The 54,119-nt window shown below is 40.9% G+C and overlaps 5 protein-coding genes across 6 annotated transcripts; 1 reads left to right on the forward strand and 4 right to left on the reverse strand.

Annotated features, from left to right (window-relative positions):
- The first annotated feature begins 7,725 nt into the window (after positions 1-7,725).
- On the forward strand, positions 7,726-10,335 carry LOC104457075 (gibberellin receptor GID1B). Its single transcript, XM_010072020.2, has 2 exons — positions 7,726-8,214; positions 8,819-10,335. Exons 1-2 carry the CDS (start codon positions 8,176-8,178, stop codon positions 9,812-9,814), a joined length of 1,035 nt encoding a protein of 344 aa, XP_010070322.1. The 5' UTR covers positions 7,726-8,175; the 3' UTR covers positions 9,815-10,335.
- A 3,468-nt stretch (positions 10,336-13,803) lies between these two features.
- Positions 13,804-18,174, reverse strand: LOC104457074 (pentatricopeptide repeat-containing protein At2g30780). The gene is made up of 3 exons (XM_010072019.3): positions 17,499-18,174; positions 16,031-17,264; positions 13,804-14,570 (listed from the first exon to the last, which is right to left on the reverse strand). Exons 1-2 carry the CDS (start codon positions 17,916-17,918, stop codon positions 16,140-16,142), a joined length of 1,545 nt encoding a protein of 514 aa, XP_010070321.2. The 5' UTR covers positions 17,919-18,174; the 3' UTR covers positions 13,804-14,570; positions 16,031-16,139.
- Positions 18,175-23,476: 5,302 nt separating this feature from the next.
- Positions 23,477-25,047, reverse strand: LOC104416606 (LRR receptor-like serine/threonine-protein kinase ER2). Its single transcript, XM_010027976.3, has one exon. It carries the CDS (start codon positions 24,938-24,940, stop codon positions 23,717-23,719), a length of 1,224 nt encoding a protein of 407 aa, XP_010026278.2. The 5' UTR covers positions 24,941-25,047; the 3' UTR covers positions 23,477-23,716.
- A 5,972-nt stretch (positions 25,048-31,019) lies between these two features.
- On the reverse strand, positions 31,020-32,386 carry LOC104416605 (probably inactive leucine-rich repeat receptor-like protein kinase At2g25790). The gene has a single exon (XM_010027975.3). It carries the CDS (start codon positions 32,364-32,366, stop codon positions 31,038-31,040), a length of 1,329 nt encoding a protein of 442 aa, XP_010026277.3. The 5' UTR covers positions 32,367-32,386; the 3' UTR covers positions 31,020-31,037.
- Positions 32,387-35,690: 3,304 nt separating this feature from the next.
- On the reverse strand, positions 35,691-40,027 carry LOC104457072 (histidine-containing phosphotransfer protein 1). Of its 2 annotated transcripts, XM_010072017.3 has the most exons (6): positions 39,757-40,027; positions 39,360-39,490; positions 39,179-39,247; positions 38,537-38,608; positions 36,465-36,537; positions 35,691-36,154 (listed from the first exon to the last, which is right to left on the reverse strand). In XM_010072017.3, the coding sequence occupies exons 1-6, from the start codon at positions 39,853-39,855 to the stop codon at positions 36,104-36,106; spliced, it is 495 nt and encodes a 164-aa protein (XP_010070319.2). In that variant the 5' UTR covers positions 39,856-40,027; the 3' UTR covers positions 35,691-36,103. The 2 variants fall into 2 exon arrangements, with proteins under 2 accessions (XP_010070319.2, XP_010070320.1); XM_010072018.3 differs by lacking the exon at positions 38,537-38,608.
- Between the last annotated feature and the right edge of the window lie 14,092 nt (positions 40,028-54,119).

The following is a 54,119-nucleotide window of genomic DNA, read 5'->3' on the forward strand; positions in this document are numbered from 1 at the left end:
AGCGAGAGTGCGCAACTGCCATTGTCTCCACGACTTTGACTTAAAAATGCCTCTCAATTAAAGATTTCCATGCGAAAGCAAAATAGGATTTTTCCCTAACGCTAGGCTGCTTGAGCCAAGACACCTCGATCATTGCATCAGACTACGCTCGTCTTTTTTGGAGTCATTTAGTAATTTCTAATTGCATGCATATCGCCATCTTAATTGTAGAAATAACCCTAGCCTTTCCGAAAAATACAACGAGGGATATTTTGATAATAAAAATACAACGATCTTATTTGCTTTCCTGAAACTAAAATTTTTTGTTTTTCGGGAAGCCCGCCTTAGTTATATACGCAAAGAAAAATGAAAATTACATGGCATCATGAAATTCGTAAAAGTAATAATTTATTAAACCATCTAGAAAAGGCGAAGTTCGGTTGTGCTCATTCATTGAACTGAACTAAACAATAATGATTTTGTATGTGGAAGTTGTTGGAGGAATATGGCCAAAATCGCCCAACAAGGCTACTTTGCCTCTCTTTTAATTCTTTGATGCATGCATAATTCTCTCCTCTCTTTCTCTCTCATATTCTTTTTCTCATTTGTTCTTTTATAGTCAAGATAAAATTATGCCGGGGTGACGTATTCTCAATCATAAGTAACTTTGGCTTGCGAGATGCTAGATGGCCCACATGTGATCGATTTTTCCTTGGACTCGGGTAATTGCCACCCAATTTATATTCCCCATCAAAAGAATCTAGAAAATTTCGCTTGCACGCAAAGAATTGATTAGATTATCACGTTTGAAACGCGACGATAATCACGACAATAAGAGAATGGACAGAAAGAGCATATCAACATTTTTCCTTTTTTAAAATCATTTCCCAATAAGGTGATTATCTCTTATAAAGTACGAATCATATGGTTGTCTACTTTTTGACTTTTTTGTACAGGCGGAAATTAGGAAAGATAGGAAAAATTCACTTTCTCAATCAAAGATTTTCATGTTAACACAGAATGGGATAATCCATAATGCTATGCTAGCTAAGCCAAGACATCTCGATCATGTTATCGGAAACTAACGATTCATCCTTTTGCAGCTAATTGCTACTTACTAATCGCATGCATATAGATTTTCACAATTCTTAATTGCCAAGATAATCATACTCCTTCCGAAATATAGAAAGAAAGAAAAAAGTAAATTGACCTCAATGGGGGTATATTGAGGCAATACTTAAATAATAACGAAGCCTAATTTTCCTTCTGTTTATGGTAGGATAACGCATGTCTTTATAATGTTCAGTTTCTTTAGGCATTTATGGGCACATTGAATGTTTCTTTTTCTTTCAGAAATACGAACTTTATCTTTTCGTGTGGCCCATCTTAATTGCATACGCGGCCAAAAGAAGAAAATTGTACAACTTCATAAATTTTGCGAAATCAATAAATCATCTGGTAAAGGTGAAGTTCGGTTGTGGTCATTAATTGAGCTTAGGTAAACACTAATGATTTTGGTATGCGGAAGTTGTTGGAGGAATATGGTCAATAATCGCCCAGCAATGCAACTTTTCCTTTCTTTTAATTCTTTGATATATGCATTACTCTCTCTCTCTCTCTCTCTCTTATATTTTGTTGCGGTCAAGATAAATTATGTGGGGCGCTGATATAAATAATATTGACTCAACGAAACTCTGACTTTAGCACTACGCTGCACGTAGCTTTTAAGGGGGTAAAAGTGTATTTTCTCCGTAAGATATCTCTCTTTTACCCTCGATTTAGATTTAAAATCACCCCTTTTTCCATCCATTAAATTATATTTGTTCATTTGAAAGCTCATTTATGCCAACAGGCATGCGGTGGGGCACTAAAGTACCACCTACTGGGTTCAATCCCGTGAACACCGCACACCGCGCATATGTGTACATATAAAAGAGAAGCAAAACCTAAAAAAAAGAAGAAAAAAGAACTCATTTGTTAAAAAATGGAAAAACACAAAGAAAATGGAGAAAAATGAATTGGCTAAAACGTTAACATAAAAATATATTTAAAAAAATTGATATTTGATGAATATATTAACAAAACTATGAGGTATCTTAAGGGAAAAAAAACATAATTAAGTAAAAATGGGGAAAAAATTTCGGCAACAAAATGTCAGGTTACAAAATTTAGATATTGATCATGTAGCGTGTGACGGTCGAGAGTTCAAGAGCAAAACGTGCCGTACCCACGAACTCGTTTTCATTTTTCTATTTTTGTTAAGTTTATTTGACTGAATGATGGTTACTCTTTTGTCCCAAATAATACAAACAAAACTCCCGGATGGAAAAGAGGGAGAAGGGCCTGCCAACCACTTTGATTAAAGCCTTTGATCACCATCATCATCGTCATCATCATCGTCATCATCATCGATGAGGGGGTGGTACAAAATCAACGGCCCTGATTAGCCCAAAAGTACAAGCGACTCGTCGTCATCATTCTAGAAAAAAACGAAAAAAAAAAAAAAAAAAATAAAAAACACGGACCTCATCAATCAATTTCCTCCCCCCGTCCTTTCCTCTGTTTTACTCGATTCGACAGCCTCTTTTTGGTATGCAAATTTCTGACACTTGAGACCAGAATGGAACGCGAAAAAGCATTATTGATGAAGCGAGCCCAAGGAGAGAAAAAGAAGAGAGAGAGAGAGGAGGAACTATCTAATCTTTCCCATGATAAATGTGGTCGATGTCGACTGCCTCTTCTCCGACTGCACACGTGAATTTTTTGTTCAAATGTGTCTCTCTAGACTTGATCAATGGAGGTTGATCGAGTAAGCTTAGGGCGGCACGACTTTTTTGAGTAATTGGTCCTCGAAATGATTGGCCTTCGTCATAGAACTGGAGACCTAGTCCGTGACTCGAGGTTCCAAAAATTTGAAATGAATCGAATCTAAAATCGTCAGTTCCGAAATTGTTTACTTTTAGTTTTTTATTTAAAAAAATAGATTCTTATAAGGTAGTGTTGAAATTATACTATTTCATTATAGAAATATATGTCGATTAAGTGGTTCAAGTAGTTGCTTCTTCTTATCGATGACTATAATTTGATTTTGGATTGATGTACAATGTTATAAATTAAAAAAAAATCAAAACCAATGAAAATCTAGTCTAGAACTTGCTTGAGCTGATTTCAAGTAGAATAGGCGATTTTGGCCTTGTAACTTGGAAACAATCGATGTTATGTAGGCCCTACATTCAAGGAATTGGGTCTCCCTAGAGCTGATCGTGAATTGGTGGATACAATCTAGTTCGGTCTATTTTCGAGTTGAACCAAACCTAGTTATCATCCTTAGTAGCTTATGCAAGTCCATCTCAAAAAATAGGCTAATGCCAAGAGGAAATCACCACCCCCACATACTAATTAACATCACACTTGATTGGTTGGAAAACAATCGGTTGTTTTGGCGCAATCTTGTAGCAGGCACAAAGAGTAATTGAAACCAAATTAGATATATGAAATGTTTCAAGATTCATTATTCACTCAAAAGAACTAACTTGAAGTTGAAGCTCACCCTGAATAATATAGACGAAATTATGAGACAGGTCAAGTGTGTTTAGTAAAATTCACTCTTGTTTCTACACTTATCGATAATTCATTTATATAAAGACAACAAATTCGTTACGTATGGGTTAAACACTCAATCCATTTAAACGTAATGCGTTCGTCCTTATAAGTTGTGACAATTGACGAATACTCAAATTTAAATGGTATGTTCGAAGAGTGAGAGAATTAGAAGGGCACGAAATATTTAGATAAAAATGGGAAAAAATAAATTTTGGTGAGAAGGAAGAGGATAAAAGTTTTAACTTCAATGTATTTTTTCCATCTCCATGTTTCCTCGCCGAACACTCCCCAACAAAGCCTCAAAAAAGAAAAAAGAAAAAAAACGTTGCAAATATAACATAATGATGACATGAAAGAGGCGAGACTACCTGCCAAAAAGCTTAAAGTCCACAGGTTCGATTTTAGGAAACTTAAAAAATTTAAAAAAGAAAATCCAACGGCGGGAGCCACCGTTATGGGTCCCACAAGACGGGAAAAAAAAATCCCACGTTTTTTGAGGAAAAAGTACGCCAATAAATGCGAAGCTCGGTCGTCCACGTGGCGCGTCCAAGGGACACTACCAGGCTGCTGGGCCCCGCCGGGCGAGACTTTCTCCGATCAGCGCCGAGCGGTCCCGTCAGCCGGGCCCCCGGCGGAGCCCCCCCGATCGGGGCAGCCTCGCGCCGCCGCGTGTCCCGGCGGCCCCACCGCGGCGGTCGAGTTCGCAGCGACGCGCACCTTCCTCCTCCCTTCGATACGACAAAAGTCACAAGCAAAGCGAGCGCAAAACACTAAAGAGGGAAAAGATGAAAAGAAATAAAAAGAAAAAAAGAAAAAGCACCGAAAAGAAAAGAAGAAACACGCGCCGCCGTCACGCGCGGCGCTAGACGACAAAAACGCACGGCCTGCCGCCTCCGGGGCCCGGTCGTGATTCGGGGCGGGGGCCGAGGGCATTTCCGGGAATGCGGGGGGAGGCCGAGGGCGGAACCGCTCGTCGCCACGTGCCTTGGCGTCGGCCGCACGCAGGAAGGTCGTATTGAATTCCTCTCTCTCCTCCTCCCCCAAAACCTTTTATCATTTGTTCTTTTCTTTCTCATATTTTTTTACTCGGATAATAATTATCTGTATTTTTATTATTTTTTTTTTTACTTTTATGAGCTTCTCGATTTTTCCGGCCTTCGTTTGACTGGGGGAGGCATGAAATAAATAAATAAATGAAGTCTCCCATTTAATTGCCTCGCGCTTTTATTTAGGGCGGTTCCGATTTTTTTTTTTATTCTCGTATAAAAAAAATTGGGGAAGGGATGTGATTTTTTTAATAAGTACGTACGTGTTTTTTCCCTCTGTTTTTGTGATTAATTTGGGGAAATTATGATTATAGTAAAGTGAATCTGTTTGTATTAGAGGTGTCCTTGAGAGCCACCGTAATAGAACTTAGGCATAACAAAAATTATCATAACCACAAAAATGAGCCAATAATTATAATTAGCGTGTAAAAATAAAAATAGCATTGCAATTGATGTGATGTAGATTTCCCCATACCCATGTTGCATAGGTCGTGATAGAACACTGGCATGATCGATGTGAAAATATACCATGTATGAATGAGTTAATCGCTCTAATTAGCGTGTAAAGATAAGAATAACATCACGATTGATGTTGTGTAGATTTCCCCTGTAACCATGTTGCATGGGTCGTGATATGTGTTGACATGACTAGAATATTAGCATGATCGGTGTGAAAATGTACCTTGTATGAATGAGCTGATCGTTCGGATTAGCATGTAAAGGTAAGAACAATATCTCGATTGATGCGATGCAAATTTCTTTGTACCCACATTACGCAGGTCGTGATGTGTGCCAACATGATTAGAACATCGGCATGATCGATGTGAAGTATGTACTATGTATATACAACCTGATGGTTCCAATTAGCGTGTAATGGTAAGATCAGCATTGCAACTAATGTAATGTAGATTTCCCACGTTGCGTAAATTATGATATGTGCCAACATGACTAGAACACCGACATGATTGATGTGAAAATGTACTATGTATGAACGAGTTAATTATTATGATTAGCGTGTAAAGGTAAGAACACCATAACGATTGATGTGATGCAAATTTCCCTATACCCACAGCATAAGTCATGTTCTATGCCGACATGACTAGAACGTTGACACGATCAATGTGAAAATATACCATGTACGAGGAATGCTAGTTGATTGGTCTAGATAAAGTGTAAGAGTAAAACAAACGGGGATCGATGTGATGGAGATTTCCTCCATGCCTCAAGTAGGTAAAGTGACTAGAACTTCAACATAATCGGTTTTGAAACGTACTATGAAATAGTAAAATTAATTGTTTTATTTAGACAGGGTACAAGAGGAGGAAATATACTCGAGATTGATGTGATGACAAATTTCTCTCACCAATCTCAAATGAAGCCATAGTATATGCTGATGTAATTAGGGCATTGACATAATCAATGTGAGCCTTATTATATACATCAAAAAATTTAGTTAATTGTCTATCCATCTGACATGTAAAGACTCGAAAAAAAAAAAAAACTGTTATCCAACATCATGGAAATTTCTTTTCACTTGTCTCGAATAGGCCACAACATAAGCCAAACGAACTAAGGACATTGGCACAGCGATCATGAAGTTTACTATGTCCTCGTGACCATGCCAATTGAGATATAAAGAGAGCGAGAGAAAAAAACGCAAGGAGAGATTCGATGTTTACCGGTCTCAGTAAGGCCATAAGGTATGCCAAAAGCCTAACTAGAAACCTTGGCATGATCAATGTGAATTCTTGTAGAGAGGGTATGGATACAATGCACCGATTGTGCTTGATTTTCGTTCATGTCATGGGGCAAAGACAACAAGTGTACGAATTTCGCGTGGAGGGGGTGCGGAATATTTTATCCACAAAGCAACAAAGTCACATTGTCAAAAAGAATGATCAAGAGACAATGTTGTTGTCTTTCCCTCCTCTCTTTTTAACATGAAACGCATTGCGTTGTAGCTGTTGTTGTTGTCTTATGCTCGAAGCATACAGACGTTGCTCTAGTTGGTACCGACTCACATCATAAAAAGTTAAAACAAAGTAAAAAAAGAGAGAGAAAAAATAAGGTTAATGTTAAAGGAAAAAAAGCATGAATGAATAATAATGACACAAAAAGGGGTGTGTTGTGAGCATTTATGGGGACTCGTTTTAAATTTACTGTGGAATACAGTTCTTGAAATTGTACATTGAGTTAAAAAAAAATGGTGGAATACTAGCTTGTGATTTCGAAAGCATGAAAATTCAAGAAAAATAAATTGTAATTACATATATACAAAGATATACATATATATTACATGTAAGGCGTACCTGTCACTAAATAAGCTATACAAGTTTTCTTTTCATAAGGGTGGGGCAAATAGAAATGACGTAAGAGATTGCCAAATAAAAATGAGTAACAAATGATTGAATGAGTTCAATAAAACTCATTAATTCTTAAATGTTCTCATGGTCTTTGTAATCCTTTGATTGATTTGGCATAAAATCTCGCAAGACTTTCTACCATGATTTTATGATTATTGAACAAAAACTCGAGCCATGTTTTCGTCTAATTTATATACTATCTATCACGTAGAAGACAAATTACCATTCTAATATATGAAGTGGCTCCATAGAAGTTTAGTGTGTAAAAAGTACAGTACAAATTCACCTCGGGTATTGTATATGTACTCACTTCATTCAATCCAAAGAATTAAATCCAATATATGTACCATTCAAGTGATAAATGTGGCATGTGTGTTTTTTTTTTTACCTTCTTAAAAGATACAATGCAAATCTATACCTCCATCAATATATATTATATACTAATAAAAAGGAGTGATTTAAATGAATAAACTCATCATCATCCCCAGTAAACCGGTCTTTACGTCATGTTACACTATTCATCCAAAGGGTGAAAAACAAAAATATTTCACAAAATATAATAATAAAATCAAATTGCTTATTTTTTTAATTATATAAAAAAGGAAATTGGGGGGTTCGAAGTAGGGCCCACGAAAAACAGATTAATTTGGCCGCCCCCTTTGTCGTCTCTTTCTCTCGTCCGTCCGTCCCTCTCTCTCTCTCTCTCTCTCTCTCCTCTGTACTTTCTTCTCTCTGTTATTAACCTCTCTCTCTCTCTCTCTCGATCTCTCCCCAAGCCATCCCCTTTCCTTGCCTCCTCGGCTCCCCTATTTTCCGCGACGAATTTTACCCACCCGCCAGCCACCCCTGCAGCTCTCCGTCTAGAGCCCCTCCCCTCCTCAAACCCCCCTCCCGAAAAACCCCAGGAGGGAAAGAAAACGTGCTCGCCCAACGCCTCTTTATAACTCTCGCTCGCCCCCTCACAGCACCGCAGTTTCACAGAGACAGAGACAGAGAGGGGCGGTGGAGTGTGTTGTTGGGCTTTTCTTGATTCGAGGGGCGTGTCGCTGCCAAAAGGGTCGTATTGCCATGGAGGCTCTTGCCGCCCTGCTCTGAGGTTTCTCGGATTCGTCCCTCTCGCGAGTTTGTCTTGCCTTTCTTGTTTTGCCTTTGGGGTAGGGGGGGAAATCGCCGGGGAGCTTGCCATGGCCGGCAGTGATGAAGTCAACGTCAACGAATCTAAGGTTTGCTCCTCCTCTTCAATTCTTTTTTTTTTTTTTTATAATCTTTTTCTTCTTTGGGCCCTCGATTGGTCAATTCGGTGGTCCTCTTGTGTTCTTCATTCTATCTGATGAATTTCTTCCTCTCTCAGCAACGGAAGTGGAGCTTTTCACTTTCTCCTCGCGCCTGTGCTGCTAATTTCTTCAATTAGATGTTAATTTTTGAAGTAACTGTTGTGGGTGTTTCCGAAATTTGAGTTCTTGGTGTGGATTCAAGCTGTGCGCGTCTGTTTTTTTCTTCCGTTTTCTTTCCTTTTTTGGGTGTGGGCAATTTCAGGGTTAGAATTCGATTTTGATTGGAGGGTAAGTGACGAGATGTTGTGTTTGTGCCTGGCCTCTTCTTCCTTGTCCTTTCTGTACTTCTCTCCTTTTCACATTCCCCCACTCCCCACTTTCAGCTCTGTCTTCTATTTCAGCAGGGTTTATGCAGCCGACAAATGGCGATTAACTGCGTAACATCTCTGTTGTCTGTGCTTGGTGTCATATGATTGAAATATGCAGAAAATTTGTAGACTTTAGAGGTCAATTTACATGAATCTGAATTGCCATCTCTCCTGAAAATCCGCAGAGCGTCGTCCCCCTCAACACTTACGTCCTGATCTCCAACTTCAAGCTAGCATACAATCTCCTCCGCCGCCCCGACGGGACCTTCAACCGCGAATTGGACGATTTCCTCGACCGGAAGGTCCCCGCCAACGCCATACCGGTCAACGGGGTCTTCTCCTTCGATCACGTCGACCGGACGACCGGGCTCCTCAACCGGGTCTATCTGGCCGCCCCTGAAAACGAGGCCCGCTGGGGGATCATCGACCTCGAGAAGCCCCTGAGCACCACCGAGGTCGTCCCGGTCATCATCTTTTTCCATGGAGGAAGCTTCACTCATTCCACCGCGAGCACCGCCATTTACGACACGCTGTGCCGGCGGTTCGTGAACATCTGCAAGGTCGCGGTGGTCTCTGTAAATTACCGGCGATCACCCGAATATCGGTACCCGTGTGCCTACGACGACGGGTGGGCGGCCCTCAAGTGGGTCAAGTCTAGGCCGTGGCTCCAGAGCGGGAAGGACTCGAAGGTCTATGTCTACTTGGCCGGAGATAGCTCGGGTGGCAATATCGTGCACCACGTAGCTGTGCAGGCGGCCGATGCCGGAGTCGAGGTCTTGGGAAACATCCTCCTCCATGCATTGTTCGGCGGCCAAAAGAGAACGGAATCGGAGATGAGATTGGACGGGAAGTACTTCGTCAGGGTCCCCGACCGCGATTGGTACTGGCGGGCTTTCCTCCCGGAAGGGGAAGACAGAGACCACCCGGCGTGTAACCCCTTCGGCCCGCGGGGCCGGAGCCTCGAGGGGCTCAAGTTTCCGAAGAGCCTCGTGGTGGTGGCGGGCCTGGATCTCCTCCAGGACTGGCAATTGGCATACGCAGAAGGGCTCGCCAAATACGGCCACGAGGTGAAGTTGCTGCACCTGAAGGAGGCGACGATCGGCTTCTACTTCTTGCCGAACAACGACCATTTCTATCGGCTCATGGAGGAGATAAACGAGTTTGTCCATTCTAACTGTTAATACGGCCGAAAAAAAATACATCACAGCAGCTTTGACATTTCAGACTTTGGTTATTCTTTCGCAGCGAAAAGGTGTGTAGAGTTATAGGGGTTGTGCAATATATTACTTACCCTTCTTTCTTTTTTCTCTTTCTTTTTCACCATTTTCTCGTGGCGGTTTGAGGATTCCGCTCAGTTTCCGTTCTCGCAAGAAGCTGACACTGATGTATACAATTCTGGGATGTGGCTCGAATGGATCGCTTTGGAAACTTCGGAACTCAGTGCTTGGGAATCGTTTCTGGACATCGAATGCGCGAATCGTCCTGGCCCGGTTCGGTTCGGGCCACAACTGGCTGGTCGAATCGCTGGATGTACAGCATTTGGTTAAGTCATGATTCTGTTCCCGAGTGAGAGGAGCATGTTGGTGTACTGTAATCACTGATCCAGAAAACAATCTCAGACTACTTTGATTCCACCATGCTGTGGAGTTGTATGTTATACTTGTGACCTAGAAATGAAAAGATATCTTTTTTTTTTGGTCTTCTCCTGCCTCTCAAATTTCTCTCACTGTGATTTTCCAATACTCGTTCAACAGTCTTGGGATTGTATTAGTTCTTGGACTGCAAGTTTTTGCTTGCATTTTGAGAAACGTCTCCTTCCAGATGCATCGCCAAAATCTCCCTGTTTCATGAAAAGGGTACCGTACGGAGGGAAATAGGAGTGTTGTTTTTCCTTTACTCAAATTAAAGGTTCAAACCTCAAAACACTTGTGTTGGCCGATAAGAAGCAAGCATAGGAAGAGGCTGGGTTCTTTATGATAGTACAAACTGCGGTGGGTCCTTTTTCTTGTGTGCTGAGATGAGACTTTAAGAATTTATCAGACATCTCACGACACTGTTCCTGTTAAGGATTGATGCCAACAGTGATAAAGCTACAAAAAAGCTCTGTTTTTTTCACTCGGTTTTTTCCCCCGTTGATCTCCTTAGATTCTGAGCAGGTGATGGCTAATCATGTTAATCAAATTGGAAAAATGAGAATTTCTGCCTGTCTCTGAGGGATTGTGGAGGAACAAACGAAGAGAACCAAGGTTCAAGATTCGATCAGGACGAGCACGACAGAAGGCAACAAGGCCAAAGACAAATTTGTCAAAAAGCAAAAAAAAAAAAAAAAAATCAAGATTTACCCCCACGAGCAAAAGTGGCTCTACGTGGGCGTCACTAGTGCCGTGGATCGAAGGAGATGTCGTGCGCGAGACGCCAACACTAATCTCCACGCGCACTGGCGCAAGTTTGAACCCTTCCGGCCCTACAATAATCAATCAATCCGATCCTTCCCGAAAGGGACACGTCTTGAGAAATCCCAATTCATGTTGGCTTCCCATCAAGGCCCAAAGAGAACTCAAATAAATTCGCCCCTCCCTCCCACCATTGGCTCCAAAGGAAGGAGGCCACCCAAACGGGAGCAGACTAATGGCAGAGTCGTCATCAGTCGAAGAGAGATTGGTGGCGCCAGGGGACTTTCCACGCCCCGTGGCGTGGCCGACCGTCCCAATCAATGCCCCCATTGCAAAGCAGAGGAGAGAGAGAGAGAGAGGGGCAAAAGAAAGAGGGAAATTCAAGAATTTCAGGGGCGAAAGGAACGGGGAAGGGAGGGAATGATTGGCCACGGGTCCTAATCATGGGATACATCACAATCTCTGTGCTGGGGAGGAGGAGGGAGGTGATTGATTTGATGAATCCTTTGTCAGTTTCCTAGTCGATTGCGTCCTGGAGTGGCCACCGGGGGGGTGCTTTTGGTTTGGGGTTTTTTATGGGTAATTGCCAAAATGAATTGAAAAGGCAGAGAAAGAGAGAAGGGGAGAGAAGGAACTTGGTGGCTCTTGGCTCCTTTCGTTTTGGGTGATGGGGAAACTCCCCTTTAACGAGTGGTTGGCGACTTTGTTTGTATTATAGATGGAGGGGACCACTTTGAAATCGAGGGCATAGACAGAGAGCCCCAAAAAAAAAAAAAAAAACAAAAAAACAAAAAAAGATGAAAATTTCATTGGCCCTTTTGTTTTCTCTTTTCTTTCCCCAACGTGGTTATCGTCTTAACGTTGTTTCGTGGGGGCATCATAAGTCGCAGGAACAGCTAAGCATGTTGGATGGAAACATAAAAGCTCCGTTCATTTCCCAAAAAAATTGATAATCTAAAAAATATATTTTTATAAATGATATAAACCATCGTTGTTAAAATAAATATTTTTTTAGACGGAAAATTTTACTTTGTGATTTTTTTCTGTTGAAAATTGTTGTGGTTGTTTTCATTGAATTGTGCACCTTAGTGATTCGGTTTCCTCCTAGAAAAAACTTCAAATTTTTAGAGAAGTCGTGGTCATTGGACTTATTCGACTGGGATACGACAAAATGATGTGCTTTGAATCTTAAATAGGGGTCATTGTCTAATATGGCTGCTTAGGACAAAAACGCTTTTAATAAAATGGGGGCAGCACCGCACTCACAATCACAAAGTCACGCTTATCATTAGTCTATTCAAAGGAGGAGAGGGGTAACAAGTTAACCTAAAAAGCAAAGCCATAAACCCCGTCTAGATTCCTCCATTTGATTAAAGTCATGTTTTTTGGCTTTTTCCCCCTTTTTTGCTTCGGCGATTTAGAGTGAAATTCGAAATTAATCTTCTAGACGGGTTAATTCACCCTCGTCAATCAAATTTATTGTGCGAAAGAAAATCATCCATGTCATCAATCAAATTTATTGTGTGAAAGAAAATCATCCATGTCAAGATTGAGAGATTCACGAGGATTATTTTTCTTATTGAGGCAAAAAATTTTCTTACCCAATTCCTGTAGTTGGGTAATTTTCTATATTTTCTTAGATGTCTGATGATATCGGGACATCGGTGACGTGAGGAAAGAAGAGGATGGGACAAAACTAAATCATGTTTTTGATGTGTAATTCCTTGTCGTCTCCCCAAACCACGACCGATAGGCTCCACGTTGCAATTGCTTTCAAGTCGGTGCAATCACTTTCAAGTTTCCTAATAAATCTTTTCTTGGAATTCTTTTCCAATATTTCTTACATTAATTCGATAATTATCAAATAATATATAACTTTTATTATTTACGTAGGTTAAACTGACAGGATCAGGGTACTGGCTATAATTTCATTCGACAACCGAAGAAACATTTAACTTTGTGTATCCGACAACAGTCGGTCGCTTAAAATACGAACAGAAGAAAGGAACCCTGGCCTGTCTTTTTGAGCAAAACTGATCTTCCGAGAACTGCGCAGTGGACTTGAGCTGTGGAAGTTATGCAAATCGAAACATACATGAGCCACATGCTCAGGAAGAGTAACAAAAATACTATATCCTCGCCCAATGCATGGAATCATGAGTTTCTCATTTCCTATCGACCGCATCGCTCGAACACTTCATGCAAGTCGGGCGGATCACATCCTGCGCTGAGTAAGTCCTAGGATGGAGATACACGTGGAACCGATGTGAAGGGCGATATGACACCCTGAGCTTTCTTTTGTTCTTGATTATTGAAGAAATGACCCGACTGAAGGTGAATGGAAAGCTTGACGCGGAACATGGCAGACAAATGAAAATTCACTGATTTGCTTGCTGGAGAAACACCCTAAAGTAAAACAACCTTCCTCATCTGATCAGCATCACAAGGGACCCGCTGAACCACAGATCAACTCAAATTCTAGCAACCCGATAAATGTGCCCGGCAGCTTGGCTCGGCCTCTCCCAGCTGGAAGCAGCTGCATTCATCCATCTCACTAATTCCAAGGAAAGATCGATGATAAGCACTCAAAACAATGACAGAACATGAACTAAGTAGATCTTTGATGATATGCATTAGTGAGATGTCAAGACTACAGTCAATTATAATTAGTGTCGAAAACAACTCACAAGACATAAAGATAGCGTGTCGACGCTTCAATACTACCAGAAGGCAGGAGAAGAGATACTGCATATGCTTCAATATTTATGCCCAAATTAGATAAATGAGTATTCAGCCATCCACCAGGTGTTATTTTCTCCTCTCGAAATGTCATACACAAGCTCTACATATGCGGACAGATGTACCGGCAGTATATTGCAAGCACAAAACCTGGGCAATTGCAAGAAATCCTGTGTACCACTTCTTTCAGTCACAACACCAATAACAGTACCCCAATTCATCCCCAAGGTCATTTCAGAAGATGCATGTCCCATATTGTACAAGAGATCTTAAAACACAAATGGTACAATGAACGTCAAAATTGGAACTCTTATTTCTGGGGTTGGCCCAAACCTTGGGTAAAATCCAAAATCCGCAGAAAAGAATAAGAGATCTTAAAACACAAAAGGGACAATAACTCTAAAAATTGAAACTCTTATTTTCTGGGGGTTGGCCCCACCCTTGGGTAAAATCCAAAAATCAGTTCGCTATGGCCTACTGATTAATCTGGCCAACTTCGTAGCAGATGAATCATTCACCAAAGTGCTCACGGTAAATGAAGTGCACAGATCCAATATACCATGCCCAAAGTCGCAGAGCTTATCATGCATCCCATTCCCAAGTGTTGCCGGTAAGCTCAGAGCTCCAAAAGAACTCAACACACTCTAGACAGATTGAATCATGAAATTGGTGAGAAAGAATACTGCTTGAAGTACCAGGTCGGATGGAATTATGCAAATGGCACATTTGCATTGCTAATCATGTTCATCTTCTACAAGTAAATAACACTTCCTTATCCAGGGACACGTATGAACAACAGCAATTCCTGCACAATCAAAGCAGCTAATGAATTGACTAAATGCATGAAAAAGGAAACCAGGCACTTAAAGCTACTCGTGTGACTTGAGAATGTATGACATGTCATATAGAGAAAATGCAAGTAACTGCAAAGGAATACAGAATTCTCCTTTCACAATGATTTAGAAGAGAAGGCCACTCCCTATCATGAACAATAGTAAAAACCATAAGGAATAAATCTAGTGAGATTGGTTAAGTAGATCTAGTGAAAAACGCAGATCATATTCAGTGGATAAGATGCATACATGCACCTTGACAAGTGGTACTATAGTAGGCATATCAGATTCAGTGGGTAGCTTCATAGCATTATTTTGTGTGAAATCAGCTTATAGATGCAACTATACAAATTAGCACTGATTAGCAGTGCTGTCACTTCCTCGGAAGATCTACCAGAAAATGCTACGTCATTGATTTTCACAATGTGTTCTGCAGAGAGTTCTGACTATTTCCTATATTCAAAGAAAGTATTCAGTGCAGATAGCAAGTGTTTCATAGTGAAAGGGACATTGAGACATCAAACAATTCTTTTTTCACTTTCAGAGTCTGGGGAACTCTAGCATAACTCTAGCACTATGAGAACATTTTGTTTCAGAAAAGTTGTCATTGTTCTTATTTATGGAGAATGATAATGGCAATAATTTTCAGGCTTCTTGGAAGCATGTTTAGGAGTGAAAAAGAATTTTCTAGATATAAACACTGTAAAATGCATAATTGTATTCCACCAGAATAGTAAGAGAAGCTTTTCTCTTGGTTTTCCAAACTCTAAAGTTCTCAATAAAAACAATGAAAAAAGTAAAAACCTTCTTTTCAATTAATAATTTAATCCTTTTTGAAAACAAATTTCCTCATTTTTGTCAATGTAATCGTTGTAAAAAATTTCCTAAAAGCATTTTCTAGATTGCTTTTATTCCATGACATTAGAATAGACAAAATCTGAAATTTCTGCAAACTAAAATGACCTGTGGCTCAAATTGGGTAGTGGGGTTTGATCTCAAATACGGTGAAGCATTTATCAGGTTTATCAGCTCACAAACAGAAAAGATTTGTTGCCTCCAATTCCATTTTCCATTTCATTGGGTCATTTGAAAGAAGAGAAGTAGAAGAGCTTTTGAACATGAAGAGAGGTCATATAATAAAAGACAAGAGATATCCACTTTATCAGTGACAGCTCCTTCTGTGCACAGTCCATTCTTTATCTTTTCAATATATTTTCCTGTAAATTGGTTTTCATTTGTGCATCACACTTCCCTCCTCCTTGGTACAATTTTACGTATTTACAAAGAAAATTCTATGACAAAGTCAGTATTAACTAAAACTTGTGAAACCTGCTTTTTAATCAGACAGTCACTAGCATGTCAACTGAATCATTGGCTGCATTGCTTAGTTGACAGTCAGTTTATGGAGCACCTGCGGAAATGAGATGCATACCTCATTCAGAACAATCAGCTGAATGGCCTTGTGCAAGCAGTTATTGATAATAACACTTAAACATTCGCATGTAACCACCCAGTACAAGAAGATGGAAGGAGGGGTTTTATTATGAAGAGACGGCATCATGAGGTACCCCATAACCATACTTGCACATCAGTCCTTTTATCTGCTCCGCCTTATCTTTTTTACCACTGGATATGTAGGCATAGTACATGATGATGAACGTTTTCTTTGTTAGATCGAAATTAAAACTGTTCATCTCATCAAGCACACTCTCCATTTCCGCCAACCGCTGCTGTGATCCATACATTACCATTTTACAATGATAAAGAGAACGGCAGATTCTCCACCCAGCACATTCTGCGCGCTTCACGAAGTTCACAAGCTTATCTAACGCATTACATCGGAAATAACTGCCCACTATAGCCCTCATCACACTTGCTGCATTTACAGAGGTTTTCTGCTCAAAGGCCTCATTGATTGAGTTTTCCATCTTGTCCAACCAATCCTCCTGTGCATAAACCTTGATCAGCAACACATTTAACCAAGGTCTATACCCATTTTCTGGAATGAGCCCTAGTAGCGTCTCAATTTTCCTAACTCTGTCCATGATAGAGCTCCTACAGTATGCACATATCATGGCTCTAATCAAAGCCACATCATTCTTATTGACATGGTCTTTTACCAACTCGTATGTCTCTTCCATCTTTTCCAAATTACCCGAGTGTGCATAACCACGAAGCATCAGCAAGTATGTACTTGTATTAGGCTTAACAGGACTTGCCTTCATAGTCTGAAAAGTTCTTTCCATATTGTCCCACATCCAAGCAGTCAAATACCCAGAAATTAGATTGTTATACGTGACAATATTGGGGGCAAGTTTTAAACACTCTACCTCCTGAAAAGCCGCCTCCATATGATCTATCAGCATTAAGCGCCCGAAAACAGAGATAAGAATATTATACGTAACTATCGAAGGACTACAGTCTGCATCCTTTTTCAACTCCTGGAAAAGCTTCTGGCACTTTCCCGCCAAGCCATTGTACATATAAGCACCCATCAATGCATTATAAGTAGAGTTCGCCTTCAATCTCTTACTAGTAGCTTCCGTAAATAGTTCCGTAGCTAGATCAACATCCTTAATTCTACCAGCAACCGTAATGCCTTTGACATACTCCTCGGATGTCATCGGAATACCGCGCTCCTGAAGTTTCCTCTTCCAAAAAAAGACCTACTTTCATTGAGACAAAAAAGAAAAAAGAAAAAAGAAGAAGGCATTATGCAGAGGTTCAGCTCACGATTAGTAAAGTTACAAATGCTTCTGTGGCTTTCCATACATCTTAACGGTACCAATGCAGGATGAGCTAAATCGAATCCAATCAACTACGCCCTACAGCCCTACAGCAACTCACTGACAACGGGACGCAAATGGAAAGGAAAACGAGCAAGCGGAATGTATCAGCACCTCTAGAGCTTGATGAGGCCAGGAGTCGAGCTGCTTCAGGAACTCAACAAACGCCAACCCATCGACGGAGTGGAGCAAGGGTTCGGCTTTCTCGTCCAAAACCCTAACGATCTCGTCCGGCCCGTCGAGCCGCGCCAGCTCGTCCCTCAGCTCCACAACCCTGGCCCGGACGCCTTCGCCGAGCGCCGCCCTGCTCTCCTCCGCCCGCGCGAACTTCTCGACGAAGAGCTCCATGATGTCCCTCATCACGGCCGGGCTCGGGCCGGCCGTGCCGCAGATTCCGCGGGAGGGCCCGTGGGCCGGCGACCTCGGGCGGGCGAGGAGGCGGGGCGGCCTCGGGGTCGTGGGGCTGCGAGGGGGTCGCCGGAGGCATAGCAGCTCGGAGTGGGCGGAGGCGGAGATCTTCCAGGCTCTCTTCATTGCGAGCGGCGAGGGGCGACTGAGAAAGGCGGCATCTTTGACTAGGGTTTTCGCGAGAGAGGGAGAGAGATTGGACTCGAATCGGAGGAAGTCCTGGGCCGAGATGGAGCTCCTTCGGGTCCAGCCACTCGTCGGCGAGGGACGGAGGGAGCGCCTGACTCTGCACCGGACGACGACGGCGATGCCGGCGAAGAAGAGCTGAAGAAGAAGCGGAAGATGAAGAAGAAGAAGAAGCAGCAGCTCGCGGTCGTCGGATGGTGGTCCCGAGGTGCGAGGTTTCTGTCGTGGTGGGCTGGGCTGGTCTAAATCCGTAGTTTTCTTTGTTTGGGCTTGGGCCTAATCACTGCTTTTTTCCGGTTCTTTAAAGCATATTTGGTAACGTTTCTGTTAAAAAATTATTTCAGGAAACATAAATAGAAAAAACTAACCACCCGCCGTGTGGCTCAGCTAGATAGGCACTAGACCTCCTTCTTCGAAGCTCCTATAACACAAGTTGTAGAAAGGCTAACCTGAGACTCTTGGTAACTTACCGGTGGCACGTGTGTGGTGGTTAGCACGTGTCGCTCCCAGTAGTTTATTTTCACTTAGGCCGTGGGGTTCCTTGGGTTACCAAAAAAAAAAAAAAAAACTATTTATATTTCAAGGACCAATTTTTGAATAAAAGAACGTGTTTGGTAGAATAAATAAAAAAACATAAACATATTTGATAAATTTGTATATTTTTTTTACTTCTTTTAAATCTTTTAAATTTTTATTTTCTTACCACCCGTGGTAGCGGTGTAGTTGGTTGAGCACTCGTTCTTTTCGTGAGAGGTCCAGTGTTCGACTCCCTGCGTCGTCTTCCTTGTTGTAAAGGAACCCATGACTTACCCGGTAGACAAGGGTGATAGTGACTTTACTTGCTCGGGGTTTACCTAGGTTTGGGTTGGTTACAAATATATACGGGGTTCCTAGGTTACCAAAAAAACAAATATTTTTTTTTTTTTTTTTTTTCTTCTTTTGGTTGGTCGCTTGCCGGCCATGCCGAGGGTTCCCTAAGTTACCAATATATATATATATATATTTTATTTTTCATTTTTCTTCCTTTTGGTTGGTCGCTTGCCTCGGCCATGGCCGGCAATCGACCGACGAGGGCCGGCGGCCTCACCTTGGCTAGGTGAGGCGAAGCCTCGCTTGTGGGCTAGGCCGGCTCGAGCTCACCCGGATCGGGCGAGACCGAACTCACCTAGCCAAGGCGAGGCCAAGCCTCGCCGAGGGTCGACGATGCTCCAGCGAGGTCGCCGGTCATGGTCGAGACCGGCAATCGGCCAAAGCAAAAAGAAGAAGAAAAAAGAGAAAAAAAGATGTTTCTCAGAATTGTTCCTGAGAACAAAAAACAAGTTTTTCTACTTCTTGTTTCTATTCCAAATCTATTTAGGGAACAAAAATATAGATTTTTGTTCTCGGGAACAAATGTGTAAACAAACGTGTTTTGTTCTATTTTTTTTGTTCTTGAGAACAAAAGAATAAAAATTTGTATTCCAAGGAACAGAAATAAATTTAAACAAACAGGGCCTTAGTCACTTTTTACCCATAACATTTCCCCACAAAATTTGAAAATGGTAAGAGCATTTCTATCTCAAAATTATGAGAAAAAAATTTATATACAATTTCAAGTATCAAAATTTATATATTAAGAATCTAAAGTAGACTTTAAAATATTTTGCGTTAAAATCTTTTTTCAAAGTATATGACGGGCAAGAGTTATGGATGGTAATTAATCGGAAGAAAAGTATATTCAAAACTAGCTCAATCCGACCGACGTCTAGGTTATTCTCATTTGTAATTTAAAGGAAAAACTTATTAGCTTGTATAAAGAATACAGCACTACACGGCACGATAGTAGATTAAATAATACGCCCGTGCATTTACCAACCGTAAAGATGGCAGATCAAACTATTAAGTTAAAAATGCTCCGGCTCAATATTATATTGAAATTTTTTGAAAAAAAAAATAACTCTGCTCTAGTTCATACCTCAAATTCACTTTCTCTTCAAAATTATTTGGATGACCAATGTTGCCTTCAAAGGATGTTCACACCCTTTTAGTTTTGGGGAAAAGATACATATGGTTATTAAACTTTTTCTTAGTGTGTAGTATCATCATTGGACTTTTAGTTTGTTTAATGCGGTCCCTAAACTATTAGTAAATATTCAATCTAGTTCCTAAACTATATGAACATGTTCAATACTATCCTTTTATTAACTTAAGTTAACAAAATTTGCTGATATGGCTTCTGATCTATTAAATTTGAATAATGAACAAATAAGAAGTTATACATGAGTTGTCTAAGTAAGGTATTCATCTCAAATAAAAGATATCATAATCCACGTAATCGAGTAGTGATTGACATATTAACGCTCTATTTTTTTCCATTTTCTAAAGCATATAGGTGAAAAGAATGACATGTTGGTTCATCATCTTTAAAAATCCAATTTGGCATATAATAATCTACAGTCATCATATGACGTCTGATTTGTTGTTTAAGAAAAAGGAAAAGCTGCATTAAATGTTTAGCAATAGTTCATGGGTCAATATTGAATCAATTAAAAGTTTATGGACAATATTGTGCATTGAATTAAAGTTTAGAGATCATTTACGTCATTTTCCCCTAGTTTTTGGAGAGCCGAGGCTATTAGGATTGGTCTTTAACCTTTATTGACTAGCCATAAAGTCCTACCATTAGCAATTTTGAATAAATCAGTCACCCATCGAAAAAACTAGCAAATAGCATCATAGTAACTAATAACATATAATAGGTAGGATTAATACATTGAAAAACCCTAAATTGATATACATGTGATAAATTTATCTTAAACTAATTTTTTGATTATAAATTAATTTGTTCAACCGTAAAAAATCTCAAATTGATATATTTGTGACAAATATACCCTCCATTAAATTGGATTAATATCCAAAAAATCATAAAAATTGTATAACCATGACAAATGGATAGTAAAATTTTAAACCGGTATACCAATCAATTGTCATGTGTCATTCAAATTAATAATTTGACAGTATAATAAGGGTAAGTTTATCACAATTGTACTAGTTTTGGGTAAATTTATCAAAGATATACCGGTTTGTGATTTTTGGTGATCAAAAAATTAATTGGGATAAATTTGTCATATGAGCACTAGTATGGAGTTTTTCAAAGTATTAATCCTAAAAGTTAACCAAAATGATGCCGGAGATGATTAGGATAGCATCAAAATTTAAAAAAGATTTACTCTCTAATTGGTTTAATATTCTAGAAACATAAAATTAGTAGAATCATGTCATTTTAATTCTTTAATTTAGCAAATTAAGTTATTTTCTTGATGCACTGCTGCTGCGTTGCATTTAATTAGGTAATTTCATCTCAAAAGGTATTTGCATTATATCGCGACTTTTTCGAAGTTTACATAAAGATGAGTTATCTAATTGTTACCTAGAAGATATAGAAAGGGATTCTAATTATGTACTCGTAAATATAGTTGAATTCTTGTTCGTAGAACACAATTGAGTAAATCAAGTTTCATACTTGGGAATCGGCTCTTGTTTTCTTTCTCTTTGTTTTCTCTCCATCCTTTTTGCTGAATTCCTAGAGTTCGTATGGGTAATAAAACCTGTAAAAACTCAAGAATGGGTGTCTAGTTGGGTACGAATGGTAATGTCAAAAGGATATGTCTTAATATGACATTGTATAATACTACTGCAAGTTTCAAGCTATATGAGACATACGTAATCATTGGGGTTTGCTCCATTGACCACCCTTCCAACATGGAAATGAAATGTGAGGGGTTCGAATCCCCACCTTCTCAAAGGATTGGGGTGGGGACGATTAAGTTTCAGGAGTGGGTTTCGACTCTCATGTCCTGTAAGGAGACAGGACAAAAGTCTGAGAATGAGTATTGGAGCATAAATAAAGTAAGATAAAAAAAAAAAAAAGACATACGTGTCTTTAGTACAAATTTGTGTTCCTTTAGCTTTTTTCGAAATATACAGGGTATAAATAAAGCAAAGGACCAAACTTTTTTTTTTTGTCATGAATAAAATTCTCATTGAAAGTAACCACTGTCTTGATGGTCGCGATGGTTTGGGCTCTCTTTCCCTCACGAAGGGGAGGAGTTCGAATCCCCTCACGGTCGCTTGAGGTCTTAAGTGTGACGTCGGGATGGTGGGTCCTCCACTAGCGTCACTCTAGGGTTTACTTGGCTACAGGCTGTACGAGGTTCCTTGTGTATCAAAAAAAAAAAAAAAAAATTCTCATTGAAAGTAGGGTTGCACAATTAAGGCTACGCATGACAACGCTTTTGGCTGGTGAATAGCTTTTTTTTTTTTTTTTTTTCAAAAATAGTTATTTTCTATTTCTATTCCGAGGAACAATTTCGAGTAAAAGAACCCGTTTGGTAATTACATAAATTTCTACTCTTGGAATAAAAAAAATAGAAATGCGTTTGATAACGTAATAGTTTCTTTTTTGCATTTATTCATTTTTTATTTTATTTTTGCTCACAGTGCAGGCGGCCGGCCGTTGGACACCGGACGCCGGCGACAAACGGCGGCGACGGCGGGCGGCCGACGGTGGATGGTGGCTCCGGGCGGTTGAAAGTGACCGCGGCAAGAGAGAGAAATAAAAGAAAAATAAAAAAAGAAAATTAGTTTATTTCTAGAAATTGTTCAGGGAATAAGAAGCAACTTTTTTTTTGTTTTGTTTTTGTTCAAAATCTATTCTCGGGAATAGAAAAACAATTTGGTGTTACCAAACGGGTTTATGTTCTTTTTTTGTTTTGGGGAACAAAAGAATAGAAATCTTGAGAAAGAGAAACGTTCTCATGTGCTACCTAAGCCAATTTTACCTCAAAACTGGCTGAAAATTGATACGATTCCCAATTTTGAGTGAAGAACCACTAAAGAAACGGATTGAATTTGGAATTAGTTAACCCTAATTTTTCTCTAGGCATTTTTTTTGCTGTTTTCTCTAACCTCACTTGAACACTTTTCCGACTCTTTCTCGCTTGCCATTCAGCCTCCTCTCCCTTGCTCGTGGCTCTCCCTTGCTCGTTCGAGCCTCACAATCCTTACTTGTTCTTGACTTGTCTTTGCTTGCTTATCCTTGTTTATCTTTTATTTTAAATCGCTTTGTTACTCATATTATTTTGCTGCAAAAATGAAAAAAAAAAAAAAGAACAAAAGAAAAACAAGTTCTTGAGTAGACCTTGCAACTAGACCGAAAAAAACCACAATAAGTTTGAGGATCGATTCCAGATCACCCTTAATTGAAAACACCATGAACCCAGCTAAATATACAAGAGCCCAAAAAATTTAGGGTGGAGGTAGGAAATCCAAATTAATGAAAAGGGCACTTCGTATTTGGGCTCTGATAGCCCAATCCAAGACTTGATTTACATCTCGAGTATAATGGTATGTGACAATAGTATCGCTCAATTGAATTTTGCTGTGAAAAAATTGGATCGAAGACAAATACAAGTTTCAAGCGACTATCACGGTGAAATTGTCTGGTCGAACTCCTCAGATTCAGTGTACTCGTGCGCTCCTTAGTCATCTTGCTCCAAATTCATGGCGTACATTAGAAGCTTCTAAGCGTCGCCAAAGAATAATAATAATATGGACATCGATAAGATTCATTTAATTAATAAATGCAACAACCAATAAATCCCAAACCCTTCACGAAACTGACGTTTAAATGACTATGGTTATTATTTGGTTTATTTCGTGTAATTTCGGCCGCCTTTTTTACTCCCCTTTTTCCATATTTACCCCTTCCTCCTCCTCCATTCGTGGCACTGCCATGTCGGCCGGGCCTTCTGCGTCCCGGCCTTCAACGGGCAGGGACTCTGTACGGGAGGGACCATGCAGTTGTACTGCAGACACAGGGAGGCGGTCACCGGAATCTCCTCCGCCGGATTGATCTCGATCCCCGTCAGGAAGTTGTGCTGCAGATACAAGACCCGTATGCTCGACCCGAGCAACCGGTCCACGAAGTTCCCCGGCACCTGGCCCGTGAACCGGTTGCTGTTCAGGTAGAGGCTCTGGACGGTCGCGAACTCCGGCGGTATCTCCCCCGATAGCCTGTTGTAGCTCAGGTCCACGGTCGGGATCGCAACTCGCCCTGCCGGTCGAAGAAGGCCCAAGAACGCGTTCCTCTGGAGCTGTAGGGATGTGATCGGGTAACTGAAGACCCGTCCGGGGATCGGGCCGGTGAACCGGTTCATGCTGAGGTCCAGATAGTTGAGCCGGCCGAGCCGGTTCAGGAGGCGGTCCACGGGGCCACTTAGCCGGTTCCAGGAGAGCGAGAGGTACTGCAGGGAAGGAGGGAGATAAGTCGGCGGGATCGGACCAGAGAGCTGGTTGTGCTTCAGGTCGATCCGGGTCAACGTCCAGGACAGGAACGGAGGGACCAGGCCCGAGAGCTGGTTGTGGCAGAGGACGAGGTTGGAGAGCGACGGCAATGACCCGACCGCCCTTGGAACTGGGCCGGTGAGCCGGTTGTAGCTCAGATCGAGGGTCTGGAGGTTCCGGAGCAGCCCGAGGTCAGGGGGGATGCCGCCTGACAGGAAGTTTCTGCCCAGGCCGAGGAAGCGGAGCTTCCTGAGCCCGTAGAGGGACTGAGGGATCCGCCCGAAGACCCGACCGGGGACGAGGGTGAGCTCGGTGAGGGATGAGAGGTTGCCGAGGGCCGGGTGGAGGCGGCCGGTGAGGCCGGGGGCGGAGGCGCGGGGGTCGCCGAGGGAGAGGGAGACGACGCGGTTCGGGGAGGAGGAGTCGCAGAGGACGCCAGGGAAGCCGCAGGGGTCGGCGGTGAAGTCCCAGGAGGCGAAGAAGTTGGAGCCGGGGGTGTCGCGGAGGGACTTGCCGATGGCCTGGAGGGAGAGGAAGTCGACGGGGTCGAGCATGGCGGCGGCGGGGGATCCGGCGCGGGCGAGGAGGAGGACGAGGAAGATGAGGGAGGAGGAGAGCGTGGTCGTGGAGCTCGCCATGTGAATCGAGACGGATGGGAGGGAAAGGCGGTGTTGAATTTGTAGAGAGAAGTGGGGGGGAATGCTTTTCCGTGAAGGTGGCCAGAGAGGCTGGCGAAGGGGGTTTCCCGTGGGAAAAGCGAGCGTGAGAGCTTTTATGTGGCGGAGGATCGAGGAAGCCATTAACCTTTTCCACCGAAGACCACGACATGTACAAGGTGAAGATCTCAGCTGCACCGTCTCGACTACTCACGTGACATTCATCTTATCTGAAGGCGGGCGCGATCCGATGCTTGCTTGTACTTGAGATTTGATCTTAGAGAAAAAAACTCATTTTCACCATTAAGATTATAAAAATATGGATGTGTTACATTTGCCTCATCAACAAATTACATGAAAACAGATTATCCTATCAAGTATTTGGTGACGTCTTTTGGACGGGATAAATCCGGATAAAATGTCGGATAAAATATCCGGTATGGAGGTGGGACAAGCCGGATTGGATAAGAAAAAATGAAAATAACTTAATAACCACGGCTCCATCAACATCATGCGCAAGCCCCCACCGGCGCGGTCTCTATCACTCACTCCTCCTCCGAGGACGCCCTCCAGCCCATCAAGATCGTCCCTTACAACCTCTCCTTCTTCACCTCAATTCTCTCCTTGTTTCGGCCTCATGGCATCCTTTTCCTGTCGGCTTCGGCCTCATGGCATCCAATTATCTGTTCTCGTTTATTTCCAGGCCTATTTACTCTTTGGACCATCTTATTTGGTGTTTTCTGCAAGTAGCTATCTTTCAAATGAACGTAACTCAAAAGGCAAAAAAAAGCAGTGATGAGGAGGTGAGAGCCGCAGTGCTTGTAGTAGTAAACAAAGAGATCGCAATCGGGACCATTAAGAGCGGGGTCTTTGCTCTAGTACATGTGTGTCATCCTCTTCAGCATCTCTCTCTTTCGCACCCACCCTCATGCAAATGCAGAACCTCCTCAAATCGGTTTTTCAGATTTTGAATAAGCTACAACTCAGACTCCGAGAAAAAAAAGAAGAAAAAAACAATTGCAGCCGATTTGGGTCAACTCCAATTTGCTTGATTTGTCCATCCTCATCAATGGAGGAAACGGTTTTCTTACAGCGTTTGCTGAAATGGTTGTGGTGGAAAAATGAAAGGCTTTCTAAATTTCATAAATGTTGTTTACAGCATTTTCTAAGATTTTCAATCATATCCTAAATTATACCAAACTTATGATGGAATTTTTTTACTATTCAGAAGATATTTGGAGGATTTCAAATCCCATCTTATCCAATACTAATCGGAATTCGGACGATTGAACTTTTGATCGGTTTTACTCTAATCCTACTCTAACACTCACTTTTAGACTTTTGCCCTACCTTCTTGCAAGTGTGAGAGTCGAAACCCACTCCTGAAATGAAATCGTCCTTACCCCAATCCCCCCTGAGAAAGTGAGGATTTGAACCCTCCACCTTCCCCTTTCAAGTTGGAAAGGTGGCCACTAAGCAATAACCCCGGTGGTTGAGATGATTGAACTTAACCTTAATGATCTCATTCCACAACCAACTTATGAACCAAACCAATTGGATGTTACTAAATTTATACTAATGATCAAGTTAATGCTTCGCAATTGAAGGACTATTTGGTACGTTTTTTGTAGCAGCGGTTTCAAGTAAGGAAATTTGAATATTAAAACACACATTTATTTGACAGCTTTATGTTTCTACATTAATTGGTAGTGATCCCATCAATTTTGAAAAGATGGTCGTTTTTGTTTGATTTTTAAAGCACATTTAAATCTTATGACTAGGGTTTTTGCGAGAGAATCCGTAGGAGAAAAGTGGGGTCGATATGGAACTCCTCTGAGTCCAATTGTTGGTGGAGCGCCTGACTCTGCACCGGCCGACAATGGTGATGCCGACGAAGAACTGAAGAAGATGATGAACAAAAAGAAGCAACTCGCGGTCGTCGGACAGAGGTCGCGAGGTTCGAGGTTTCTGTCGTGGTGGGCTCATGGGCTGGGCTGGTCTAAATGCAGAGTTCTCTGTTAGGGCTTGGGCCTAATCACTGCTTTTGTCCAGTTGTTTAGTCACTTTTACCCATAACATTTCCCTCCGAAATTTGAAAATGGTTACAGTAGACTCCACGTATTAAAACTCATATATTAGGATAGATTTTTAAATATTTCACGATAAAAAAAATTGTCAAAATATACGACTGCAAGAGTTGCAGGTGGCATTTATCAAAGGAAAAGTACAATCCAAACTGGCTCAATTCGACCAACATCAACATGTAAGGCCCTGCATGGTAATGTTTTTTTTTATTGTTTATGAGCAAAAAATTTGTTTTTTTGTTTTCGAAACAAAAAAAGAATAGAAACGCATTTGTTTGCGTTTTTATTCAAAATTTGTTTTTTTTGTTCCTAGAACAAAATTGGAACGGAAATGATAAAAAAAAAGTTGTTTTTTTTTTTCCAAAAACACTTTTGAATAACATTTTTTTCTCTTTTCTTATTCTTTTTTCTTTGGAGGGCCGGCGACGCCGTTGAGGGTCGGCGACCTCGCCAGAGCATCACTAGGGGCCGGCGATGCTTGGCCTCGCCAAGCTCGCCCAAATTAGGCGAGGCCGAGCCTCGAGCTCGCCGGAGACAAGGCAAGGCCGAGCCTCACCCAACCATGGCGAGGCTCGGCCTTGCTGGGGGCCGGCGAGCCTTGCCGTGGCTGGGCGAGGCTGCTGGCCCCCATCGGTCGGTCGCCGGAGGCCAGCGACCGGCCAAAAGAAGAAAAAAAGAAAAAAGAAAGGAAAAAAAGGAAAAATAAAATAAAAAAAATTAAAAAAATTAAAAGAAACAAAAAAGAATATAAATTTACCAAACGTGTTTCTATTCATTTTTTTATTCCGGAACAAGTTTACCAAACGTGTCTTTACGGTAAAAAATTGTTCCCCGGAACATAAATAGTTTTTATATTTCTGTTCCCTAAAACAATTTTTGAACAAAAACGTTACCAAACGCGCCCTAAGTTATTAGTAGCTCATATAAAGAACACTACATAGCCGTGACATGATAATAGATTAACTACTATGCCCATGAATTTACCGACCACAAAGATAGCTTCGAAGGCAAATCAAACTACCAAGTTAAAAATGCTCCAACTCAACATGATATCTGTCCTTGCTTTCGAAACTTCATATGGAGTTTATGCCAAAATGCTCTCTCAACTAAGGAAAATTTATAGAAAAGAAAGATTATATATGGTCCCATGTGTCCAATGTGCCAAGCGTACGTCAAAATCCTGGAGTACCTATTCCTTCTATGCAAGTGGTCGAGTTTGGTGTGGGACAATCCTTCACTAAATTTCAAAACAGAAGGAACAGAATTCACTAGACTTTGAATTAATCTCAACTGTGCTCTTAAATATATGGAAATCGAGAAGCAACCTTGTCTTCAAAGGGCGACCTCCGGATCCAAAGCCCCCCGGTGGATTTAGGGTTACAAATGCTCGGAAATTTCACTTAATGGGGCAACTTGAACAGAAAGGCACCTGCTGTGAGAATAGAGAAGGAGAATAGATGGGAAATACCAGAAAAAGGGGAGTTCAAAATAAACATCAAGGCAACGCACTTACCTGGCTCAAATGAAGGATCAATTGCCTATGTGTGTCGAAGTTCTACTAGGATTTTGATTGATGGTTTCGCAAAAAACGCACTCACCTCCTTGGCCGAGCAAGCTGAAATCCTTGCCATAGTGGAGACTTTGAAGTTTCCCTCTCTCGTGCGGTACAACGATTCACTTTGGAGTCAGACTGCTTCAACCTAGTGAATGGCTTGAAGTCTACATCTCACTACATCTCACTACATCTCACTCACTCTGGGAAGACTGTGCACTTGTCAGCGAGGCCCATGGGTGACTTCTTCTTTTCTCTAATTTAAAAATTGCCCATTTTAATAGGCCCTTGGACTTTAGCAGATCCTTAAAATACTCAAAGAGGAAACATGTAGGAGATCCGCCCTGAGGTGGGAGATTCCATGTTATCCTCCATATTCTCTCTTTGTTGAGAAAACAAAGATAGATAATGAATTTGGAGGTCTCATGATGGAAAATGTAGACTCTACAGTGGGGAATGTAGATTTCATGTCAGAATGTGCGTGCATGTCCCGGCTATCATCGGATAGGCTAGTATAATAGCCACCCACTCTTGGGGTGAGTGAGAGTGGGTGAAATACCCACTTCAAGGTTAGCACGCCTAATGGCACTGCTTGCAACCGCAGGCTAACCTTGTACCCCGGTGCGTGCAATGCCACCTTGGTGGAGACTTTGAAGTTTCCCTCTCTTATGCCATACAACGATTTACTTTGGAGTCAAACTGCCTCAACTTAGTGAACAGCTTGAAGTCTACATCTCACTCGCTCTGGCAAGACCGTGCACTTATCAGCGAGGCCCATGGGCGACTGCTTCTTTTCTCTAATTTAAAGATTGTCCATTTTAATAGGCCCTCTAATATTGTAGCTAATTGGGTAGCGGAATCTCGTAGGAAAAAAAGCCCTCCCCTAGAGCTGGTTGACAAGCCCTCCGCAAGCCCTTTGCTATCTTTTCCTTCATGCACTCTTTTTCAATAATTTCATTATTATTTTATTTTTTAAAAATTGATTTTTATTTTTATTTTTATATTTTAAAAATTGATTTAATTATTTTTATTTTTCCTTTCTTTCTTTTTATCTTTTCTTCTTTGGCCAACGATTGGCTGAAGGCAAGCTCAAGCTCCCCGATGTCGATGAGCTCAAGGCTTGCCAAATTTCGACGAGCTAGAGCTCGTAGCTCTTTTAGCTCGCCATCGATCGAGCAAGCTTTGAGCTTGTCAATTTGGTAAGCAACGAGATCACTAGAGGTTGGCTAGTCTCGAGGTTGTGGCTTGCCTATGGCCGGTTGTTGGCCATCATCGTGGCTAGCGACCAGCCCGGATAGAGGTAAAAAGAAAGAAAGAAAGAAAGAAAGAAAAAGAAAAAGAAAGAAAGAAAAAGAAAGAAAGAAAGAAAAATAAAAAATAATTAAGAATTTGATTTTTTTAAGAAAAAGAAAAAAAGGGAAAAAAAGAAAGATGGAAAATTTAACATGGTTTTGAGATAAGAGAAAGTGAGTGATCTTCAAAGTGGAAAACATTTTTCTCTATTTTATATGACTTTTTTTGTTGGTAGAAAATATTTCACCTCACAAGTTCATTATCTATTAAATGAACGCTGGAAAATCCGAAAAAAGTTTTCCGGAAGTTATTTTCTACAAAATAAACGGAGTCTTAGAATTTTCTCTATCCTTTTTGGCAAATTCGTAGGCTTCGTGTGTAATAAATCTTGCAAGGATTCAAGAATGGGTGTCTATGTTTTAAGGATGACATCGTACGATACTACCGCAAGTTTTAGGTTATATGAGACATGTTTCTTTGAAAGTTTTACTTCACTAGTTCATTTTCTATGAAACCTGAAAAATCTGAAAAACTTTTTTCAGGAAGTTATTTTCCACAAAATGAATGGTGTCTTAGAATTCTCTCGATCCTTTTTGGCGAATTCAACAATGGGTGTCAAAGTTTTAAGGATGACATCGTATTTCACAGTGGAATTTGGGTTTAGTACGAATTTGGGTTTCTTTGGCAGTTTTCTAAGTATACAGGGCATAGGGAAAGAAAAGGATCAGACCTTTTGTTCTTTTGGCAGTAAATACCATTCTTAAGATTGTGCATATACCATAGAAACATTGTAACATAAAAGAGACCAAAGGGATTGACAGAGTGGGAAACCAATTTAAAAGAAGGAAATTTCATTTTTGGGTTTTGGCAGCCAGTCCTCGACTTGATTTGCATTTCAGACACAATGATATACGACGAAAGTATCGTTTGCTCGAATTTCACAGTGGAAAATATGGATCGAAGTCGAATACATGTTTCAAGCGACTATCGTGGTGAAATTGCAGGGTTGGAACTCCTCAGATTCAATAAATTCGTGTACTCCTTATTCGTCTTGCTCCAAATTCGTGGTGCACATACAAGCTTCTGAACGTCACAAAAGATTAATAATTAAATGGACATCGATATTGCATATTTAATTAAAATGGATCAACTAATAAATCCCAAACCCTCTAGGAAAACTGACCTTTAAATGATTTTGGTTATTATTTGGTTTATTCTTGTAATTAATTTCTGTCACCTTTTTCTTCCCTTTGTACATTTTTGCCCCTCCTCCGTGGGCGCGGCATTGCCCGGCCGGCCGGCTCTTCCATCTCCCGGCCCTCAACGGGCAGTGACTCTGGGCGGGAGGGACCATACAGTTATACTGCAGACACAGCGAGCTCCTCACCGGAATCTTCTCCGTCCCATCGATCTCGATCCCCGTCAGGAAATTGTGTTGCAGATACAAGACCCGTATGCTCGAGTCGAGCAACTGGTCCACGAAGCTCCTCGGCACCTGACCTGTGAACCGGTTGTTGTTAAGGTAGAGGCTCTCCACGGTCGAGAGCTCCGGCGACATCTCCCCCGATAGCCGGTTGTAGCTCAGGTCCACGGTCGTGATGGCGACCGGCGCGGCTGGTCGAACTGGCCCGGAGAACGCGTTCCTCTGAAGATGCAGGGTTGTGATGGGGTAGTTGAAGACCTGTCCGGGGATTGGGCCGGTGAACTGGTTCATGCTGAGGTCCAGTTGGCTGAGGTTGGTGAGCCGGCTGAGGAGGCGGTCCACGGGGCCACTGAGCCGGTTCGAGGAGAGCCAGAGGTACTGCAGGGAAGGAGGGAGGTAGGCCGGCGGTATCGGACCGGAAAGCTCGTTGTGCTTCAGGTCGATCCGGGTCAAGGTCTGGGACAGGAAAGGAGGGACCGGGCCGGAGAGCTGGTTGTGGCAGAGGACGAGGTTGGAGAGCAACGGCAACGACCCGACCGCCCTCGGTAGCGGGCCGGTGAGCCGGTTGTAGCTCAGGTCGAGGGTCTGAAGTTTCCGGAGCAGCCCGAGCTCAGCGGGGATCCCACCGGAGAGGAAGTTTCGGGCAGCAGCGAGAAAGCGGAGGTTCTTGAGCTGGGAGAGGGATTGAGGGATCCGTCCGAACACGCGGCCCGGGAGGATGGCGAGATCAGTGAGAGAGGAGAGGTTGCCGATGGCCGGGTCGAGGCGGCCGGTGAGGCCGGGGGCAGAGGCTCGGGGGTCGCCGAGGGAGAGGACGTGGACGCGGCGGTATGGGGAGGAGGAGTCGCAGGAGACGCCAGGGAAGCCGCAGGGGTCGGAGGTGAAGTCCCAGGAGGCAAGGAAGCTGGAGCCGGGGGTGTCGCGGAGGGACTTGCTGATGGCTTGGAGGGAGAGGAAGTCGGCGGGGTGCAGCAGGGCGGCGGCGAGGAGAGCGGCATGTGCGAGGAGGACGAGGAAGATGAGGGAGGACGAGAGTGTGGTCGGCGGGTTCGCCATGTGACGGGAGAGGAAAAACTCTTCCGTGAAGTTGGCAAAGAGGTTGACGAAGGGATAGTGAGTGCGAGCTTTTATACGAAGGAAGCGACCATGTAATGCTTTCTCACCAAAGGCTTCGTGCATCATGAGGCAAGGATCTCACTTGCACCATCGGATTCGAGAGTTACTTGAGATTCATATGATCTAATGGTGGATGCGATCCAAGTTTACACGAAATGACGCATTTATCGGAATGATAAGGATGTTATTGAGGTTGTGCAATAAGGATAGTTAAATGATTGTACCCTATTGCATTGCTCTCTATTAAAGGATAGTGCATTTTCCCTATTGATAACAAGATCATGCTGCGCATGACAATGCTTCGTTCTAGGGAAGAGTTTTTTTTTTTTTTTTCAAAAATAGTTCTTTTCGATTTTGTTTCATGGAACAATTTTCGAGTAAAAGAACCCGTTTGGTAACTACACAAAGTTTTACTCTTGGAGTAGAAAAAAAGAATAAAATGCGTTTGGTAACGCAACAACGGCGGTCGGCATTCGCGTGGTCGATGGGCTTGCGGCGGCGGCCGATAGTGACGATCAACACGTGGCGGTCATGCGGCGGAGGTGGCGAGTGGTGGCGGCGGCTAGCCGGTGACGGGCGACCATCCCAGAGGTGCGGCGGCAACCGGCAACCAACAACTGGCGCGGCGGTGACGATGGCGGGCCGAGTGGTGGCGAGTGGTGGCGGCGGCGGTGGCCGGCGGTGGCGGCGGTGGGCGGTGGCTCCGGGCGGTTGGCGGTGGCCACGGCAAGAAAAAGAAATAAAAGAAAAATAAAAAAGAAAATTAGCTTATTTCTAAAAATTGTTCTTGGGAACAAGAAGCAACTTTTTTTTGCTTCTCGTTTCTGCTTCAAATCTATTCCGGGTTAACTTTTATTCTCAAGATTGGAAAAACAATTTGGCGTTACCAAACGGGTTTCTATTCTTTTTTTGTTCTGGGGAACAAAAGAACAGAAACCATGAGAAACAGAAACATTCTCATGCACTACCTAATCTCAATATAGCATGAGATCTGGCTAGATTATGCCATAGCTGTAATTTCCAAATTAATGACTGTTAACCCCTTGTATTGCTCTCTATCGAAGGATAATGAGTCCTCCCCAAAGGTAACAAGATGAATTGGGGATTCATCTCTAAAAATGTGAGCTTCCAAGGGATTATTCTCTTAGTCGTCACATTAACCATTGAGAGTTCCTCTATTCTTCTATCTCTTTTGATACATGATCATTAAAACATGGGTCGTGAGTTCAGATTTTTCCAAACTCCTCATTGCTTCCCTTATTAAAAAAAAATCAAATTAAGCGTGAAAATGAGTAATAAAACATCTAATTATCATATCGCACTATCATCTAATAGCATAAACTTTTTGTACTTTTGACTAACGGTGATCCACAAAATCTTATAGCATCCGATATTCACTTGTGCTTGAGCTTTGGCTCAGAGAGGAAGCATTTTCATGTTCAAGTGTACGCTGCACTACAAACTAAAAAAAATCGATGTGTTATAGTTGCAACTCCGAGGATCAATGCCGTCAAAACGAATAACATCTGTCGGAATTCTATTTCGCCTACGAGGCTCGAGAGGTAGGTACTTGGATCCTCCGTTTGTGGTGGCCGGAAGGAGAGAACCCGGTCCGGTCAGCGAACCGTGCCGTGTGATCATACTTGCATCCATCGAAAACGGATGTGAACACGTGCCCGTGTCAAGTGAAAGCTTTGACAATGTTCAGAAAGAAATTAATGCGGTCATACCACAAACCGATTCATGAAGTAAACCAGTCGTATACGTTATTCAATGTATACTAAAGATCGAGTTAACGCTACACAATTTAAGGACTATTTGGAACAATTTCCCCATGCAACAGTTTTGCAAAAATTAATTATTAAATCATACATTTATCGATGGCTTTAGGCTTTTAGAGTAATTAACGGTGATTCCACAAATCTTCAATGGAGGTCGATCTAGTTTGATTTTCAAAACACATTGAAATCTCACGACATAAAATTTATTTTTACCCCCCATATTTCATTTTGACAAAAATCCATTTTTTTTTTCATATTTTTATGAGTTATTCAACTATGATACACAATCTTAAGTGAATTTGTATAAATAATCAAATTAGTTATGATTGAAGTTGTGGCTAATTTATTTATATACGAGATTTATTATTATTATTATTATTATTATTATTATTATTATTATTATTATTATTATTATTATTATTATTATTATTTTATTTTATTTTATTTTTTTTTTGCAAATTTTTTTTTATGTTTCTTTCACTTTTAAGTTTGAATTAATCTTCTTGATATTACTGCAAAAAGTTGTTCTTTAAACAACCATATTCAAGGATTTTCTTTTTGGCTTTATATTCATTCTTTCGAGTTAAACATCAGACAAGGAATTTTGGCAACCGATGACAAATCAACAGATTAGAGCTTAACTAATTGACTGCTGCTATACTCTTGATTGTCTTCTTCTACATAATGCAAATTGTCCAATTTTTTAAGACCGTCTTTAATTCAGGAAATGTCAAGCAGTTGAAATATTTACATGTAATTGTCTCAATTTGTTACACTTAAAAATAAGCCAAAATAATTTTTATTTTTTTTTTTTTTTATTCTTATCCTGTCAAAATTTAGAATATTGTTATAATTTCCAAAACTTATGAACGAAATTATATGTGCATCAACATACCCTACATTCAACTCTTGCAAATAATTCAGGAAATTCAATTTTTTTAATAAAATAAGTCAAAAGGCAGTGGCTACGAATCTACGATAGCAAAAAAGAAAAGAAAAAAAGTAAAAGTCTACACGGGTTCGCCTTTTTCACCGATTGTGGTTAGACATATGAAAAGAAGAGAAGAAAAAGTGCAAAGCTTTGGACGAGGGAATTCGAGGCTACGACTTCTCTCTCAGACCCAAGCCATGCATGGAAAAAGCTGCTTAAAGGAGACTCAAAAAAGAGATACTGGTCATTCTTTATACGTTAAAAGACTGAACAAGCACATTCATTCTCTTGGTCTGATCGTTTCTTGGACCACAAGATTCGATCGAAATAAATAAGGGGTTCAGCATTACTAGATGACGACATGCAACAAACCCACCCAAGGTAATGACTTCTGAATCAGCTCACGGAGCCAAAGGTACCCGGGGAAGCAACTGTCACAGACTTGTATGCATGACACAGAGCGCATGTCATTTGCTTCAGATCATCAAATGTGTGCTTAGAAGCTTATCAATGCGACATAAGCAAATCAGAAAACTTTAGCTCAATAAGAGGTTGAACATGAAAGAACTTCATATGTCCAGTAACAATCAGTAACTGTCCGTCATATATATATGGCAAAATGTGCACTAGGATGTGCAGTAACAATCAGGAGATAATTGGTTGTGCACAAGAATACTGTGCACGTTTCACACCAAAGAGAAGATGTAAGAAGCGACATAGAAACAACATGACACCAGCAGAAATGTTATAGATACTTATTAGCAATATCTGCAACACCTATGCCTCCAGCAACATCAATAAGCACACCCAAAGAAATGGTTCATACCATGAAATGAGCCCACATATGAACTACAAAGAGAACTACCCATCATCAGCCTCAATTGTACTCTCCAATCTCCATTCCCTCCCCCCCTTCTCTCTCCCCCTTTCTCTTTTTTTCCTTCAAGAAAGAACCCGGCAATAGGTCAATCCATCAGAGGAACCGAACCACCAGCTCCCACAATCTGCTGCTCCATCTGCAGTGAGAAAATGGAGAATCAAAGAAAAGGTGTTAAGGAATTAAAAAAAAAAATTAATAGGAGGCTAAAATATAATATTAGACTAAAAATGTCGAGGTAGCTGCTAAATACTTCTGAATTTCACTTCAAACGCAATAAAACAGCAAAAGAGCAATCTTTTAACCTCTCTTCAAGGCAGGGTCAGGATAGACAAGGATTCTGACCAGGGCATGAATAAAGATTACATGGAGTTCGGATTGCACAGTAACATTTAGGCCAGAACATTCATGAACAGTCACATTCCTTTAAAGGAGGTTTCAACACATACCCTGAATAGATTTTGAAGCTTGTCCTTCAACACAGCACATTCATTTTTCACCTGCTGAAGACATATCAAGCACCTGCCAAAAGAATAATGTTAAACAGAAATCTAACAGCATGTCACACTCGTAATGACACAGATAGAAGTCGGTGGTGGCTGATTTGCATTCCTACAGTCCTTTTTGCCAACAAAATGTCACAATATAGTTTGGATTGTTGAGTTATCTCCACCAAGAATGGCTACAATGTCATTTCAGACAACATGAAGAGGCACGGCAACACTTGCTGAGAGAGAGAAGAGAGGGAAAATGTATCTTATATTATTCCACATGAACACCAACTCTTACTATCATTGCCCCTATAGATGTTCCTGGATTTGGTTACCTAGTTATTATGTGATGGTATAAACATTTAGGAATGAAAACCTGGATTTCTGTAATGACTGGTAAGGCATACTGATTCTGTATAAATTAGCTTTCCGCAGAAGGAGCAAATAGCAACTTTTTTTTTTTTTGGGTCAAATGCAAAAAGCAACTTCCACAGTGGCAAATTGAGCAAACAAAAAGGAAACAAGTTAATTTAAAAAGAAAAAGAGAACAAGCAAAGCTGAAGTTTCTACATTGCCAGACAAGCACTATAACTGCGAAAATCATAGGAAAAGGCACAAAGCTAAGGCATTTGCCTTGTGATTTTGATCGCTTTCGAATAGATGATACTCACAGGTACACCAGCAATTCTACGCAATCACAGAAAGGTCCCCACTGACATGAATATCTTACGTGTGGAAATGAAGATGCAGATGTACAATGCTACTCTAAATGACGATTTGGTGAGACAATACTTCTAACTCCTGACTAGATATGACCACTTAAAGTGAAATGCCACATCAGGATAGATAGGTAAGTTACTTCATCAATGATAGCATGTCTACATTTACAATGGCATGCAGATACTGACTCTTAGCTAAGGAGATAGAGAGTATGTGCACTACAGAAACTGTGTCCTATTTGAATTTAACTTATTCAATACAAAATGTCTTTATTTTACATCCCCACAAAAACTGCAAGAAAAGAGAATCTTCAAAAGTTGATAATTCCTTAAGGCCCTACAGGTAAACGAAAATGGCATTTGAACTCATATTTTCCGATATGTATAGAAAGAATATCCAAGTATGAGAGTAGGAGTGATAGTCTAGAAGGATCAGCACAAGACTTAACATCATGCATTGAATAAAAAACTCACATAATACTCTCAGTTTGGTAGAACTGGAAACTCAATTTCACATCACCCTATCATCTACAGCAGTGCTCCTTTGGTAGAACTCAAAAGCCAAACTAATCTGTTTTGAGAAATGGTTCAATTATTAAACTAAGCTGAGAGATTATTGGATGCTCCTCATGAGAAATACTTAGGTGCACCTCAAGCATGATGTCCCCGTCATCCAAGCCAATTTTAATGTGCCAAGTATTATCCATAAAACTTAGCGTGAGGCTGTTAATTTGGGCGACTGGGGACGTTGTGTGCTGCCTGAAAGTTTCTCCTTGGGTAGGCCACTAAAAGGCCTTAAGTTTATTAAGAGGCATGTATAAACACTTCATATAATTGGTTCCAAAGGAATTGCTTCTTATAGAAACACTAAACAGAAAGTTGTTATACATGCTAACTGCAGTCCTATCTTTCGTCCTGATAAGATGCAATTGTTTATAGTATAATAAAATAATGTGAAAAGTCAAATTCTAAATTAGTCTATTTTTTGGACAGGACGACCGATGCTGTCAAATGTGTAGAACATATAACCTTGCAATATTTTTCTGTCACATATTCATGGAAACATGCAGTTGGATATATTTACCCCTATACATGTTCAACCATACCACATACTCTCCACCCAGAATGTCTGTCCCAGATTCACCCACTGCCAGAGGCTAACATTTACGAGTAATTTCTATGCATAAGTAGGAACAAGTGTGAAGCATAAAGCAGCCTAAACATGTTTAAGATAGACACTTCAAAATGGTTCATCTGTAAAATGGCCTCAAATAATGAACAAGTTCTGTTAAAACAAGAATCAGGACTCACCCTTCATAACTCTGCGTCTCACAGAAACTTCTGAAGGTAATGCACAAATTTTTCACCCTCATCGCACCTATGCTGTAAAAATTTTGCAAAAGAATACTTACTTTGCTTATTGAGGATAAGACAATAAGACAAGCTATGAAGTACATCATCAAAAACAAAAAGAGTTCCTTTTCACTAGGGTGGACTTCTTTAGCAAGCAAAATGTCTAGACAACAACTGTACTTCTGGTGTTCTACCCAGTAACCTCTTGCACTTTTAAAATAGTGAAATTCCTTTTATTTTGTGTATCGGTGAATATATCCTCCCATCCAAATTTAATAGGATTTTCATAGGAGCCATCTACATGGCAGCCTCAGAGGATTTCACCTCACCCAACTCAATGGGAAACCCTACTGGAAATTGGAGGGGGGGCTATTTTCTCTAATGCACCAAAAGACATGGACTGACATGACCAATTTGAAAGTACAGGCATCACCAAACGAAAACCCCGACAATGTAGTGCATTCCTCGAATTTGTGACTAAACAGTATATTCCTAAACAATTCGTACGTTCTTGTCAAAACACACAAAAATCCAAAGTTCACAGAAAGCACCCAACTAGTGCGGACAAGAAAGATGAAAGGTAATTGAAAAAGGATATACCTGGAACTACTGCCCTTAAGCTGGTGAACATCAGCATCTACTTGTTTAAAATCAACAGGTGATCTTTCTCTGCCCAAGAGATCGACAAAAATCCAATTAAAACAAAATTCACACCTTTCTTTGCTCACATTCGAATTCGAAAATTGCGAACATTATACGATGAGCGAACTGATCTACTCACAGAGCCGCGGCCATATTGTTTATTAGTTTGTCCGAATCCACGAAGAAGAGAGTCGCCACTTCAACAGTGAAATCTGGGTTGCTCTCATCCTGCAGCTTCTGCAGCTGCGTGAACTGGTCGTCCAAAACTCCCTAATAAATCCGCCAGAAAAAACGAAAACCCATCAACCAAAACTCGCCAAACACCACCAAAATAGTCATCTTTTCTTCAAAAAAACCATCTTTCGAGACGCTAAAGTCAAACGGTACCCAGCAAAGAGACCCCACAAAAAAAGAGAACTTTTTCATCACAAATCGCCAACTAACCATATTCACATCGACCCATCACGAATCACAAGCAGATAAGCACGATTCCATCTCAAAAGCGGTGGGAAAATTCAGAGGAAGGAGACACTGACCTCGTGGAAAAGAGAACTCAAGTAATCGACGTACTGCTTCTGAAGCTGGTTCACGATGTCCACAGGCGCGTGGTTGCTCTGCCCGTGAAATCTCGGCATGGTCAGCACCCAACCCGGAACGAAGCGCGTCCCTCTCTCGTTCTGCAAAGATTTCGATGGGGGAAAAGCAAGCGAATTCGGAAAAAGGTGGTGTGAAGCCAGAGACACTGGAACGTTGCGAGATTTGGGGAAAAGCCAAGAAAAAACCAAATTTTCGGGATTGACTTTTTTGGGGGGGAATTAATTTAAGGCCCGAAGAGAAAATAAATTTCTGGCTTTTGTCCTAAAAAATTACGCTCGAGATGATTATTAAGCATATACAAACAAAGGATTATTTCGGTTTTTTTTTATTTATTAATTAAATATAATAAAACAAAAATTAGTGTACCCAAAGTTGTAAAGTTCCTTCTGATTGACTAAAAGCATCATCCTACGGGTGCTTTTTAAAGCAACCTTAATTTATTTACCAATTAAGTGAGGAATAGCCCGGCCCCCTAGAGGGATTAAATTAAAAGAATCATTTACTTTTTCATGGCCTGTCTACAGATCTTTTGATCATATTTCGAATATCGTATTAAATTTGATGCTTCTGTTTTAATTAGTAAGTGCAAGTGATAAATTGTCAGTAATTACGTTTTCCATTAATGGGGCCTCTCCGTGTGCCAGAAAAGGTCATGGGCCGAAAGGGAAGTGGATGGGCATAGCCCTCCAAATTGCGTCAAATGAGCTGGGCCTTAAAGATCAAACCAGGCTCAAGTTATGAATGGGGGAGGGCAGGTTGGGGCTAACAAGGAAAGCCCTTTGATGGATTCTGGAGTCATAAGAAAAAAATAGAAGATTTGAAACTTTATGGGGGTAGAAACCTCGAAGCAAATCTTACTGATGCTCCTCCTATTTCTCTAGACTCGCAGTTCAAAGAATGGGCCGAGGTGGCTAGCTTTAAATGGCTACCGATGGAGCCATGCCTCTAAGGAGTCAGAATTTTTAGGGCTGGGCAGCCCCTCTACAGTTTGTGAGCTGAAAAACTGTCCGATCCAATTTAGGCCCGATGTTCTTTTTCTAATGGAGACCGACCATCAAAGAGAGTACATGTGCAATCAACCAAAAGAGATCAGGATTCCAATATCCATTTACTCGTGATTTAAGAGGCTTAGCAAGAGTGCTGTGTTTAATGTGAGATGAAAATATCATTGTGGGATGTGAATTTTTGTTGATATTTCTCTTTTCAATGCTTATGATTTTCAACTTTGAAAATTCAGTATTTATATTTTCAACTTGTTTTTTTGTTCGATTGAGCAATTCGATGTTTGTTTTTTCAGGATTAAAATATATAATATTAAAGACTTTTCATACGCATTTGATTTGGATATGATATTTTATTGCAGTACAAATTCCCTTTTGCAACTAAATCCCCTCTTATTTTAAAATTTTGGCAAATTCTCATCGGCCGAATGTGATAGTTGCTCCTAAATTGCAAGTACATATAGGCAAGCTCCAATGAAGATGTTGAAGAGCTTCAAATTACTGTATTTAGATACACTGCCTCAGGCATGAGTCCTCGTGAAGTCAGCAATCGTAAAGGTTTAGGACGTGGGTCTAGAAGGTTGACATTCCTAATAATTGGTAATTTTTTGGGTCGAAAAAATTGGTAATTGATCACCTAAAAAAAGTTGAAATTTGGATCCCATCAGCTTTATCAAACTTTCTGGAAATTAGAAAAGAGAGAGAGAGAGAGAGAGAGAGAGAGAGAGGGATCCCATCAGCTTTATCAAACTTTCTGGAAATTGAGAGAGAGAGAGAGAGAGAGAGAGAGAGTCAGATTAAGAAGGTTAATTTGATATGAGAGAGAGAGAGAGAGTCAGATCAAGAAGGTTAATTTGATATGGATCAAGCTGGATTTCGTCATTAGTTTATTTTACAAGCCTAATCGCATCAACAATCAAGCGACAATGGGGTGGCAATACCATCAAAGCCATTATTTAGTCAAACCTTGGTGAATATTTCTTCTCTGAATTTCAAGTTCATCAATGCATTATCCAATCTCACCTCCCATGTCTCTTTCAGGGGTGATTGATTTTCGATTCAATGGACGATGGGGAGAGCACATGAACTTTGAGATCACTTGCATTTCCATTCTCCGAAGCATCTACACCCCCGAAAAAAAGAAAAGAGAAGATAAGTTCCGAACCTTACCGACAACAGGCATCAGAAAAGGGGAAAAAAAAAGGCAAAGACCAAAGAATCAGTCACCTAATTTCTTGTCAGTGGAAGAGTTGTCGCAAGAATCCATGGTGCCAGTGGGACCGAGGGTCGAGAGCGAAAGACGTGATGGAGAGGGAATGGGAAACGCCGAAGGTGGAGAGAGAATGGGGGTGATAAAAAGACCAATTACACGCATGGGATTACACTTGCTGTGCATTTTTATAGATAAAAAATAAAACGAGGGATTTTAGATTAGTAGGTTTGCACATAAAAAAATAATAATTGATCCAGTTCTTCCTTAGAACAGGGAGTTAGATTGCCAAGATACCAATTCCACTTTTAGGAACTAAGAATTGGACTGGCTACTTTTGAAATCGGACCCAAACGGCTGGTTTGAATCAGTCCAAGTGGTTTTCGGTTCGATTGATCCGTCTTGCTTCTTGCACTGTCAAGAGAGAAAGCAAAAACCTTTTTATGCTCCTTATACGACATATCAAAAGACACTTTTTCTTTATTTGATTCATGTATGAAATTCCGACTTTCTCCATAAATGCATCAAAATACTCCATCCACATGAAAGATATAAAAACTTACTTACAGCTTAAGGGTTGGAATAATTGTTAATAATTCCAACCTAAAATCTTAAGTCATATTCAAACTCATGCAAGCTAAGCATTAGATTACTTAGTCCATTTTTCCTGATAAAAGGAATTTACATGAAAGAGGCCTTGTAAATAAGTGCTGAAAAGCATTTATTATAATCTAAAATAACGATATTTATTGAAAATGTAAAAAGAGGCAAGATGTGCGCATCAAAACGTGACCCTTATAAGTCATTGAAAAAGAGATGTTTGTTTAATGAATGACAATGATACTTCCACCACAAATGGAGATCCTATAGTTGTATCAATCACCTTAACCTAAACTCCAATATCATTTTTGATCAGCCTGAACTATGGTATTGTTTGTCCTATGATTGCACTCATTGCCCAAAGATCCCACCCCAAACCAAAGCCCTTCTATCCCAAACCAAAACAACAAGCACAACATAATTTGTTATATCTCTTGTGCCGGTTGCTCCATTCCCTCTAAAAGTTTATTATCAGTCATAAAAGCTACTGACACTAAATTGTCATATATATTTAAAACATTACCATCACAGTAAAAAATATCAACTATCTTAGGATGCTATCGTTTTCGAAGGGAGTCTCTTCTCTTCCTGAGTAAGTGAATATCATCCGTGCCATAGAATCTGTCTCCATCAACTTCGTATCATATGCCAGCAACCATTCTAACGCTTTCTTTATACCGATACCCTTTCTTTTTTCAGGGATAAGGAAAGATTCCAAATTTCAAAAACAAGAGTTGGAATAAACCACACATAGGAAAGAATACATAAGACTATGTATATCATGATATAACCAAGAACCATTATGATTACTTGATAATACTTATTATGATTTTGTGAAAGATTACTGCGAGAACTTTCATTAAACTCCGAAACTCTATGGGGTCGACCTTGTTGTTGTGAGAGTTCTCAATTCATGAGGATCAGGGAGTGATTTATGTCAATGCAAACAGAACCTAAAGTAAGAGTTGGATTAGAAGTTGGTGTAACAGATTATGAACTGATTTATTACACTCATGCCTATTAAACCAAAGTTATTAATATCTTGATAGCATTTTGGGTAACTCCTGAACCCGAAGTTTTACTTGAGGAAGTAGTGCTGTGGTAACTACTGAATCTTCTACTGGTACATGAATAATTATGTGGATTGATTGGCTTACCAACCTCGATTGTTATAAAGAAACATACTACCACTTCAAGACTGTTGCTAAAATAGAAAATCATTATATATGTTACGAAGTTTACCTGTTAGACCTTTTAAACGAGGCTCAACTACTAATATGTTTACATCCATTATGGTAATGTATTTGGTTCAAAGTCCCATGCGCTCTACGTCCGGAGAATCTCTGAATCCATCCCTTTTTCATACGAAAACTTTTCAAGGCCCACCTCATGGCATCCAAGTTTAGAGGCATAGATTGAAGAAGTTTGGCCGCCCACGTGTATCAAGTCGAATCATTACGAATGGTGAAAAGCAATGAAACCGGTAGAAACTGTTTGATGCATCCTACTAGCCGGAGGTGGTTCTACGTTGGATGGCCCAACAAGGATGATGATGTCGATACTATAAATGGATGCATCTTAACACTCGAAGAACTCATATGGAAGGGTAGGGATATGATCGAGCGGTACAAACATAACAGAGGTGGCCAGCATATCTACTCCTCCGTTTGGAAACGGCGAAGATTCTTTGCCCATGGCGAGGAGAAGACGAGCAGTTTCTTTACGGAGGTGTACGTCGGCATAGCATAGGGTTCGGAGCACTGCAGCACATTCTCCCTCCATTTCTTTTGCCTTTTGGGTTGGGGCATTGGACAAGCATCTTTTGGTTTCACGGTGTTCCTCTTTTGGAATAAAGGCAAAGGGCTTAGAGTGTACAGAAATGAACCAGGCATTTCTGATCGTAGTTTGCATGAACGGGGGCAACCGGGAAACTTGTAGAGAAGGACACATGTCGCAATGCAAAGAGATTCTAAGATTGAAAAAGACTTGTCCTTCCGAACGTAAAAGAGATTCTACTCCTTCGCGGAACGAAAGGCCAGAAGGAATAATATAAAGTTGCCGACACAAATGGGGAAATTCCTTTCATGGACATTGTGTCTTGCAAAACAGTAGAACGACATCATTTCATGTTCCTATATTAGATAGGCTTAGAGTTTCATGTTGCTTTCATGGTCGAATAATTTCACAATGGAATCACCTGACTAATCTGAAAAAAGAAATAACCAACTTGTTGTCAAAGAACTAGGAAAATTACCAAAATAGTCCTAAATCTATTGTGACTTTTCCAATTTAGTCTTATTTATTTATTTATTTATTTTGCCAATTCATTCTTTAATCTTTTGTAATTGTGCTAATTTAGTTAATCCGGCCATTTTTGGCCAGCTAGCGTTGAAGTGGACGTTAGTTGCCCAATTGGCCAATGCTATCGCATGAGACAATTTTTTTAGTAATTCTTTATTTTATTTTTTTAGAATATTTATTTATTTTTCCCCACTTCCTTCTCCTTTTTCCAATCGGTCATCGTTGGCGATAGGCCAAAGGCATGGCCGGCAAGGAAGCCTGGCCATGGCTGGGTGACCTTGCTTAGGTCGCTAGGTAGGCTGGCGAGGCTCATCCTCTTTGGATCTGGCGAGGGTCGAGCTTCACTGACCATGGGCAAGGCCCGACTTGCCAGAGGTTGTAAGGTCAAAGGCTGCGACCTCGCACGGCCTTTGGCAAGGGTTGCTAGTGGTTGGGCAAAGCTCACCCTCATCGGATCTAGTGGGGGTTGAGCCTCATTGGCCATGGCGAAAACCGACCTTGCCAAATCCAACAAGGCTCGGCCTCGCCTAGCCATGGTGAGGTCGCAACCTACCCATGGTCAGCGAGGCTCGCCCAAGCTAGAGGCAGGCAAGGCCTTGCCCAGCCATGGCGAGGGTAATCTCATCGTCGCTGGGTGAGGCTCACTCGTGGTTGGTGGGGCCAAGCCTTGCCATTGGTTGGGGAGGCTGACCTTGCCAACACTCGCCTCTAGTTGATTGGTTAGAGGAAGGAGGGAGGAGGAAGAAGGAGAAAAAAAGAAAAGAGAAGGAAAAGGGAAAAAAATTATTATTAAAAAATTATCCACGTCAACGTTGGCCAAATGGCCAATGTTCATGTTAGCATTAATCAGCCAAAATTGATTAGATGAATTGATTTGACACAATTACAAAAATGTTTAAGACTGAATTGGCAAAAAAAAAAAAGGTTTAGGACTGAATTAGAAAAATTATAATAGGTTTATGACTATTTTGGTAAATTTTTCCCTCAATGAACCGTTTGATAATAGAAACAAAATATGCCTAGCCATGTGTAACTCTAGAATTAATAATACCGAACCGGTTATAGCAGAGAAAACGTAGTAATAATTAAAAGAAAAAAAACAACAAACTAGGAGCAAACCAACTAAATGGTTGCGCTGTAAATCTGTGATCCATATTTAGAGGTGGCTCTAGAGAAGGGAAACATCAGTTTCTTGAGATCGAAAGCTTCTTCAAATGGATGTTTGGGACACAAAAGGGCTCGAAGCGAAATTCCTAACAAGTACTCACGTGCGTTCCAGATTCTACACAAGATGTATTTAAGTTACTAGAAAAACCCTCTTTCTTATTTTATTTTTTTTTAAGTTTTGGCTAGTGTGATAAGAAGATGAAAAAGCACTCTTTATTCAATTTGGTCGAACGTGGGTCTCCGAAACCCGATATCGCAGATTCAAATCTTTTGGAATGTGATTCCAGTTGTGATTAGATTAGTTTGAAAATTAAACTTAAAAAAATTGAACAGTAATCTTAATTTGAACTCTTTTGGAATAAAGAAAGGGAAAAAGAACAGAAACCCAAAATTCTAAACTTTGTTAACTATGACACATTTACCCCAAACTTTTTTTTTTTTTGTGACACCAAAAATCTCAAATTTGAATTTATGTAACATATTTATCCCAAACTTGTACAGCGCGATATATCTATTCAAAACTTTCTTTCTTGTGATACCAAAAATCCTAGACTTGTATCGGTATGACATATTTACCCTAAAAATTTAGTGTCTTAGAAAAGGTTTTGGGTTTTTATGTGTCATAATAAAAAAAAAGGGGGTAAATGTGTCACACAAATATAAATTTGAGGTTTTTGGTGTTATAAAAAAATTTGCATAAATGCATCACATGAGTACAAGTTTAGGGCTTTTAGTGTAACAAAAAAAAAAATTGAGGTAAATGTGTTATAGTAGGCAAAGTTTGGGGTTTTTGGTAGCTTTTTTTTCCTTAAATAAGAGAGAAGGTCAATTAAACAAAGGATGTTAATTAATCAAATGTCCAGCTAACTTCAGTTGGCTAGACCTGAGTCCGAGGCCGGGGTCTCGAATTTGAGCATCGAGAACCCTATGGGCTTAACCCAAGTCTGGGGTTGAGGTGTTAGGGTCGGGCACCGGGGTCACGAGCCGAGCCAAGGTCCTAAGTGGAGAGCTGAAAGCTCCAATCTGGCCTCTAGACACCATTGCCTTGTGTTCGTCCCACGGTGGTGCTTGTTTGGGCGTTGGAGACTAGGGTCCGAGAGTCAGGCTCTATGGGGGAGGCCTAAAGGACCGGGGTCTCTGTGGGGCGCTCGTGCTTGTGCTCATCTCCAGGGTCGCAAAAATACCGTCAAACCGACCACCTGATCTCTCTCTCTCTCTCTCCCCCGACCGTGAGAGGGTCCAGGATCATCTTTCCAAAGGAGGGCGGAAAGGGATGCTGATTTTCTCTCTCTAGGGAGCTCACTTTTGCCCCCTTTATGCCTTTCGATGCACTATGCATTGCTTCCAGACAATTCCAGGAGCCTCGCTCGCATTTACAGTCCCTCGCTATTTCTGTGTATATCTTTAGCCCTTTGTTACCGAGTCTATCCATTAAGGCCTCCAGAGCGTTGTGACCGTGTGCGTTCTTGGAGGTTCCTTGACTGCAAAACCTTGCGCGTTGGCGTGGCCTGATCATCTCAAGATGCATTTCCGCGGATAGTTGAAATGGCTTCCTCCGGTGGTTCTTGTGACCAGCGACGTGGTGGGACATGTTTGCACCGAGCGTGGGCACTTCCCTGAGCTATGGCTCGAAGCATGTCGCTGACAGCTGCGACATCGAGCCCTACACCTCGGTACGGACGGCGCACTCTGGAGGATGGGTTATTACATGGACCTGGTGCATGCATTCGCGCCAACCAAGTACGGGGACTAAGAAATTGTGATGAGAATGCATGAATCAGGTCCATGCAATAACGAATTCTCATTCTGGAGGGGGCAGTTGATCGCCTGTTGGTATGTAATGGTTTGACAGAGGGTTTGGAGAGAGAGAGAGAGAGAGAGAGAGAGAAACAGCGATGGGGAAAAATATCAGCTTTGAAGCTAATCAATCTCGTGTGAATCATTCAAGAGTCATCTTCTTTTTCCTTCTACTTTCTGCACAGGGGAGGACAGATCGGATGCACCAAGTCCTGGTGAGCGGAGCACGCAAGAGTGGATTCGCTGGTGCTTCGACTCGCTCCCGTCGGTAAGACATACACGCACGCCACAAGAATTTCAATTCATAACCCGAACGCGTGTCGGAGGAGCAAACCCTCACTGCAATTTTTCGATTTCTTTTGTTGAGCAAAGCCATCAAAGTGCAAAAATCAGGCGTAGCAATTGTGAAATTACCCATAAATCGTGCTTAAGAGTCTGAAATTTTAAAGTTCAGATTTAGAGGGAAGGTATTAAATGTAGATAGCCTGTGTCAATTCCTCATCGCAATCTAGCAAGCCGGCTTGATGAACTAGTTGTACAAACCGATCGTAGAACTCATAGGATTACTCTCTCTACTGCATCATCACTAGGAAATCATGAGATCTGCGGCATCTAAATGGCATGTGTACTTGCCCTAGAGCTTGATAATTGTTGGAATATCTGACCAAAAGGTTGAGATTATTGGCGCGAGAGAGAGAGAGAGAGAGAGAGAGAGAGAGAGAGAGGCTTGATAATTGTTGGAAGATCTGACCAAAAGGTTGAGATTATTGGCGCAGAGAGAGACCAAATATAAATAAAGAGCTTATAAATCCTATGACAAGCGATGTGAGATACTTTGTCACCTTTTTATCGCATGCAAGTCAAATTATGAATGTCACGTAAAATCCAAAAAACAAGATATCGCACATGCGAAATAAACTGAAATGGAATCTAACTCTGATACTATATTAAAAATAGTCCCACCAAATATATGTAAAGGGCTTATAAATCCTATGACAAGCGATGTGAGATATTTTGATACCTTTTATCGCATGCACGTCAAATTATGAATGACACGTAAAATCCAAGAAACAAAATATCGCACATGCGAAATAAACTGAGATGGAATCTAACTCCGATACTATATTAAAAATAGTCCCACCTAAAAGCTTAAACTTAGAGGTCTAGGGGACCACATCTAATAAAGAGCATATAGAACCCCTGAAGAATTGGTTGGGACGCCTCGACACTAGTAATAGATCTGAATTTCCTTCTTCAAAGAATTATAGTAAGAAGGACGACTTCACATATGTAGCAATGACACGCAGCCAAACGCTGCATACATTAAAAGGTTCAAAGCTTAACTAAGACGACAGCCATAGCCATCCGCGCCTTTAAACTTTCCCTCGCCGGCTTGCACTCGACTGGGATGTCATCGGCAGCGGTTTGCAGGCTCTTTCTGTGAGTTGAAGTGGATGGCGGCGACGGTGGGGCCGATGCGAAGGGCGGTGAAGAGGCGTGTGTTGAAGTTGGCGCGTGAGTTGGGAGGTCGAGGAGGCCGGTGGGAGCTTTCCGCCGGAACAGCGCCGGGATGTAGCGGGTGGATCCCCACCGGAGGGCGTGGCCCCACGGAGGATAATATCTCTTCGGCTGCCCAAGGGGAAGGAAAAATATATTTTCAACGTTCCTCTCCTTTGGTTGGCCATTTGTAAAGGAAAATTATCCAAAAAGTCTTAAACCTATTATCCTTACGTCAATTCAATTCTAAACTTTTAATTTTGCTAAATGAGTTCTAAATCTTTTCACATTTTGCTAATTGAGTTTATCCAATCAATTTTCGCCGGAAATCACTGATTGGACAAGGGCTGTCCACGTGGCACGACCAATGCTAGCATGATTTTTTTAAATAATATTTTAATATTTTTCAAATTTTTAATTGTTTTTTAATTTCTTTTTTATTCTTATTTTTTTTTTTCTTCTTCCCTCCACTGGCCATCATTGGGCCTCATCGATTGCCGGTGGAGGCTACCAGCCTCAGGCGAGAGTTGCCTTTGCTGACCTCAAGCGAGGGACACTCGGGCTTGGGTTAGCAAGGCGGCCCTCACGGATCGGGCGAACATTAGATGTAACTAAAGTCACAAATGGTCATTGCTAAAATTTAAAAATTAAAGAAAGTGACAACCGAGTTAGACGAGTCTATTTGGCTCATATACAACCAACGAGTAGGAAGCCCCTTCACTTATCGTGACAATCTTTTTTTTTGCTCGCTATTATTCATTTTCAGAGCGTGGAACCAAGCTTTAAATAATATTATAACTATGTCACTACATTACTCTGTCTAACTGTGAAGGTTATATTTAAAGATAGATGTGGGAAGAACCATGGCTAAATCAAAATTCATGACACGAGAAAAAGTAAATTCGATTTTGCTATGAAAAGATTAGATTGATTAGTTTTCTCCTAACCGATATGAAGGAGGAACGAAAAGCTCGAACTGCCCGAACTGATCTTCAACCGGAACTCCTAGCTGGAACTGATCTGAAAGTGCTCTTATCTTCATATAACCTATTTCTTGTTGAGTGTTTATCGGGCCGAGAAGAGCCCCCTTGGCAGGCCCAATCCATTGTTGCTAATTGCACAGGTCTTATGGCCCAGATGAGTGGCGTTTCTGTCTTCCACGAGCTGAGGGAAATCAACAAGGCCGCAGATGGGTCACTAAAACCCACCGAGTCAATTCCCTTCTTAGTAATTGGGTTTATTTTCCTCCTCAGCCTTTAATCTCTTTACTACGTTTAGACTTTCCAACTAAATGTGTAAAGAGGCACAAATATTAATTAAACTGGGTCTCGTATCTTCATCCTAAGAAGTCATTTAGTTGACATAGTGAATAGTGGCATTACTAAGGAATTATCGGATTCCGTACTGTTTATTGATCTTTCTTTTAAATTAAATAACTATAGTTTATTTAATAGCACCTGAAGTCAAATAAAGAATCCTCAAAGTCATGGTTAATTGGATTTGATTTATGTTCAATCTTTAAGAAAAAAATATGATCTTAACATGTCCAATGCACACAACGTCTGACTAACAGATCAAAATGCGCATTAATTGTCTCATATTACAAACATATTTGAAGTCCCTTGCAATCCAGTTAAAAATACTTAACCACCGACATAATCAGCAAAATTTTTAGCAAGTCTCCTGAGACTAAACAAATCGAATGAAAATATCATTTCTGTTCCATTTTGATCGTTTGCATAATTGTGGGCCTTTCGGGTCATGTACTTTTATGCTCCTACGACAGCCGGCCGCTATCTTCTGTTGCTCAGCGGCTACAATATTTCTAACAGCCACATCATCTAAAGATTGACAGGCGAAAAGCTCCTGATGTACTCGCTCAATAAACTGTTCGAGGCAAGACAATCATATTAGGGAAAAGGGTTATTCCATCAAAAGATCACGATTTCTATTTGTAACCTCACTGCTAAAAAAGGCCAATCTCCCATCTCCAGGTCTCTCATCATGGTCAATCTCAAGGAGAAGAGGGCCCAAAAAGACCGAACTGTCATATGCTACAGGGAAAATAGGTATTTCTGCACTTGTCAACAAGTAAAACACCATAATCAGGAGTTAATCGTAAGAATTGCATAAGTGAACATGTACAACACTACAATCAGACATGGATTGTCATGAAATTTATGCATCCCTTCAAATTCCAGTATACTTGCCTTATGACAACTATCAGATTTAGTTTGGCAGGGGGCCATTCTCTCATGGAGTACAGATGATTCCATTCCCAAAACTCCTTCCAAAACGTTACTCTTGGGAGTTGGGACACCTGTCATCACCATCAAATGGATCGCTATAATCACTCTCTGACTTGACTTACCGGAAAGCAGCACCCCTTTTGGGTTGAGCGCTTGTGCCATCTCTGTGGCATAAAGCTTGACGCCCATGGTGTATAGATGCAACTCACAAAGCTTACTAGCCTACAAGACGAGAACTACAATAAGCTTAGGATGTAGCTTTCTTCAGGCCTTGATAAGATAAGCAGATAAGGCTCGCAGGACCATGACATCAGACGGCAATGCTACTGGGAAAATTACAGGACATCTCAAAACTCAAAAGGTCAATGACTCCAGTCCCCACAACGAGTGCTAAATGCATCATATTTTTGTCGAAGATTGCATTTCCAACCATAAAAGTGTGGGGGACAAGAAACAAAGAATGTGACATTTGATCAACTCTTTGCCAGAATGCGATTATACATAGAAAGTAAGAAATCAGTCGAACTTCTTAGCACATCGCTGGGAAATTACAAATCAACAAAGCACACTAGGTTTTAGATTGGCAAAGCTTATACGTACCAGAAAATTGCAAATTTCAAGAAATTACCTGTAGAAGTACTGCAAAAGGTGATAAATTTCCCACGAGCCCACCATTGAACATTGCTGCGTGCATTTGAATGTCAAGCCCAATCTTCTCAGCACAAAAGACAGCACCTTGTCCATTACAATGTAGAAAACCCAAAAATTTGGTGCCCAGTAAGCATGACAAAGCCCCCTGCCAAATGCAAACATTCTGCGAATGACTAGTTGCATCTGCAAGATGAGAGTTCAATACTCATGCACTGATCAACTGCATTAACAAACAAAAGTACAACATCAATTGTCAATTACGTAAGGCACCCCATGTAGTCGGCAGGTCAAAAGCACATCTATTTGGTAAAAGCAATCTAGAGTATCCGGGAGGGGTCGAATTTATCAATATCAAAAAAGCTTTAGTAAGACGTGACATAAGGCCTGTCTTAATCAGTTTCTAAAAGCAGATTAAGCAGGCCACAAGCATGTAGAGTCTGCTCATGAGATCATCCATGGAGTTGAAGTTAATGCAGAAGAGGAGGCTCCTACATAGATTAGATGAATGCTTTTAAATTGATTGTTCTAAGAACATCTTCACCAGACGCAAAAGCACGCTTTAAGTCTGCACAAGCAAGCTTCGGTTAGCAGTCTCCACAATGTAACATATCATAATCTAAACCCCAAGCAAGCTTTGCATAAGTGATATTCATAGCATTCCTTATGGAATCTTCAGAGCAACTACACTTGCAACATCAGGGACTGACAGACGCAGGTCAACTGACAGCCAGATATCGCCGTACCCCTGGATGGAAGAGGGAACAAAAGGCCGAGTGCTACAAATCCCAAGACCCAACCAGACAATGTCGCCATAAGATCAAGGAAGGGAAGTAGCAGGGCACAATAAGTACCAAACTCCAGCCCACAATCATGTTAAAACTTAAAGGTCTAGAAAACAGCAATACGTGCTCTACAGTCGGGGTCCCACGATCATGTTAAAACTTAAAGGTCTAGAAAACAGCAATAAACTTAAAGGTCTAGAAAACAGCGATACGTGCTCTACAATCGGGGCTCAATTGACCCCGAGAACCGAAGATTGGCACATTCCTGTATTCCCTTCGAGTTTTCTAGATAAAACTACAGATGCTATGAAACACGGTGTTGACTAGACCTATCAAAATGGGTCTTAAACCCATATACAACAGTATTACTTACATCTTGAAAATATTATTTAAATGAGTTAAAAAATTGAAAGCCTGCAATAAATGAATTTTAAATGGGTTAGACTTAGAACCCATTTTCAATCTAAGGCTCACACTTTCTCTTCCCTATTAACCTTACAAATATATATATATTTTTATAAAAATTGAAATTATAATTATTTTTTACATTTACATTTTTCTTTTTTTCTTTTATTTTTCTTTCCTCTTCCATCTTCCTCAACCAGTGGTTGGCATGATGATAGCTGACGATTGACTAGGTGAGGCTTCGAGCTCACCGATGACTGGTGAGACTCAAACTCACTAGCATCAGTTGTCCTCGAGCTTGCCATTCTAGTAAGGTGAAGGCCTCGCCGATGTTTGGCAAGCCTCAAGCTCGCTTGTGGCTAGTCGCCGATAGTCGTTGTGGTAGACAATTTGCCAAAGAAGAAGAAAAAGAAAAAAGAAAGAAAAAGAAAATAACTAAAATTATATATTTTAAAGAAAAAGAAAAAGAAAATAATGAAATTCGATTTTTTAAAAATAAAAATAATTATAAATTCGATTTTTTAAAAAATGGAAGAAGAAAAATAAAAGAATTATTAAAAGGAGTCACGGAGGAAAAATTAATCATATTTTTTTTTATATCAAATGGCAGAAAACATTTTCTAATTTATTTTCATATTTCAA

This window comes from Eucalyptus grandis, chromosome 8, assembly GCF_016545825.1.
Source record: "Eucalyptus grandis isolate ANBG69807.140 chromosome 8, ASM1654582v1, whole genome shotgun sequence".
NCBI lineage: Eukaryota > Viridiplantae > Streptophyta > Magnoliopsida > Myrtales > Myrtaceae > Eucalyptus > Eucalyptus grandis.

Coding starts and splice junctions, on each gene's coding strand:
- LOC104457072 (XM_010072017.3), bottom strand. CDS start 39,855: ATGCCGAGATTTCACGGGCAGAGCAACCACGCGCCTGTGGACATCGTG. Junction 39,248..39,359: donor AACAATATGGCCGCGGCTCT/GTGAGTAGATCA, acceptor TCTCTTGGGCAG/AGAAAGATCACCTGTTGATT. Junction 38,609..39,178: donor CTTAAGGGCAGTAGTTCCAG/GTATATCCTTTT, acceptor AAATTTTTACAG/CATAGGTGCGATGAGGGTGA.
- LOC104457074 (XM_010072019.3), bottom strand. CDS start 17,918: ATGAAGAGAGCCTGGAAGATCTCCGCCTCCGCCCACTCCGAGCTGCTA. Junction 17,265..17,498: donor GGCCTCATCAAGCTCTAGAG/GTGCTGATACAT, acceptor CAATGAAAGTAG/GTCTTTTTTTGGAAGAGGAA.
- LOC104457075 (XM_010072020.2), top strand. CDS start 8,176: ATGGCCGGCAGTGATGAAGTCAACGTCAACGAATCTAAG. Junction 8,215..8,818: donor TCAACGTCAACGAATCTAAG/GTTTGCTCCTCC, acceptor GAAAATCCGCAG/AGCGTCGTCCCCCTCAACAC.
- LOC104416605 (XM_010027975.3), bottom strand. CDS start 32,366: ATGGCGAACCCGCCGACCACACTCTCGTCCTCCCTCATCTTCCTCGTC.
- LOC104416606 (XM_010027976.3), bottom strand. CDS start 24,940: ATGGCGAGCTCCACGACCACGCTCTCCTCCTCCCTCATCTTCCTCGTC.